We start from the raw sequence: 72,089 nt of genomic DNA, 5'->3' as shown, positions 1-72,089 counted from the left end.
GAATGGACTCGGGTAAGTCATCTACAATTACCCCATATACACCACACCTGCAATGAATGCACCACCCCACCCCACCCACACCCACCTGGACCTACACCCCACCCAGCCATTACCCCCCACATCCACCTCCCTGCTTGACCTCAAACCCACTAACAGGGCCACATCACTCCCGCTGTGCACAGCCACCCACCTCTGCACGTACCCACAATGGAACAATACCCCCCACCACAATGCAACCCCACACTGGCGCAAAATGCAATGGCAACCTCACCCTGGAAGGCCACTGAAAGTAACACCAGCACAAAATAGCCCAGTCCTGTACACCTCAAACCACCATGCATATGTAACAGACATGTCTATGTCCCCCAACAGGCACCAACACCCATGCAACCCTAACTGACGGGACAAGGAGTGCCACTGCCCTCCAGGGAGACAGAGGCACCTCACAAGACACTGGCGATGGATCCCTGGACACTGATGAGCAGGCAGGCCCCTCACACAGTCCTGGATTCGCACCATGCAGCAGCCCCACCCAGGAAACCACTGACACCCCTACCACCCAGTCAAGACCAGCAGGCCAGGGCTGGCGTACCCACACCAGTGTACCCAGGGTACAGACTGGTGGAACACAGCTACAGAGGCCACAGTCTCCCACTCCCAACATGCAGGAAGAAGAGGGCCCCAGTACAAGTGGCACTGCCGGACCTGTGCAGGGGACACAGGCACAGGGGGCCAGGGCAAGTTCAAGGGTTTCAGTTGGACAGGGGGGAGGCCACAGGATGGATGCAGCAGCCCAGGATGTTATTTCAGAGGTATTGGGGGCCTACCAACATACCCAAGACATGTTGGCACAGATTGTGTCCACCCTGGAGAAAATTCAGAGGATATAGCAGGAACAACACCAACAGGCCATGGAGCAGTGGAAAGAGCACAATGCCACAATGACCACCATAGCTGGAATACTGCTGCAGTTGGTCAAAAACCAGTCTGACACCCAGTCCGGACAAGAGGACCCCACAACAGCCCTGGACAACCAGCATCAGATGACCCAAGCAGCAAAAACATCCCAGGAAATACCCTTCCAGGAAACCCAAGGGCCAACCATGTTACCCCAAGAAGCGCCACAGCAGGCGCCCAAATGCACTCTTACGCCAAGATATGGCACTGGAAATCCAGCTAAGAACAAGGCTCCCTCCAACAATTGACTCTGGTACTAATACAAAGCAACCATCCCACCCATTCCCCAACAACACTTGGCTGAGGGCAATTTGAATTACTGTTCAACAAAATGGACCCATCAATACCATCCAACAAGGCTGCCACCAAGTTGGTTAGGAGGACCCCCAACTCTTATGACTTCCATCACTTCATATAGCACAATTCACTCACTTCTACCAATAAAACACATTTCACACCTGTAACATTGTCTCCTGTCTTAAATTGTGAACAAAGTGGAGTATGGATGCAACTGGCAGAGAACAACTTTATTGTCAATTTTGTGCATGATGGTAGTCCTGTGTGCCCACATGGTGGCAAGGAGGGAATGCATATATTTTCAGTCAGTACCATGCAGAAGTGGGCCATGTATCGCCTATCATGACCAACCCCCCTATATGACAGAGCACACTGACAGTATTAGTAACTAACCCCAATGACAGCCTTAAGTCCCACACAGTTATTGGAAGTAGAGTTGTATCAGTTGGTTCCTGGAATTGACATCTTCCCCTTCCTCATTTTCACCATCACTCTCCTCACCTCTCTGAGGTGACCTATAGCACCCTCCACCTCCAAGAGGGGGATAGAATGTCTCAATGCCACGTTGTGCAGCATGCAGCAGGCCACCACTATTCTACACACCTCATCAGGCCCATAGGCCAGGGAACCCCCAGAGATATGTAGACACCGGAATCTAGCCTTCAGGAGACCTATAGTTCGCTCTATTACCCTCCTAGTACGTCCATGGGCCTCATTGTAATTCCTCTCTGCATCCGTCCTGGGATTCCTCACTGGTGTCAGGAGCCAAAGCAAGTTTGGATAGCCAGAATCACCTACAAAATGGTGCAATACAGACTCGTCTTTGTTATGTCCCTTAGTCAGACAGACTGGTTTTCTGCTATGTGTCAGATAGTGACAGGCAAACTTACCTATCATCCACCCTCTGTCCTCTTGTAGTTGTTCCATCTTCTGTGGCATACTACTGTTCCTCAACACAAAGGAATCATGGACTGAACCTGGAAACATGGCATTCACATGGGAAATGTACTGGTCTGCAGTACATACCAATTGGATGTTCATGGAGTGAAAGTTCTTCCTTTTTCTGTACCCCTGTTCACTCTCTCTTGGGGGGATGATAGCTATGTGTGTGCCATTGATGGCACCTATTACATGAGGAATGTTGGCAAAGGCATAGAACTCAGACTTGATGACAGGGAGGTCAGTACTTTGGGGAAACTTCACATAAGATTACAGATGTTGTACAAATGCATCCAGAAATCTTGTCTGTACCTGGCTGAACATTGGCTGTGAGAAACCAGCACCCAAGCCCACTGTCACCAAAAATGACCCTGTGGCCAGGAAATGGAGTGCGGAGAGCACCTGCACCTCATGCTGATTTCAATTTCCCGGAGTTAGTGCAGGATCCAATAATGCATAAAGGTCCTGAATAGTTGCATGTGTGAGTCTGTAAGTGATTAGGATCTGGTGCTCCACCATGGTCCCCATATCCACAAGTGGTCTGTACACCGATGGTGCCCTTCCTCGCCAAAAGGGTCGATACCTATGAGGGGTTACAAAAAGGAGTGATGAAGACACATACATAGGCACACTTGTCATCATATGTGCACGCCATTGTTCATTGAGGTGTCTCTACAATAACTGCTACCTGACAGATATACATGTACATCACAAGGATGGAACAGAGTATTTCATGTGTGCTACACTAGTGAATGGACAGAGGCCTAGGTGCATCATGTGGCTAGTAGGGCCTGCATTGTGAGTATTCATTAATTGTAGATGCATAGGTAAAGGTAAAATGTCTGCCCACTGTAAATCTGCCCTTTCGTTGTGGAAGTGACCTCATACCGCTAGCGGTTGACGACACAGCGTAAGGCGGTGTTTACCGCTGGTCGGACCCTCATTGGTGAACATGGGTGACAATGGGGAATCCTGGCATATCATGATCACCGCCAGCGGTGACGGTGCACATCGCCGCAGAACGTACGCACATTCGTCATTGTTTGTTCACTTGCCTCTCTGATCTCGTGCGGACAGGTACTCCACTCTGTGTACTGCTGTGGACAGCCCCTGGCTATGGATGTGCCACGTGTTGCAGGGAAAAGGGCCCCGGCCTTCACCCAGGAAGAACTGGAGTAGCTAGTGGTTGAGGTCCTGCCCCTGTACACGAAACTGTACGGACGGCCAGAGGTGCAGGTGAGTCTGGGTTTGGAGGGCACTGTGTGTGTAATGGATGGTGTTGATTGCACATATGTGTGCACCTCTGAGCCTGCATGAGCCATGGTGCATGGCATGCTGCGTGCGACTGTCCTGTATGTCCGAGAGTACTGTCCATCCCATAGTGGACGATTAGCCTATCGTGCAAGTGCCTGACCTCTGTGTTCCATTTCTGTGTCACCCTTCTAGGTCACCGCCCACCGGAAGAGGGCACATTGGCATGCCATCGCCAAGGAGGTGCGGACCCTGGCAGTCCACAACCAGTGGAGCACCCACTGTCGAAAGAGTTGGGATGACCTGCGGCGCTGGGTGTGAAAGATCACTGAAGCCCAGCTGGGGAAGCCCTCCCAACGTGGAAGGGGTGCCTGTTGGGCACTGACCCTCTTCATGTGACGGATCCTGGCAGTGGCATACCCAGACCTGGATGGGCGCTTGAAGGCTGCACAGCAGTCACAAGGGGGTGAGTACTCATTGACCATACTTCAGTCTGGAAGGATGTCTGGGTGTGCAATAGGGCTCATGCTGCTTAGAGGCAGGGAATTTGACTGTTGTCCATGTACTGTATGTTCCCCAAAGGGTGTAGGGGTGTCCATGTCAGGTTTCACCTACTTCTGCTCCTAAGGTATTTCAGGGGATGGGTGTACAGCAGTATTCTGGTCATTAGTCAGTGGCATGGTCATGGGCATAGTGAATAGTGCTACCTGTTGGGTGTGTTTTCCGGGTGGTTTGGTTTGGCACAGCATCAACATCAGGAGAGGCAGCTGAGGCACCGGCAAGTGGGGAGGCAGCGGCCCATGGATCATCCGAGGCAGAGACAACGGACGCCCAGGGGACCAGTGGGTGGGAGGGTGAGGGGACTTCCACGGGGGAGGCTACTACCATCGGAGGTAGTGACTCTGAGACCTCCTCCGATGGGGGTCCCCCGGCGGTGGCGGACCCTAGTGCACACACCACTACCGTTACATCTTCCGCCACCCCCATTCCATCATCCCCTTCTGCTCCCCACCAAGTTGCCTATGCCCGCCCGCCCAGAAAGGTGGGCGTCTCCTTTGCCCCAGGCACCTCCTCCCCTGCTCCAGTCAGCCCTGCTGCCCTCACAGAGGAGGCTATTAACCCCCTGAGAACCATCTCTGTAGGGCAGACAACCATTGTCAATGCCATCCAAGGGCTAGCATCAGAGGTGCATCAGACAAATGCCTATCTGGATGGCATTCACAGTGCTGTGTCTGCCCTACAGAGATCTTTTCAGGCTCTGGCCTCCTCTTGGACAGCAGCCAGTTTCCCTGGCCATTCCGTCCCCCCTCCAACCTCCTTTACCACTTCCAGCACCCCACTCCCTTCACCCGTCCACTTCCCTCAGTGTGCCCACCTCTTCCGCCTCCCTGTCTGTCCCCTGTACATCCACACCCTCATGCACTGCACTTTCACTCACTGTTACTGCTCCTCTTCCTGCACTCACCACAATAGCAGACAGCCACACATGCACCTCATACACCACACCTGCATTCACCACCTCTACTGTAGTTGACACATGAAGCACACTCATCAGACTTGCAGACACCCACACAACATACATCCACACTAGCTGTCTGTCTTCGCCCACTGTGTCCATACCCCCACCTCCCAAGACACACAAACACACCAAGACACCCACCCATCAGACATCCACCACACCACAGCATACTGAGCAGCCACCTGCACCCACTACACGCACCCCTAAACCCCACACATCCACTCCTTCTGCCTCCACTCCTACGCCCTCATCCATGCCCACCCCGTCTTGTCCCCAAACATGCCCACCTCTTAGCCCTTTTTGCTCCTTCCACATCACAGCCCACCCCGGTCTGCCCTTCATATTGCCATGCCCCTTCCCCAGATAAGAAGAAGGTCCGGACAGAGCCTAGGCCATCCAGCTCCAACCGAGCCAAACAGCCCCCACCCCCTTCAAAGGAGAAGACCACCCCCTCCACCCTCCACAGGAAAGTCAAAGGCCCACCCCGTTGAAAATCCCCACCCCACCACCCCCTGCCTCCCTTCCGTGAGGTGCCTGGATGCCCATATGGTGCCCCATTATGTGGAGTACCTAGCACTTGTGGGAGTCAGGTGGGGCCCGTTGTGGCCCATGACAATTGTGAATCTACGGACTGGCCATTGGCCCTGTTTGCGTTGTTTGGCTCAGTGAGCTTCATATTAAAGTTTCTGTGTGGCCTGTGTTTGGGCTGTATGCCGTTAACCCTGGTCATTTGTTTCACTTTTTGATGGGTGTGGGCCTTTTGTATGTACTATTGTCACGTTGCATTAGCCTTGTGTCAGGTAAGTACCTCTTGCTGTGGGGTGTATGACTTGTGCTGCTGGGAAGGGTTGGGGGGCGTTGCCGGATGGGTGGAGTGGGTGGGTATGTAACTGTGCCCTTTCCTCCCTTGTGTCGTAGGTTGTGGTACTTACCATCGTCATCTTCGGCGGCGGTCTCGGTCGTGTAGGTATATGGCAAGGAGCAGGGCTGGCATGATCTGCAGCTCTCTATCCATGGCTGCCGCAGCACGTTCTGTGGGACTCTGGTCGTGGTTCCTTATATTTGGTTCATTTGCACCTGGCTTTGTGTGGCGGTGATTCCAAACCCGGAACTGGCGGCGTAATGGTAGTTCATAATTTGATGTGCAGGTTGGGCCTTTCCGACGGCCTGTGGGCAGACTCTGCTGTCGTCGGCTGCACTCCTCTCCTGGCAGTGTGTGGTTCGCGGGATGCCTGTGTTTCATTTGGATCTTTATTTGACGTCCGGACCGCTCATTTGTTGGCGGTTTATACCTCCACCGCCGGCAGAGCGGAACGGACCGCCATGTTCATAATGAGGGCCAATGTTTGCTAATCACAGCTGTTGTTCAAGATTGATCAGGAACATGTGGTGACCCTATTTCTCTTTGTATTTGCAGCATCATTCCAGGCAAGCGAAGGAGACAGGGTGGAACCAAGTGGAGAAGCATATGGCCATGGTACCTCCAGTCATGATGCCACCGACACAAAGGGACCCTGTGGACTGGTGGGTGTTGGGAGTGCCACAGAGGATACAGGATTTAGCTCATCAACTTTGGATTCTACCTCCAGGAGCTGCTGTACCATCCTTGTCTGCCACCCGAAGTTCTATCACCACCCTCCCTGTTGCTCCCCACCCAGTTGGCTGTGCCCGCTCACCCAAGAAGGTGGCGTTCTCCTTCTCTTCAGGCACCTCACCCCCAGATCCTGTTACCTCAGCTGCCTTGAGTGAGAAGGCTATTGAACTCCTGAGGAGCACCTCTGTGTGGCAGACTGCCATTGTGAATGCCATCCAGGGTTTGGCCAGGCAACTTCAGCAGACAACTGCATACCTGGAAGGCATTCATTGTACATGTCGGCCCTACAGAGATCTTTTCAGCCTCTGGCCTCCTTACTGATGGCAGTCATCCACCTCCCACAATCCTCCCCCAGCATGTCTGTCTCCCTCATCCAAATTCTCTATTCCCCTACTTCACTCAAGCACACAAACACACCTGCATGCACCCACCTCAACACACAAGCAGCACACAGAGACAAAAGCACCACAAGCCATCATGCCCACAGACATTACCACAGTACCCAGTGACACACCCACCACATACCCAGACAACACCTCACAGCCCACGGAACAACACACCTCAGATTCTGTACCCCAGTTATGACCACACCACTCACAGATACATCCACTACATCGACCATACCCCCAGACACTGCCACTACACACACAGACACATCCACCACATCCACTATACCCACAGACACCACCTCAGTACAAACAGTCAAATCTATAATATCTACCATACTCACAGACACCTCCTCAACAGACACACATGCATCAACCACTCCCACTCCCACATCAACCAGCACCTCCACCTCACAGGCCCCCAAGACTGCAAATGCCCACACTCACACATGTGGCAGACAACACCCAAACATAAGCATACCTCACACATGCACACACCAGCAGCATCAACACCCACAGACGAGACCACCTCTTCCTCAACCTGCAAATCCCCAGTCCCTTCTGATGACTCTACCTGTTTTCCCAAAGAAATTTTTCTTTTTGACTTCGCCCTTTCCCATGTTACCTCCATTTTCCCTCCCAAACCCAAGAGGACCCCACCCACATCCCAACCTATCCCTTCCACATCCAAGTCCTCCTCTGTTACATCTCCCTCCTCCACAGGCACCCATATCCCTCCTCCAAAGATGAAGCTGACTCCTCTGAAGAAACAGCCCCCAAACCCAAACACAAACCCACCCATCCCAAAACCGACCCCATCCCACCCAAGCATGATCCCTGAGATGACTGCATGCCACTTTATGACCCTTCTTGCGGAGGTTCCCTGGCAGTGATTGGAGTCAAGCTTGTGGACAATACTGTGCATGGACTAATACGGACAGAATCATTTGTTGTTAATAAACCCAAGCTGTTGTTTTGTTGGGTACACATTTGTCCTGCTGTTACTTTTCTACCTTTTTGTTGTTCCTGGGTAACTTGTGTTCTATGCCTACAGTTGTGTGTGTTTCACTCTGGCTTTGTGGGCAGTGCTCATGTCACCCAGGACACGAGTAGATGTTCACTGTATGGATATGTGTTTGTGTTAATCCATTTGGGGTGTCATTGCATTGTGTTATGTTTGATATGGTAAATATTTCATCTTGAGTCGGCCAATGTCAGCATATATTGTGTTAGAATTGTCCTCCTGATGTGGATTGTACATTTGTCTCATGTGTGGAAGCTAGAGTTTTGTTTGTCCACACATGGAGGATGTTCAGTTCTGCCACCTTCTTTTACCTTTGACTAACCATGTGTCCATTTTGATGTGTGTAACTTACAGCTACTTCATCTAAATGTATGGCCAATGCTGTTGCTGGTGTATTTGCTTCCTTGACTTGCAATTACACACTATGCAGATTGGCATGTCACTTGGCTCTATTATTGTTTGTCCCGGAGATACATGTAGTGCCAGTTCCTGTGCAAATAGTGTTTAGAGCATGTGCAAAGTGAAATGTGTCCCAGGTCAGCATCCTTCCAGGAGGGATCCTGATGCCACCATCCCTACTGTGCAGGTATTATTTGCATTATGAACGTTGCATATTTGTCTCACAAGATATTGTGTATCCCATTGACCTTCCATTGTGTTGTAATGTCGGTGATATTTTGGGCCTGTTACAGTGAAGTTTAATAGGAGGGGTGTTATAAATGACACATCCATACATTTGTGTCTTTAATCTGATAAAAGTCCATGGCACGTGAGCAACGTGAGGGTGTCAGTTGAATTATGTGTGATATGGCTGTTGTGTGACACAATGTACTGTACACTTCATTGTACCTATGACTAAGAAGAGCAGACGTTTGTTACTGTGGAGTGTGGTGGTTTAGAGTCAATGACCTGCCCAAAGGGGACATTTTATGGCTGTGAATGATTCCAACCTGGATTACAATGACAAGTGTGGCCCCCATATCATGTACATGACTGCATGAAGATCTGTTGTTGAGCTTAATGACACTGGTAGATGTGTGTTCTTACCATCGGTTGGATCCAAGGCAGCGTGGAATTGTACTCCATCATTGAGCAGTGGCACGACAAGTGTGATCAGCTCCATGGTGGCACAGAGCTGTGTGACTCTGCCTGCAGGTGAGTTCTTTCCTTTATACTAACCATTTCTGCCTGTGGGGATGTGGTGGTTGGACCACAACTGTCACATCAGCAGAAGACAGCATCATAAGGTGTCCAGCAGAAACACTGGCTCTGACGGTCTCATTGGCCTGTCTCGCAATCGTGCCAGTCTGTGCTGCCTGGCGGTGCCGGCAGGACCGCACCAGTTTTTGCTCTATGGGACCACATGCATTGTTATTCAGTGGTCTGACTACCAAGCCGATGGCGGTCGGTCCGCCGCCGCTGCCATGGCAGTCCAAAGACCACCAAACTCGTAATCAGGCCCTAAGACCCTGATTTTCCACAAATGCCTAACAAATGTATGCAGTTTTTAACTAATATTCTCTTGGAGAAAGTTAGTGAGTATATATTTCTCTGACTCACATTTGAAAATAAGAGGCTAGACACACAGCCAATAGAGGAGTCTTAGTGCTATCAACTTTCAAGACACTGAGAAGGTTTGAATGGCGATTTTGGGGTTATATACTTGAACAGATTAGGAATCTACTCTGGGCAAGCCTATTCTCCAAGTGCTTTATGGCTCTGAACTCTTAGCCTGTGATAAGTGTGTGACTTGGTAATATTTAGAGAATCTTAGTTTAAGTTCTCTTTGGACCTCCATAAACGTGTGATGATCCAGCGAATTAGGCAGGAATTGTGCTTTGATTCCTGGTCACTACTTGTTTGTTCACAAGCTATGCAGGTTTTTTTGTTCTGTCCATCCAAGTAGTGGTAAATACTGTCTGCCTTGATTTTGCAGGATTTACTGGAAAGAATGGGTAAATCTTGAATTTCATTCACAAAATAATTGCTAAATAAGAACTAGCAATTGATATTTTAACAACAGGTACAGCATGCTGCTTAAAAAATTAGGAACACAGTGGTTCTCATCAATAATAAATGTATGGTCAATGAAAACCAAGGACAAATTGCATTAATAACACAAATTTCGAGACATACAAGGGGAATCCAACCTCACACACTGGTATGAAAGAAGGATTCACACTTAGTAATCCATCTTTTGATCAATTTATTTGTACAAGGTAGGGGTCTAGCATCAAAGTGTAAATATGGAGTTAGTTTTGCACTGAATTAGAGTAAAAAAAAAAAAACGCTAATTTGGTGCAAACAGAGTATAAATATGCCCCTAAATTTCTCCCATTTAAAACATGATTGTATTTTTCAGTTATAAATATTGCACAGTGTTCTAATGGCCACTGGGAGCAGGAGTTACTATGAAAAGTTATTTTAAAAATGAGGTAACTTTTCATTTGAATTTTCTCTGATTTAAAAGCATTAAGAAACATTATATACTGAGTTGACAAGGTTTTAACATTAGGGGCCAGATGTACGAAGCATTTTTCAAGTCACAAAAGTTGAATCGGGCCATTTGCGACTTGAAAAATGCTATTTGGGATACAAAGCTAAAGTGTGATTCCATAACTTGTTACCGAATCGCAGTTTGGGTTTTGCGATTCGGTATTGGGAAGGGGCGTGACAAGGGCGTCCCTTCCTAATACCAAATCCAGATGGTATGTATGATTGTTTTGTGACCGTGAAATCAGTCACAAAACTATTGCAGTTAGCACCAGTTTGAAACTGGTGCTAACCCATTCGCAAAAGTGAAGGGGTACACATGGGACCCCTTCCCCTTTGTGAATGGCAGCAAAAATATTTTTTCAGAGCAGGCAGTAGCCCAACGGACCACTGCCTGCTCTGAAAAAATGAAAAGAGAAATTTTCATTTTTGATTTTGAAATGCATCTCATTTTCCTTTAAGGAAAATGGGCTGCATTTAAAAAAAACAGCTTTATTTAAAAGCAGTCACAGACATGGTGGTCTGTTGTCTCCAGCAGGCCACCATCCCTGTGAGGGCAGCCACTCCCAATAGGGTCGCAGATTATGACCTACCTCATGAATATTCATGAGGTAGGTCATTTGCGACCCCATTGGGAATCACAAACAGTGTCATTGACACTGTTGTACATCAGGTTTTGCGACTTGCAAATTGCAAGTTGCTGTGACTGCAATTTGAGAGTTGTAAAACCTGAATTTCGTACATGTGGCCCTAAATACCTTAGTGCTTCAATTCTTCACCTCTGTGACCTGAGTCATGAATCTGGATCCAGCACTGCTCCTTATCAGGCCCTGCTATCTGCAGCCTGGTGATATTAATGTAAAATAAACACACCCTTCCCTTAACTTTAAAAGGAAAAATGCGACCTTATGTTTATTTAAAAATGAACTCCAGGCTGTGAGCTACTCTTAATGGGTCTGGGAGCTACTGGTAGCTCATAATTGACTGGTCACCTGCTCTAACCAATGTGGGATATCACCAGGAGTAAACAAATAAAAAGGACACTTAAAAAAAACACAATAGCTTAATAATAAACATCCTGGCCAAAAAGGAAAGAACAGAAAAGATCCAATTCAAGAGATAGTGACAACACTCCCACCTGATACAAACAAAGAAAAACAGTCACCAAATGCCCCACACCAATCGTGCAAATATATAATTCCTTCTTACAAGGGGACACTTGCACTGAATTCAAACACAAAATGAAAAACAAATGTTGCCAATCATTATTCTATGGTAAAATACCGGTGTTAAGTTTCAGAAGGGAGCAGCTTACCCCCATGTAAATGATTCCAAAAGGATGTGGGCAAGTAGTGTGGGTATGGTCCCTGCGACCATATTAAGACTTTGCTCTGCTTTTTATTGCACATCAAAAGGGGATAAGGCTATCAGTACATGAATACAATGTCAAGAAATCAGCTAAATAGCGAGAGGACTGAGGCTCACCCCTGTAAAACCGGCGCAGGAGTCTGTGCTGTGTAAAGGAATATGTTGACAATGGCTGCAAAATGCCCAGTGTGCCAGGGTGTATATGGCAGGCCGTAATATGTAGATCATGGAAGGTGCACAACAGCAGTATATGTGCGGCGGGCTGTGACATCTGTCGTTGCCGCATCAGCAATGGAGGCAGCTCAAATGCATGCAGGATATTACTGGTTGGGATGGGGACGGGTGCTCAAAGCAAGGCTTGGAACGCTAATGACATCCATGGTGCCCAAACGGCAGGCATATTAAGCCTAACAATAGAAAGGACAAGGCTAGTGCTCGCACCTTAGAGGAAAAAAAAAGGGGAGAATGTATTAAAACTGATCCATGTGATCGTGGATGTGACCCGCATAGATATGAAATAACATCCATGATGAGGGACAATACCAATAAGCCCATATTTATGTTTTTTTAGCGGCGCATGTGCGTAATTTTTTTACGCAAAATCGGCGCAAACTTACAAAATACAGTTGTATTTTGTACATTTGCCCTGCTTTTCAGTCAAAAAATTATGCAAATGCAGTGCTAAAAAAGTATAAATATGGGTCATAATGTGCCAGCATATCTCAGGCATGTGTACTGAAAACAGGATAAATTGAATAATGCATTACTAAAGAAAAAGACACTACAATTTTTGATTTAGGCAGTGAGGAGTTCATATCTACATAAGCAGGATAGCTGTTACTGATGTAATAAGTGGTGCTAGTGTGGCAACATGAAAGAATAAATAGGAAAAACAATGGGCCCGATTCACAAAGATAAAGTTACACTTTTGGTCTAAGTTTAGACCAAAAGTGTAGTTTACGATTTTTAGGTATTCACAAAGGTACGTTGCGAGTAGTATCTTTACGTCCGCACTCCAGGCAGATCATCCACACTTGGGGTGGTTCATCCACTCTCGGGATGGATCACCCACACTCAGGCCAGATCATTCGTACTTGGGGTGGATCATATGCACTCAAACGGAACATCCACACTTTGGCCGGAATCAGTGTTATTACATGCACCTGCACAATCCCACCTGTAGCCCAGATCCAAAAACCAGATAAAAGCAACACACAGCAACAGTATATTTTCTCTAAAACCACACTGTGCCTGCCTGCCTGCAGTGCACATCCTGAAGCCATGCTGCCCACTAGGAGGCAAAGAATCTAGACAGAGGAGGAGACCACCATGATCCTGATATTTATTGTGAGCGACTGCATGGTCTCCCACCCTACAGCAACAGTTCCTCACAGAAGGCAGCCTTATGGTAGCAGTTGGCCATGACATTCACTGCATTGGGGGAGGACATCCAGATCATAAATAAAATCAAGGAGAAGTGGCAGTCCCAAACAGTGACACATCACTGCTGCCTTATCCACTTAACACGAGTGCATGGCAAAAGGTAATGTCCCTCATTCATTTACCGCTGCTGTTGGCACGTAGATGCAAATGTATAGGTATGTGACAGATTGCACATAATCAAATATCTTGTTCACATCTGGTGACCTTTCCTTTAGTTTCCACATACAGCCAGAGAACAGTCACACTCTGGAGCACAGGTCTCTGCATCATCAGGGAGGCAATGTCAGGGAGCACAAAAAACCCATACCATCAGCACCATCTGTTACATAAATATGGCCATGGGAGGGTATAATCTCCTACGTTTTTGCCAGTTATTCTTAATCATAGTACCTGTGAAATGATTTAGGTAATGTTGTATATCACATGTGGCAAACTAGTATGTCAACTGAACACACACATATCATTGTAGACTCTGTGAGGTTGTCCAGAAAGGAACATCCTGGAGTGACCTCTGCAACATGTATGGGTGTGACATCTGGTCAGGCACCACACACTGGACGGATGTCAGACACTAGTATGGATACATGAAAATTACTTTACCAAATGCTTATGCTCCTAAACTGTGGTATAAATGTGAGCAGTGTGTGGTGTATGTCTAATGTCACTGTTCTCACTCATCCCCAAATGCTCATAAAAGGCTCATAACAGTATACCACACACCATACTGACATAATGGCCTGTGATAGGTCAACCAAAGATACATGTATACTGTGTCTACCTAAGGTTTATTTTGTCCCTCATGTAGGTGGATTTTGCGTGGGTCGATGCTGCAAGTCTATATGTTACAAGTCAGTATTCCTCACCTCACGAGGTGTAAGGTGTTTGGGCCTTCCCAGGTATACATGGTTCTGCCACTCTGGGGAACTGTCACAAGTGTCCCCATTGTTCATGAAATGTCACACAAGTGCAGATTGAGGCAACACAGTGATTTGTTCAACCTTGACATAGTCCAGGAGGGCATTTCCAATAACGCAAATTGGCCTGCGGTGGCCTCATAGACATGATCTACTACTGTGTGTAGCTGGAGTTGCACAAAGATTGAGCCTCTGGTGCCATGAGGGGCTCATAAATGTGTCCCCAAGCCCATCATATAGAGGTGGAGTCACAACATGTTCCTATTTTCCTGACATGGATACTTGCTGACAGAATGCCAGGAAACAACAGCTAAAGTGATAATGGTGATGGGTGTACTGATACCAGCAGGCTTGCATTTTGAGAGTATGGCAGTGGCTGACACATTGGATGTAGTGGAGGGGCAGCCTGGACATCTAGTGGCTGAACTGCAGCACATGAAAACAGTGAGGATATGGATCAGCCCAGCTTTTCCACTTGACAAAATTGTAGCATCCCAGGACAATGTTTATTTCACTTTAACACCATGATCACAAATGAGTGAACCTCTGAAAAGAGACTACAGATGTGTGATGTATATGACCGTTTTCAGTGTCAGGTAAAATAGATCATGATGTTGTACATGTGCACTGGAAACACAGGCCAAAGGAAAAGTACACAGCAGAAATGGATGACCTTACAGTCCAAAATTAGCAATGTTGACCTGTTGGGGGGTTGAATAAATGTTACCCTTACCTTGGTTGATAATTGTATATCAAACATGTACTTGTCAATATACGGACAAAATCTGATGTGCAAAGATTAACCAGATCTGCATGTTCTGGAAGACTCCTTTACAAATGTGCTCATACCACATCATACTGCAGATGCATAATGTCAATTAAGATGTAGGTGTGTCCAAATGTAGCCTCTGCAGAGCACCCTAGCTATTTCCATCTTATATCTCTCAGTAACCTCCAAATACATGTTTCCCTGCAATTGTAATACCTGGTTGATATGAGGGCTGCCTGTAACTTGTAGATCACAGGTTGATAGTTCTGATATGTACATGTAGAATCCTCACCATCATTCTTTGCACTCAGTAATGGATATATATGTTACATTACAGCTGCTTTCAGGACTACTTCAGTGATACCGATGACACCATCCAGAGGTTTAGGAGACATCCTGGCTACAGCAGTCGAACCCACTGCCATCCGTTCATCAGGTAAGTATGCCAAACAGTGATGTAATCTATTGACCTGTGGTTGTAACTGGTGGGTTTGCTTTTCCATTTCACATCTACATTAAACACCTCAATGCCACAGTGTGAACAATCATGTGTAGGGGTGCACAAACCAGGTAATGTGCAATATCCATTGATGTGAAAATAATTTGACTCAATCCCTGTGTTGCACCCCATCATGTTGTAAGACAAATGCTTTGGCTCAAAGGTGATGAAGACGAAGACGAGTTTGGAGAAAGGACCATCTACCAGTGACGGGTGCTGGGCAATTGGAAGGGAGAAGCCACTCCTCTTCCAGGCTGCCTTATCAGCTACCAGAACAGCACAGGAGGAGGAGGAGGAGGAGGAGTATCAGGGTCTGATTTCAAGTGATATGGAGGCAAATCCTTTGACCACTCTTGTTGGCCAATGCAGCTCACCAACAAAATCCACGCCTGCGTTCACGCAATTTTGTGGCAAAAAGTTTAAATATGGGCCATAATGACAAGTACACCAAGGGGGAGAGGTACAGAGCAAGAGCGGTAAGCCAATGCAGCACTGGCAAGTTTGTGACACCAGCTCCAAAACAGGAACAGTAAACGTAAGTGTGTGGATAATGGAGGATTGCTACTCTGAAACTGGGGGCACATATTGATGTTCCAGTTCTGAACCAAAACACAGTAATGAGATCTGCCCCCTCCCCTTCAGCCACCCTGCCAAAAGTCCAATAACCCTCCTGGCCAGCCTGGCCAGTGTGGACAAGCCCACAACCTACACACTAGTGGCAGAGGCCTCTCAATCATTGCACATATGGTACAATCACTACACTGTGAAATCTAATATAAGGAATTCCCCATTGGTTACAGGTACTCACCCTCAAATGTCCACTTTTAACCCAATGGGTGAGGCCCTTTGTGAAGCACAGCCCTCTTGTGGTACTGTCCAGGGAGGTCTCACACATGCAGACATTTGTGAGGGAAGCCCTAAGAGACGTTGTCCAAGCTAGTCCATGATGTAATGCATGGCCAATCTATAGACACTTCCTTAGCTTTGTATGCAGACATAGGGGGTTATTACAACTTTGGAGGAGGTGTTAATCCATCCCAAAAGTGACGGTAAAGTGACGGATATACCACCAGCCGTATTACGAGTCCATTATATCCTATGGAACTCGTAATACGGCTGGTGGTATATCCGTCACATTTGGGACAGATTAACACCTCCTCCAAAGTTGTAATAACCCTCATAGTGTATGGCTTACAAAGTAGTTTCAGGGTAGTATGTGTGGACAGTGTTAAAAGTCCTCCAATCATCATTGACAGCAGACTGCAAACCACATGAAAGCCATGACACAACATGTTGCTCAGGTGAAGAAAGAGTCAACTAGTGGTGGGCTGAGCACGTGGAGTTCTACTCCATAGAATTCCACAGAGTTGGGTAACATCTCTGTGGAATTCTGCAGAGTTTTGCATGAGGTGGAGTACCACCTGCCCTATCACCCTGGCACTGAATGAGCCCAATTCCGGAAGCACTAAGCAAGGTTGAGCCTTGTTAGTAGTACTAACCAGGCCGGACCCTGCTTAGCGCTTCTAAGATCGGGCGCATTTAGGCCAGGCTTGCTGCTCTCAACCACACCTGCATGACACTTCCCTTCACTAACTGCCCTCCTTCACAAACTTGTTTCGGAGTGCCAAGCACACCAGCTTTATTGCTTCAGCCTTGAAATTGCTTTGTGTGCACTTAGACTGCCCTTTCTTTAGGGCGCAGCCCTAGCAGCAGCAAACTAGCTCACCACCTGCAGCCTCGTATTTTCACAAAGTGCCTAGCCTGGCTTTCCACTGGGCTCTAGGGCACTCTCACAGGCCACACACATCTCTATCTGAGGAGGGGGGGTTGCCGCACTACTACTCAGCAGCTGATGCTCCCTTGGTCTCCAGCAATCCCTACTGGCCTCAGCACAGTATCCTATAACACCACTTCTTTTCCCAGGGACTCTCGGAGACAGGTTCTTTTCAAGTGGAGCTCTGACTACAAGTTTCCTTTTTTCCAAGCACGGACCCCTCCACCCCTCAACTGCAATTACTGTCCATGCGCAGTGCCAGCCCTGTGTGCAAATAGGAGTGAAATCAAATTGAGGGTCTTACCTGGGTCGAGATTGACTGCAGAGTCTCTGTTGCTACTTGCCAGTGGCCTGGCTGTCTGCCTCCCTCTGTCCCCTGCTCCTAGGCTGCTGAGGACAGTAAAAAGGAGGGAGGGTTGGATCCAGTGCTGGCATTGGTGCAGCCCCTCACCAGCACTCCAACAGCTTGCAGTGGTACCCTACCTGGCCACCACAGACGTCTTTGGGCTGAGTCCGCACAGTACAGCCCAGTTATGGGCCACACAGTGCAAGTGCAGACTGTCTCCACTTGTGCTGTGTGGCTACATTTGGCGGGAGTGCGGCCGTATTGCCGCCCGCCAAGGTCATAATGAGGGCTAGTTTAGACCATGCATCCTCCCTCAGTTCCTGTTTCCTGCGTTCTAATGTGTTCTTATAAATAGATCTCATGGACTTATGGGCATATTTATACTCCGTCTGCGCCGAATGTGCGTCAAAAATTTGGACACACATTCAGCGCAAACGTTGCCCCATATTTAAACTTTGACGCCCGTGGATGACAAAATTCCGCCGTGTGCGTCATTTTTTGGATTTGGCAACCCGCCTTGCGTTAATGATATGCAAGGTAGGCGTTCCCGTCCAAAAAATGACTTAAACGGCCATGCGTCGTATTTATGCCTTCGGCAAAAATTACGCACGGCCGTGAGGCAGACCCGGAAAATGATGCACAGCCCGATTTGCGTCAAAATGTAATGCCTGGGTCAGGGCAGACGGTAAAATGGGGCAAACACACATGTATTTAATCAGAACACACAGAACAAACAGCAGAGCAGCAGAGCAGCAACAGGGAGCCATGGAGGTGATTCTAATACAGCGTGCACGCAGACGCAGAGCCCAGCAGCAACAACAGCAGCTACAACAACACCAGCAGGGACCCCAAAGGCAGCGCAGAAGGCAGGAGAGGATATTCCACCCCAGAACAACCCTTCAGGGCCTCAGGGAACACAACATCATCTAGAGGTACTGGTTGAACTGACAGGCCATTCAGCAGCTGCTGCGCAACATTGAACCGCAGTTGGCCCCGACTTTGCTGACACCCCACACCATCCCAACAGAAACCAAGCTGCTTGCCATACTTCATATGCTGGCAAGTGGCTCTTTTCAAACAACTGGTGCCCTGGTTGCCAGAATATCACAACCATCATTCTCCGCCTTTTTGCCCAAAGTAGTGGATGCCATCATTCGAATGACACCAGCCACATCTGCTTCCCTAACACACTGCAGAAGCAGCAACAAGCAAAACAGGGGTTCTACCTCATCAGTGGCTTCACACACGTCCTTGGTGCAATCGACTGCACACATGTACGCCTTGTGCCACCTGCTGCAACTGAACACCTCTACAGCAACAGGAAGCACAAACATTTCATCAACGTGCAGGCCATAGTCGATCACCAGGGATTGATCACCAACATCTTGGCTAAATATCCTGGGATTGTCCATGACTCATTCATCTTCTGTCACTGCACCATCAATGAACACTTCCAGGATGGACGGTATGGCAATGGACTACTTGTTGGTAAGTATAAAAACCTACTTATATACACACTGCACAGAAACCCTCTAGGGCACACAACACATACACCACAACAGCAACATGTGAACAGGAACACACTGAGGTCGTGACATCGCTAGCCATGTTTCTTAGGTCACCATTGAACCTGTCACACATCGGAAATTACTGTACAGCCTAATGTTAAGACGTCAAAGATCACAATGTGGAGTGGGTTGCACAAATGTCACCTTGCAAAATGTAAGTGTCCCAATGACGTTTACATTAATCCATTCCATAAGTCTAAAGGTATGGGATGTCCAGGGTACATTGATATGAACGTGTTAACAACACTGTCAATTTTAACCTGTATATGGAACTATCATCTCACCCACAGTGAAGACACACGGACACCTGTATCACAAATCACAATGCTAGGGAGGGCACACTGTACTGCAAATCCCAAAACATACTGCTGACAACCGGTTAACAGACAAACACTCGTTCAGCCAAGGAAACAACACAATGCAGATGGTACATCCTACAAGCCTAGGATGCTACATTATAACACAAAAGAGTCACAGACAACACAAGACAACTACTGCCATGAAAGGTCATTTCAATAGGGCCAGCTACATCATTGATCCCAATAATTTTCTCTTGCAGCTGATCAGGGGTATGGCATCAGCCATGGATTATGACACCATTTGGCAACCTGAGTACTGCTGCAGAGCGTGCCTACAATGACGCACATAGGAGGACACGCAGCATTGTCCAGAGGACCTTTGGCATCCTCAAGTCAAGGTTCCGGTGCCTCAACATCACTGGTGGTAGCCTCCTATATTCGCCGGAGATGGTCTGTAGGATCATCCTAACATGTTCAATATTGCACAATATTTGCATCAAAAGGAACATTCCCCACCTGGAACCAGAGCCACACATGCCTGAAGAGGAGGAAGAGGAGGGTGCTGGCCTGCAACATGAGGGGGAACTACAGAACACGGCCGCTGGTATACGCAGGCGGCAACAGATTGTCAACAATTTCTTTTGAATATAATCACCTTCACCACTTTAGTTAACTAATTTAAATAAACACCTATAATAATCACCATATCATGGTCTGACTATTAATTTTTGCACACCTTCATCTCTACTTATCAGAATAAGACTGTTGCCTCATGGAGCATTGCTGAGATACTGATTAGGACACTGAACATCCCAGAGCTGATGTAATGCCTAACATACAATGGTCACATACACACACACTGTTAATGACATATATCATGTACATTTGTCCTTTGAAGGCCAATAGCAGAGGACCACAACTATTTCACACATACATGTTGAAATCAAGGTCCAACGCAGCATATGGCACACAACTAAGACACCATCACTCAATAAGGGCAAAACACACCTCATACATGAGGCAGTCAATGTGTTTTTGCAACAGGAACAGGAATGTCTGTCCAGACCCTTGACAGCAGTAAGTACAACTGCATCCAATATTTGCAAGGACTATCTGTGACCAGAGTTCCATAGAGGCAGAACATAGACAGCGCAAGTGCCACACATATGAGCAGCATTGCACACATGACATTCCATGTACATGTCAGCCCATTTCATAACTCCTGACACACCCATGCACCTGGTCACAACCCACCTGTTGGAAGAAGTCCCTGGAATACTAAGATGTGTACCCTGATATTCCCTCCTCTACACACACAGACCAACATTAGCAATCCAGTGTGCTACATCCTTTCCTATGGTATGCCATTGTCATAGAACATCTGACTGCATGGACGTCAGGTTAATTTATACACTGTCTTCTAGTTTCAAAGCCCTGTTAGCACCTGTAGATTGCTTCCAGTGTGAAAATGTCTGTTGGCCCTTAGAATGCAAGTCTCACCAACAGGACTGGTGAGAAACAGATGCAGCCCACACCTGTGATCACCTCCATGCACACCACCCATTTAAAAAAGTACTGCCCCTGCTGATGCCTGGAACAGCATAGGAGTTGCCATTTAGTCAATTACTCCGTTAAGCATTGATACTAATTAAGCTGTGTAACACAGCCCTTGGGTTCATTTGTCACCTTCAAAAACACAGGACATACACAGTTTGACATGTCAACTCTTTAGTTTGTCCTCCAAACAGTCTGAGTCAGACCACTGATTATGTAACTTGTCAAATTGCTGGATCCTGAATCACCCTGCATTCTCAGAGCCTGACTGGCATCTGTCTGTGCGTCACACTAAAGTATCCCTGTGTCTACATATGTACCACACTTGCATTAGCAAACCTCTCATTCATAAGGGGGTATTGGGCATGGGCTTCTTCAATGCATACACAAATACATTGGATAGCATCATCTGCCTTTTAACTGTACCATTTGAGTTAAATCTTCTGGGGAAAGCAAAATTCCTGGCCCATCCCTTGTCTGGGTTGCATTTATGCATGAATGACAAAGTGTGACAGTGTCCCAGGGACGTAGGCAGGGATTGGGTATGGGGCTTTCAGCACAACCAGCAACCTCTGATAATGTCCATGAAAAATACACACATGTCAGGACCATGACAGTTCACACACAGAATCACAGTGCTCACAACATAGTGATGGGCCGTGTGTGGTGAATAGCTGCAAGAATAATCAGCACAGGGGCTATGATGTTCCCAGATGCAGTGGGAATTGTAGAGGCTAACCTGTGTACAAATGTTGTAATGACACCTGCCGGAACATGACACCTGAGACATTATCTCACTCAGCACACCAAGGTTGCCCTGTTGACTGTCTCATCCCATGTCTTCAGTGACAGGGTGGGACCATCCCCATGTAGGTTCACATGTCCACATCCACTTTACTCACATTGATCAACCAAGGATACTCAGTAGATACAGGAATAGCTGCCACTGACTCATGAGTCCTGGACCGAACTGTGACAAATTACACCCCAAAATATATACAGGATCATCATTGGACCACACACATGAACAAGACACCTCTGTGCAATTGATCACTGGAAATATGTGGACAAGTGCTGTCTTGTATGCTGGTCCACCACAGCCACTTGATAGTTGGGGATCACTTCTATGGCCTCAACTGTGGTGTCATCATACATTTGAGATTCACCCTTGTCTGTCTGTGCAAACAACCTGGTACCCACTTCCTCAATGCATGTGTATGACTCACTGTGGGATTCACCAACTAGTGCCTAGGAAGCTGTTACAAATACTCTAGGACATAGGATGTAGAAAATGTGGACCATTGACATGAACAAGTTTCTGCCATCTATCTGGTGCAAGCTATGTCACATGTAGTGTCTACGTGACCCTAAATCTTGGAAGTCGACTTTACGGATGTTGCTACATGTATGACTAACACATGCCCTCTCTCATTTCCACAGTGACTTGCATCTAAGGATTGGACACATGGACGTCACATTTATACAAGCATATGTACAAATATGCTTCATGTGATACACACACACTTGGTCAACAAATACATTAGTTGCCAAAGAACACACTTTGAGCCAAAGGCATTTAGGTATTGTACATATGTGCGTCACATTGCTATCCTCTCCTTATGCCAAACATGAACAATTTGTGCAACACATATATGTAGGCCACACTTATGACCAACTATTGCATCAGCCAACCCTAAAAATACTGTGAACGGAGTAGCGGATCATGGTCTGCTGCAGTATGATGTCACACATGTGAACATACACCATCAACACCATAGTGTCTTCAATCAGCCTTGCTCTGATGTGTCCCAAATGTAACATAACAAAAAAAAGATAAATTGCCCAAAACCAGTTAATGCACTGAAATTTTGATGTTCCAAGCGTTATGCGTCATTTTTTGTCTACCAAAACTGTATTTGCGTCATTTTTTTTACGCACAGGAGTGAAAATTAGCCCGCATCCAGATATTTGTACAGGCCATGTACTATTATGTGGATGCGGGCTAATTTTCACTCCTGTGCATCAAAAAAATTACACAAATACAGTTTTGGTAGACAAAAAATTACGCATAACGCGAAAAAGGCGGGACTTTTCATACAGGAAGTGATGTAATAGGATATCCTGTTTACAGATCATGTACAGCGGGTGTACTTTAACTTTCACTTTGCAGTCTATGATCCTTCTAGGCTGTGTGGCTGTTTAGAGAGTGGTGTCCTGAGATTTTGTGCTTTTTTGTCCTGTGTGCTATCTGTAAAGTCCATTTGTGAAATAAATATTGTTGCTGTATACTGTACTACTGTGTTTTGTCTACATTTGTCCATTTATCTTGTGTTTTTGTTGTTTGTGGGAGTCTGTTGTGGGTAGTGTTAGTTTGGGGATAGTTGGACTCTTTTAGTGGTTAAGTTTACTTTTCATCTGTATTTGTACTCCTCCTTTCCCCCTTTTCCCCTTTCTATTTCTTTTACCCCTATTCCCTTTCACTTCTCAAGTATGTCTGGGAGGCCACGTCTTGGCAGGATGGGTGAAGTGGAGTTGGGGGGCTTCATCTGGCTTGTGTGCCACTTCTTGCCACTCATGACCCAGGAAGGGGGCAGGGTGATACAGGGGTATCCAACAGAGGCGCGCAGAATACGGTGGGGAAAGATGCTGCATCACCTGCAGCGTGTGTATGCCAGCCAGAGGAGTGACCACCAGCTGAAGCACCGGTGGGCTGACCTCATCACCAGGGAGCAGAGTCTCTTGGACCACCTGGGAATCATGATTGGTGACACTGTTGGTGAGGACTGATCATGTAAATGTGCACGATTAAATGCTCTGTAGTGACATAAGAGAATTTGCACAATGTCTGCCAGCTAACTTACTGACTGTGTGTAATGCTGGGGAAACATAAAGGGATAATTGATGCACTATGGCAAAGATCACAATTGCTAGCTGTCAGGTAGCACGTGCTCAGCAACCTTAAAGGATACTTTTCCATGAAGTAAATTGGTGCAGCCTTTTTGTCAGAAAACCAAACAAAATAGGAGCCAGTCATGTCTATATAGGGTACTATTGACAGAGAAGTAAAGATGTACCAACATATTGGCTAACTGTGTTGAGGCAATAGCTAGACTGACTTTAAAATCACTACATGATGCTGAAAATGAGTGCTGCCTTCACGTCAATTGATAATAGCAAAGTGGCTCAGACATATGTCTCATGTGATTCTGGTGAGTGCGGAAGGAAAGCGTTCACGGAAGTACTATGAATGTTTGGGATTATTGTGTTCCTTGATCTTTTTGGATACATGTCAGATCCGGATTTGAAAATATTGTGAAAAGGTGTAAGGTGCCCTCAGCTAACATCTTAGAATGTTTGTTGGAGTTAGTTGTGCCACATTCCAAGTATGGATGGCAGTCCAAGTGTATGCACATGTCTTCACATCTCCATGGTTGGTGCAAATCACCATAGCTGGGCCACATCAATTGAATCAAAAGTAACAACAGGGGGGCTTACAAAAGTCCCTGCCCCTCCCTCTGTACATTGTACCTATGTGTCATTAATGTATTATGGCCACAAGGCATGTTTGACTGGTTATGCAGTCCTCAAGTAACCAGGATTTGGATGTCTCTGTTGGATGCACATGATGAGACGATTACACTCCATATTTTTTTCTGCTCACCAATTACGGGGCATGTTTGCAACCACATGATGTCACAGGAGACCCATGCTATGTACACATTGGCCGTGATATATCAGATGCAGTACCATCATGTCTGAATGGCTGCCATTTCCTTATTCAGCCTACACATTGTATATGTTTATTAAATGGTTGCGCTGTGCACAGATTTTGAGCACATTTCTTCCTTCCATACCTTACAGGTGGACCGGCACCCTGCACTGTGGGAGAGGTGGCGACATTTGAGGACCCCGACTACTCCAATAAGTGTTGATATGTCTCTTATGTGTTGTGCTTGCTGTTTATGGACTCATGTGTGTTGAACGCATAGCAAGGTGTGATGCGTTGGGCAAGCTTTTCTTTTGTTCCATGAGTGGGAATTCAGTTTCTCACATGTTTTGAGTTGGCCAATGCATATCCAATGGTATTATGTAGGGATTGTAGGCCATTCCTGTAGGCCCCACTGTGAGTACAGGGGTTAGTCATGTGGATGACACTTGTATCAACAAGAGTCGCACTGGAAGTCAGCTCCGATTTAGTCAGCCTGTCAGACCCACATTCTCTAAGATTGGGACAGAAAATTGCTTTCCAATAGACATCTGCTTCCCTATTTACCTACGTAATTATGAAACAGTAGGTAGAACCTCCTAGCAGCATGTACTTCCACATGTAGTGCTACAAGTATGTGGAACTTGAGTGCAATGGCCTAGGTCTGCATGCAATTCATAATCATGGGTGTTCTTGCAACTCTGTGTCTGATGTAAGTCAGGCCTTACTGGAAGTATATGTTGTGTACCAAGTTCTGCATTTGCTGACATGTGTGGCCCTATGATTGCTCTAGGGTTTGCTGACTCCTAATTGTTGATAGACCTTACCTGTGGTGTGTGTGTAGAGCCAAACACGTGTTCTTGTTTTCTATACACTCCTCGGTGTACATGTTGTTGGAAATTGATAGTTGTTTATCCACCCCCCTACCCTCAAACACGGGCATGGGTTTGTGAATGGGGTTCCTAGTACTGATGCTACCGGTATGTTACACATACATGCGAATAAATGATGGTTTGGTTGCAACCTAGTATACACACTCAGGTTTGGCACTTGGTACTATACTGGCAAGTCCAGTTACAACTTGCAGACCATGTGGCTTTAGTTTTGCTTTCTGTACACTGACATTTGTAGCCCAGGTCTTGGCGGAGGATATGCAGCATGATTCTTAGCTGATAACTGCCAGAACTCAGATTGCAAGTCAAAGCCAGTTGTTACCCATCTTGTAGGTTATGGATGTGCTATGTGTGATGTGACCTTTGTAGGCTGGCCTGCCATGTGCTTCCTCAGGGACATTCAATGATCTGTATTGTGATATTAGCTGTTACAAGTACAGTAGATGTATTGTCTGATTAACTTCTTGTGCCATTTCACACAATGCAGTTACTAATGTAGAATATCTGCATTTGCCTTCACAGCTGCAAACATGACTCCAGACCAGGTCCGTGAATTCCAGTGCTGGGCCATGAGATACCAGCACATCCTGCTGGTGGAGTCGGGGTTCATGAGGATGGCCCGGCATTATCGCCATGAACGGGCCTCTGGGGCATGGAGAGCCTTCCCACAGGATGGCCCTACTTTGCCCACCACAGCCACCACCAGCACAACCACCAATCCAAGACAGGTGGCCCCACCCACAGCTGGGACTGTTGGTCCTACATCTGCTGGACTTCCAGGCCCCAGCATTGCCACCGGTGCAGGACAGCCCACTAGGCCTTGCACCACACACATACAGACCTCCTCCACCGGTACCCAGACTGCCACAGCTCCATCTGTTGACCCTGCAGCCTTCCACAACGTGGAACATAAGATGGACCATGTGCTGCGCAAGTTGAGCCACCTGAGCCAGGATGTGCGCCACATTAACCGGCGTGTAAAGTCTATTAAGAGGACCCTCCGGAGGGCCAACCTCTAGACATTTTTTGATGGACATGATTCCCTCCCCTCCCTCCTTTTTCCTTGTTCTTATAGTTAGTGGGCTTCGTGTTACGTTAGTATAGGCTGTTAGTTTAGTTAGTGTTAGTGGGAGGTGGTGGGGGGTCCTGATTCTTTCTATTTTTACTCATTAAGTGTGTGGGTATGGGTGGGGGGCTATTTTGGGGTTCTTGTGAGTTTAAATAAAAAAAAAATAAAAAAAAAAAATATATATATATATATATATATTTGTTTAGGATAGTATAGTATGTGTTTAGGTTAGTATGTGTTGTCCTCCATGTGTCCCTTCTCATAACGGGGGTGTGGGGTAGATGTTTAGAACGTTTTGTTGCATGTGATAAGTAAGTGTAGCTTAGGTTAGTTAGGGACAGTTGTGGGTAATGAGTAGACAGGGTAGATTAGGGTAGGTAAGATTTTTCCCTCAGTTTCCTCTATTCTGATTAGCATCTAATAAATACTTGGTTAACTGTTAATAGAATGTGTTGAATGGTACTTGATCGTGGGTTTGGATTCAATGTACATACGTTTTGTACTATTACATTTGTGTCCTATGCTACAAACAAATTCCCAACTGAGCTGTAAGATTGGCAGCTAGCCCAGAGCTACCTTGCAAAGTGTCGACCCTTCGTTGCAACCACCAATCACAGTTAATATGGATGACAATGTGTTTCTGTTGATAAGTGTGTTTTGAAAGTCACAAACAGTGCTTCCAGACATGGTATTGGGGAAACAGTTTTAGGTCTGACTGCAGTGTGATGATCAAGGACACCCTTATAAGATGAGTTCTCATTGGCACTCTGGTATTCTTGTCTTCATGACTCTCATACATCAATTGTGGCACAGTTCAGCATGATTACCTATTTGTATGTAACCTCAGACACCTTAATTTATGCAGTTTATGTAGTGTTTGCTTAGATTAGTGTGCCATGTTATTTGTGTTATATTTGCATGCTGACAACATTTTTCGGCCACTATTTGATGACTTAGTTATCCCCTGAGGAAGCATTCTTCTGTCCAACACAGCATGATTGTGTATGGTTTCTCACTTCATCCGATTTGTCCCTCAGGATGGGCAGAGTATGATGCAATCATGGGCACTGTGCAGATTTCTCTGACTACATATTATCAGGACAGTTGTATTGACAAGCTACGTAATTTGACATTTCAGTTATCTAATGCACAGTTGATATGTCACATTACCCAGAGACAGATTTGTTGTGTAAGTGCTATTTATTGAAAAGTGCTGTAGTGCTATCTGTACATTGTCCATGATTGTGAGTCCATTATAGTGACATCTTACATTGTGATCCAACACAAGGGGGTTACCAAAATGCTTTTGACATGCTGGGGTTGCTGTTTCAGACAGTGCAGAGGGACAGAATTTGCCAATGAGTAGGAGAGAGACAATCACTGGGCTGGGTGACAAGAAATACAGTGGTTTGCAGAACAGTGCTTGAGTACAGTTGTTGCAAGACTGGCAAGTTACAAAGCGCAGGACCTTGGTAAATGTTGCCCATGTGGCAGGGACTAGTGCTTCTGGGTCATTTTCCTTGTGAATGTGATCTGTTCCATGTCTTCCTCTTCTGATGTGTGTGTTGCCTCCTCTGTCCTTGTTGTTGTTGGTTGTGAAGGGGCAACACACACCTCAGTGTTAGAAGACGTGGAGTCAGACATCCCGGTCGCTGCTCCCTGTGAGGGTCTTAATGGGCAGTACTGCAGCAAGGAGGATCTGCTGGTTCTTGAGAATAGCAGCCACATCATGATGGTGGGCAGCAAGGTTGGCCCTGAGGGGTTCAATGTTGCATTTGTGCACGCGTTGACAGGATTGCTGTTGTAGGTGTTGGGTCAACTGTATTACAGCTGTGCTGATTTCCTTCTGGGTTTTCTGCAGTTCCTGCAAGTTAGATGTTAGGGCTTGCATAGCTGCTGCCTGATCTGCAGATGACATCATGCACGAACGCATCCCCTCAAGGCTGGCTGCCAGATTTTGCATCCCCGTCCGCACCTCCTTGGCCAGCACCCGCTGTACTCCAACTACAGTTCTCTCAAAGCTGGTGCCAGTGTCGTCTGAGTCCTCAGCTGTATTGGTGCTGGCAGGTCTTACAGTTGGGGTGGTGGGTGGATCCTCTGCGATGGCTGCTTGTTCTGTGCTCCTCCTTGTGACTGAAGGTGGGGTCTGGAGGGTTTCAAGGACCTTTTGGATAGTCTCCTGGGGAATGTTTATCGGCTCATCATCCATGTCATCAAGGAAATATGGGACAGGCATATCCGCAGGAGATCCATCTTCCTCTGTAATGAAACAGGGTACAATTAGTGTGTCTGTGTTGTGGCAATTTTGATGTGACATGCCTGCCTTTTGATGAATTCACTTTGTGATCTTGTTTTGTGTTAATTGCTCCAGTCCTTCAGATTGGCATTCTTCCAAGCCTATGGCCCACCTGCATGTCACATGTATGTTATTGAGTTATTAGATTTGTCAGCATCATCACCTCTAGGTGTTGGTTTAGGCTCATGGTGAGACCTTTCACTGGTTGTGGGTGTTCTGATGGCCCTGGAAGAACACTTAACAATCTGGACCTGCCCCAATCTCTGATCTTTCACATCCACTTAAATGTATTTGACATGTGGCATATCCTATGCATGGCAATGCTATGATCTGATATGGATGTTGACATTGGTAATGTGTACTGCTGATGTTGGGGAATGTGTGTTACATTGGATTGCCCTGATAATCGTATCAGTGTCCTATTTCCTCCTCTGACTGTGCAGATGTATTATATGTGTCCCCCCCTCATTGCTGTTGTCTGAGCAGTATGACATTTGGGATGTTGCATTGTTACCCAGGCACAGGATGGACCCTGACATATGCAGCATGGGTGTGTCCTTAGTGCTGTGTGCTGTGGAGCTCCTATTGTTGTTTACATTGGCTGATGTTTGCAACAACTATGGGCATTGACATTTGAGAGTACTGGGGCCTTTGTCTTGTTTCTGGGGATTGTTGAAGTTGTCATCCCCAACCCCTAATTTAGGTGTGTATGATCCATGGGGAGGTTACTGCCATTGGCTACTTGAGCTGCACACAGAGCGGAGGTGGTAGTGGCAACTGTTGTCGCAGTTACATTCCCGTTGTCGGTATGACTAGAGGTTGTTAAGATGGCCCTAGTTAATGTAGGGGTATGGTGGCTGACGTGTGCCGGGATGTCAGTTTGATGTTGTGGCCTTCCATCCTGGCGTGGCTTTCCCTTTGCTCCATCGTTGGCATGACAGCATGTCCCCATGGGACTGTTGTTGGTGTTGTGTAATGGTGTGCCCCAGGTCTTCTCAGAACGAGCCATGCCCCCCTGCTGTGCCCCTTTACCCATGCCACTCCATGTATAAGATGACGTCCATGCATTTTGTGGTCGGTATCCCCCCCGGTTGTAGATTATTTTATTGCATTATAATTCCCCATGCGACTTACCCTGCATGTGCGTTGTCTCCTGGTAGTCTGCACTGTCCTGTCCTTGAATCCCTGTGACGATCTCCTCAGGGATGACGGCTGCGACCACCTCCTCCATGTGCTCCAGGGCCTCCTGGTGTGCTCGACTCCCCCCTCCAGTCTGCAGTGCTGCCTTTCCTGTTCCTGGCCATCTTTTGATTGGTCCTGCGCTTGCAGTCATGCCAGCGTTTCTTGCACTCAATGACAGTTCTGCGTACTTCAGCCACACTGTTAATCTTGTCGACAATTTGTTGCCATATAGCCTCTCTCCTACTGATTGGCAACTTTGAGGTGACCAACAGTTGGTGCTGGTGTTCCGTCACCTCTTTAACCAGAATTTCCTGTTCCTCTGCACTAAAGCGACACTTTCTTTTCTTCTTAAAAGTGTCCTGGTTCTTGTGTGGGTCCTCCTGGCTGGTTCCTGGTCTGCTGTCATCTTCCTGGGGTCTGTAGTGGCATCTGGGATCCCTTTTGGCTCTCCTCTGGTGAAATGGCAGTGTTCAAGTTTTTTATTTACGCTATTGTGTCAACAAAACTGCGCATTAACGTTGTTTTGCTTTACGACTTAACGCTGCGGTGTGCGTCAAAAATAATGGTTCCCACCTCTGGTTTGTGCCGCTGTGCGTCAAAGTATAAATATGACGCCCGCACGGCGCACCAAAATTGCGTTAGCCAGCGGTAATATTTTTTACGCAAAACTGCGCCGGCGCAATTTTGCGTCAAAAAGTATAAATATGGCCCTTAATACCTTCCAGGTCTCTATGTGAAGACTGCAGAGCTAATTTAAGATTCCCCCTTGCTTTTGTGCAAGCCTGGTCAAACCAACCCTTTTTATGCAGAGGCTGTTTATGAAAAGGTTTATATGTCAGCAACCCTTGTATATAAGTGGTAATAATCCCAAAACATTTTCTTAACCTGTGGCCTCTGTGTCCTCCTTTAAACAGTAGTCTGCTTCCTGATGGCAGCCACATACAGGGGGTCATTACAACCCTGGCGGTCAAAGACCGTGAGGGCTGTTTTGGCGATTGCATCGCAAACAGGCTGGCGGTGCAATCTTGTGTATTTTGACCGCGGCAGAAAGCGCCGCGGTCACACCGCAGGGACCGGTGGTTTACCGCCACGGTGGTCCCAGCAGGAGTAATCCTCCAGGGCACCGCTGCTTGCAGCTCTGCCCAGGGGGTTACGAGTCCCCCTACCGCCAGCCTTTAGGCCTGCTGTACGGGGAGTCGCGGGCCCCCTGACAGGGACCCGTGCATCTTTTCACTGTCTGCATAGCAGACAGTGAAAAGCGCGACGGGTGCAACTGCACCCGTCGCACAGCCGCAACACCGCTGTCTCCATTTGGAGCCGGCTCCTGTGTTGCGGCTGAGATCCCTGCTGGGCTGGAGGGCGGAAACTAGGTTTGGTCTCCAAATGGCCGCGGCGGGACTGCGGCCGCATTGGCGGCCGCTCGGTGGTCCGATCTTGGCGGGCGGATTCAGCCGCCCGCCAAGGTCGTAATGAGGGCCATAATGTCCTGTTGAATATCATTGTTGTTTGTATGCTTCAATCTGATTTGAGGTAGTAAAGAATATATCCTTTGGCCCCCAGAATAACAGAGGAAGAACAATCACATCATGATCACTAAGGAGAAACATCATTGTATGTGGGGTGTCTATGCTAATAAGTGCAAAGGATGACAGGATGATGTGGTCGATAACTGAGGTTGATTTTGCTCTCCTGTGGGTTGGGATGATTTCATCCGAGTTATCATGATTATGTTCTAGGAGCTTTAGATCCTAGGTAGATAACATCAAGTTAAGGGCTTCTCCATACTAGTTATGAGAGAAATGCTCATAACCTGTCCCATAAGGATTAGTAAATCCGCACGACCCGGAGGAGGTACAGATGCAGGGCTGGATATTAAAATCCCCGGCCCATATAATAATGTGGTTGGCGCCAATAGTTTTTAACAGTTTTTCCAAGCCTGTGTCTAGTGTTGTCAAAGATGTTATTGTAAAAGTTAATGATGACCATATCAGCCTTATTCTTGTGTCTCACCCATAGTAGTTGAAAGTGCGAGGTCTCCATCAGGGTCTTTTTGACCACTACGGGAAGTTTATTAGAGATAAGGACCACGAGTACCCCCTTTGCCCTCCCAGATGGGGATGGTGTGGCTAATAGTTAATGTGCGGTAAAACCAGGGACATGGGTGGGTGTGGTGCACCAGTTTTACTGGATGCAAAGCACATCTAGCTTGTTAAGGAGTGAGTCTCATTCTTCCAACATGATTTTACCTCGTAGGCCCTGCACATTCCATGTAGCAAAATAATGGCGTCCAGTTATATTCCTGTCAGGGTCCTGGGTCCGTAAGTCCCCCCTACCTACATTAGCTTCAAATGGGGGTGCCTCTGTTTGCCCCACCTCCACGGGGTCTGTTGTGATCCCGGCCCCAGGTCCCATCTCTTCCCTGTCCTGAGAGACTAATGGGTGCATGTTAGGGGTCTGATCAGTACCATCATTAGATTGTTCTTTTATCCTATGCTTCTCCCCCTTTTGCTCTGCAAATCCCTCTCCTCCCAGTCAGTCATTGGCTGACAATGAAGATAGTATCTGATATTTATTTCGTAGGGATATCAGAGTAGTGGGGTGTATGTTGTGAGTGTTATAGCCTGGGTATTTCGTCATAGACATTAGTGGTATGCTAGGGAAGATTTGGCATCCTGGTTGACCTGGTTGCAGATGTCTATAAAATAATCCTAATGGGGACAGTTCCGGTGAGTTACTATCTTTTGGTCGAAACGAGTCCCTGCACAGGATGTCCCTAGCTTTACCAAGGTTTCTAAAGTTGATGATGACACAGTCCCCCTCTTGGTCTTTCCTTAGAGGGCCCACTCATCCCACTCTCTCTGTAAATATTATCTGATTGGCGTTTCCCGCTGAGAAAAGGTTGTTCTGAGCTAGCCAGTGCATAACTTTGTTCTTAAAATCAGCTTGGTGCTCTGTCTGGCCAGCTCGTAAAGGGGGGACTTTTGTCATAATAATTACATAAGGACATGACTCTGGCCGTAAGTTAACAGTGGGTAGCGGTTTCCTTGGGTGGAGCTGGGCGGGGCTATGTTTCTGGTGGTACGTAGGATGATGTCCTGTAGCAGCTTGTTTTGGAAATGGGTGGGCATCGCTTTGGGTGTGGTCCGGTGGTCTGTTTATATAGGCAGTATTCCGTGTTCTAGAGGTATCAGTATCTTGGGACCCCCCTTAATATCCTTTAGTGGGTTGTAGCTTGACCTGCTCTTGGTTGTCCTGGTGATATTACCTCACTGATAGTATTTAGAATCGTTCCCTGCAGGTCAAGGGTATCTGTACCCCTTGAGACAGACGGGTGGTCTTGGGTATTAGGGATGGTGTTCTGGACCGCGGAGTTCATTAGATTGAGGGGGTTGGATAGTAGGGGGGATTTCTTACAGAAGTTCCAAATTGTCTCCACCTCTTCCTCCAGTTTGTCTAGTTTTGAGAGGATGGGTTTCAGCAGGTTATCAAGGAGGGGTGTGAGGTCTTTCCAGTCCAAGGCTACTGTATTTCCACCCAAAATGGGCCCAAGTGGCTATCTGCCCCCCTCCTGTAGTGTTCCTTTCTTTTTACGATGGGCGACTGACTAGGGAATATGGGGTTGTTACTTGATGGGGTCATGGGTTCTATTAAAGAGTCTCCATCCATCAGAGCCAAGGTGTTAGGTGCGTGATGGAAAACTGGTGTACGATCGTGGGGAGCCTGGTTTCCCCCTATATCTTCTCCTAAATTTATTGTTCCCAGTGACAAGCGCCTTTCTGCAAGGTCAATTTCCTTTGAAATGACCCCTAATGCTCTAACTAGGAAGGAGTCGATGGTTGTGCGGCCAGGTTCTGTGTCCACCCTTTGCCCCCCCCACCTTTCTCTTGCCCATAATGGATTTAAGCACTTCTTTAAATATATGTATGCAGACTTCATTTTTCCCCAAGATCCCTTGTCTTATGGTAAGTGAGAAGGTAAGCAAGGCCTACTTAGGCATCAAACCCTGACACAGTATACATTGGGTTAAAATGACTTTTTGTGCAAACAATGTGTAATTGTACGCTTAAAATGTAGCTGATAAGAATTAACTTTTGTGGGCCCAGCCCAGCCTCTGTCGGCCGCTGATGGGCGCAGACGGGCCCGCTCTTGGCCTGGTCTTCGCCCAGGCACGCGCCCGGGCGCTTCCCATGCACGTTCCGCACAGCGGAAGCGCAAGTCCCAATTATGGCACCTTTGGTGCTTCGGAGCGTTGTGGGTGGTGTCCTCCCTCCGTATGAGCTGGGAGGTGTGCTTCAGCTCAGCCTTCCACCCCCGAGTCCATTTGCAGAGTGATGTGCGCAGCGGAAGCGCGAGTCCCAATTATGGCGCCTTTGCCACTTCGGAGTGTTATGGGCGGTGTCCTCCCTCCGTTTGAGCTGGGAGGTGTGCTTCAGCCCAGCCTTCCGCCCCCGAGTCCAGGTGCAGAGTGATGTGCGCAGCGGAAGTGCGAGTCCCAATCATGGCGCCATTGGAGCTTTGGAGCGTATTGGGCGGTGTCCACCCTCCATTTGAGCTGGGAGGTGTGCTTCAGCCCAGCCTTCAGTCCCCGAGTCCAGGTGCAGAGTGATATGTGCAGTGGAAGCGCGAGTCCCAATTATGGCGCCTTTGGCGCTTCGGAGTGTTATGGGCGGTGTCCTCCCTCCGTTTAAGCTGGGAGGTGTGCTTCAGCCCAGCCTTCCGCCCCCGAGTCCAGGTGCAGAGTGATGTGCGAGTGTTTTAGACTAAGCCACTAGTCTCGCACACATGTGCAAAGTGAGTGTTTGGGTACTTCGCACGCGCACAACAATTTGACCAGGAAACAAGGTGACAGACAGGCAATGCTGCATGCCCAATGTGATGTATTGATGTCAGTGCAGTGACGGCCAGCAGAGCGGAGCTCACTGCCCATCCCAACAGTCATGCTCACACATACCCTGCCCTTTGGTTTGAACAGTGCCCCAGATGCCTAGATTTGGGACTAGCTGAGGGTCCAGAGGTATGTGTAAGCCATGATTTAATGCTACGCTTGTTCAAAACACAACAGTCTACTATAATCTTGCACACAATCTAAGGGGAGTACAGCATAACACCCCCGTGCAGTTGAGACATCTGGATCTTCACTTCAGGAACCCAAAACAGCGCTTAATGATGACTTGGGAACGTCTGTGTGCCCCACTGTACCTCTGCTGAGGTACAGTGTTTGCACTTTTGTATGGTGTGAGGATATGAGGGAAGAGTGCATATGCAGCATCACCTGAGGAAGGAAATAGGGTGATATTTGTAAAAGCACCATGCTTCTGTAGAGTACATTCTGTATGAAATGTTACCTACTGTATTTGTTGGGGGCATGAATGTGGTATGAGGATTAGTGCTGTCTAATGGTTGTGCACATGTACAAACACAACTATACATATCATACTTGTGTGGTGCTTGACACTTACCCAGTAGCCACATGTTGCTAAATTCTTCCACTGCCATCCGCCGGGCAAGAGGTCAACTGCGGAATCCATAGCTGTCATGGTTATTGCCTGAGACACTGCATGTACACCAATGAAGCTACCACTGCCACCACAGACACCCTGTGTGTTGATGGAGTACCAGCGGTGTCTGTTGCAGAGGGTGTGTGCATTGTGGTGAGGTGGTTAAGTGCCACATGAGTACAATCAATTGCACTCAGGACCTGTGGGAAGCAGAAAATGAGGTAGAAATCCTTAGCTAGTCTTTGCCTTCTGGCCAGTGTATGAGGCATCTGTATGTGGCGATAAGCTCTTCTACTGATGCAGCTCAGTACCTGACTGGGTTGCCTGGGAGATGCCCACAAGTTCACTGGAGGCCCTCAGGAATTACACCGTAGTAAAGAATTGGAGCGCTGCTAGGACCTTGACATAGGCTGGGATGATGTGGGAGAGTCACAGAGTCAAGATCCTGCTCCCACTCACAAACTATCTCCAAGATGAAATCAGTGGGAAAACGATATCTAGCCATGACATCTTGGCTAGACATCCCAAAGAGGTTGATGCTTTCTCTGAAGATCCTCTCTACTCTCCTCCTCCTCCTCTTTCTCCTCAAATAATCTTGTCGCTTAGCAAGGGACAAACCAACAAACATATTCAGCGACATGTTGAAATGTCTGAAATGGTTTTGTTTGTGTCTGCTTTGCTTTCATGTGTGCAGCAAGGCTGGGATCGGGTGTGGGATGAGAAGAATCAGCTGGAGCTCGGTGGGAGATGGTACCAACCTTTACTGGTGTGTCTGTATGCATTAGTCCCTCATCTGGTCCAAGTATGGATGACCCGGCCAAAGGGTGCCGATGATCCACCCTGAGTAAAGATAATACTCATAACTTACCTTTGTGAACCTTATGGGCAGGGAAATATAAAGGAAATCAAAATTGTTAAGACAACATTATGTATTTGTACAATATACACCAATTTCCACAACATTGTCATAAAGAGTCTATGGAAACTACAGATGACCATGCAAGACAGACATCTATTTAATCAGTCAACTCAGCTACATATCCATGCAACTCTTCTGCTGTATTCAGTCCTTGGTTAATTGAATTGCAACGGTCAATCCACTTCACCTCTCTTTTCCTGAATAATGTGTTATTTCTAGAGCACTGCTTGTCACCCGAATGGGTATCCAGGTGCTTGCTGCAGGTGTTTATTCAAAAAGCCAGGTTTTCAGTCCCTTTCTGAAGTGGTTCAGTGAGGGAGCAGTGCAGAGGTGTAGGGCATTTCGGGCTTTGGTGGTGAGGTCGGAGAAGGAGCATCTTCCAGCACAGCACCATCATATGGGTTGTATCTTTGCTAGGACAATATGTGCTGAACACAGGTTCCTGGTCAGTTGGTGGAGATAAAGGTGGTGGTTCAGGTAGGCAGGACTTAGGAGCTTGAAGAAACATCTTTTCTGGATTGGGATCCAATGGAGGTCCTTCAGGTGATGTAGGCTCTTTTGACCAGGCTGAGGATCAGTTTGGCTGCTGCGTTCTGGATTGTCTGGACTCTTTGCATGACTTCATTGGTGGTGCCTGCATAGAGTGCATTGCCGTAGTTCAGTCTGCTCATGATAAGGCCCTGCATCACTCTCTCCCTCATGCCAAGGGGAGTCACTTAAAGATCTTGCAGAGCATGCGGAGCGTGTGAAAGCAGGTTGAGGAAACAAAGTTGACCTTGCATTTCATGGAGAGTTCACTGTTGAGAATGATGCTAAGGTTGCAGGCATGATATTGCGGTGCTGGGGTGAGTCTGAGCTCTGCTGGTCACCAGGAGTCATTCCGGAGGATTGAGTGCCTGCCAAAAATAAGAGCTATTGTCCTTTATTCTCTTGAAAGCGTGACACCATCGAAGAAGTAGTACCTGAAAATACTGGCAAATGCAAGCCCTAATCGGTTGTGATATCTGTTCTGCGTAGCTTAAAGAAACAGGGGAACCATACAGCATAAGCCACTCCTCCTGAAACTTAACACAGGTATTTCATCATGGACTAGTGATTGGCGACCATCTAATTTTCCTTCATCTTGTGTTTAGATTCAGTTGCGAGGGTCCCATCGTAAGTAGATTTTATATATTTGCACCATTGGTGTTGTGCACTTGGTGATTGTTTTTCTTTGTTTATTAGGTGGGTGTGTTGTCACCTTCTCTTGAAGTAGATCTTTTTCTGTTCTTTCTATTTTGTCAGGTTGTTCATTATTAAACAATTCTGTTTTCTTTTAGGTATCACTCTTATTTGTTTAAACCTCATGAGACCCCACATTGGTTAGCGGGTCGAAACATCATCCGCTATGCTTTAACGAACCTTATAATGTGACCGTCGTTTTGGCTGAATTTTGCAAACCTTTTGTCTTGTGTGTCATACTTATATATGTGTATTTTTTCTGTAAGTTGTAGGTTCGACTCCACTTGAGCCATTTTGCAATTATATATGTACCTTGCTAAAGAGTGATTACTGAGTTGGACTCTGTTCTTCATGCCTGTGTGTGAGGTTAACTTCCCTTCTTATCTCTCTACTGTTGTGTTATTAATGCAATTTGTGCTTGGTTTTAATTGACCATACGTTTACTATTGAAAAGAACCACAGTTTTCTTAAGATTAGTGATATGGCTCAGGTTCTTACTAGGTAGGGCTACTTTTGTTGGTTTGTATAAACGTTTTTAAATTAAAACATTTATTTAAAGAAGGAGTTAATATTATTGTTCAAGATAGATTTCACTTAAAGATAAGGCAGCCATTAACACTGACAGTAAATAGTCTTGATGAAGCTGAGACATTTTTCCAAATATATAGGGCCCGATTCACAGAGGTAAACTTAAACTTGAAGTTTAAGTTTAGACCCACAGTCTAAACTTAAATCTAAAGTCTAGGTTTAGACCTAAAGTCTAACTTTAGACCTGAAGTCTAAGTTTAAACTTAAGGTCTAAAGTTAGTCATTAAGGCCCTCATTACAACCTCAGCTGTCTTTCAAAAAGGGTGCAGAGACTGTGAGAGACAGAATACCGCCAGTGCTGGTGGTATTTCTGGCTCCCTATTATGACTTTTCCGCTGGGCCAGCGGACGGTAACAGTGTTAATGTCCACTGGCCCAGCGGAAAAGTCACATCAACATTGCTGCCGGCTCGTAATAGAGCCGGCGGCAATGCTGATGTGCAGTAGCACCTGTCGCGCATTTTACTGCCCGAAATTCAGGCAGGTAAATGCACGACGGGTCTATGCCTGGGGGCCCTGCACTGCCCATGCCAAGTGCATGGGCAGTGCAGGGGCCCCCAGGGGCACCCCAAGTCCCCCTTACTGCCAGCCTTTCCATGGCGGTGTTTACCGCCGTGGCCAGGCTGGCAGTCGGGGACTCATAATCCCCAGGACAGCGGTTCTTGCACTGCTGCCCTGGGGATTATGACCGCCAGGCGAAAGCCTGGTGGTATAGTGGAAGGGCCAGCGGTATGGCCATGGCTATTGCACCACAGTCATAATAGCTGAAGTAACACCACCAGCCTGTTGGCGGTGTTACCGTCAGCTTACTGCCGGCCGCCAGGGTCGTAATGAGGCCCAAAGTCTAAGTTTAGACCTGAAGCATGAGGGGCATATTTACAAGGAATGACTCATTGCTGCGGTAAGGCAGTGATATGTCAAAAATAGTTGTGCTGCAGCAAAACAATTTACGATGCCAAGGATTGTCATATGTACAATACAGCGCACCATGATGTACGGTCCCAAGAATGTTTTAAAAATTCGGACACTTAAGTGGGAACTCTGCCACAATACATCAGTGCCAAAATTGGTGTATTGCTGAAGTTGGGCTTCAACTTCAGCAAAGCATCAAAAAAAAAGAGGGGATGTGTCAGTTCTGAATGACACGAGTAGCCCAATGTGTGGGGACCAATATAATAGTGTGCAAAATGGTGACAACTCACCTTGTATTCTATTCCATTAAAGTATGAAGTATGGCTATGTGCCAAATTACAGTGCACATAGTCTTCTTATGTGTATGTAAATACCTAAGTATGTGTGACATACTGAGTAACACTTGAATGTGAGTAGAAACCAGTATATGTTGTAATGTTAAGTGGCAATTCATGTGTTACATACCTTCTGAGTGCACCTACCTGTTGTGCTTTGGGCTACGCTTGGCTGTACTTGGGGACCCATTCATCGATGTATATGTGACAATCCTGGCCTGTCCTTCACACAGTGTCACATTGCATTGCTGCAGTGGATGATAATATCGAAGGTGCTGTTGTGTAGCCATTTTAGTTATAGCTCCATGCACATTATTTTAGCAAGACCAGGCCTGCAGCTGTGCACTTTATCCTAGATATATTTTATTCAGATTTGTTTATTATTTTAACAATAGCCACACAGTCTTGTTTTATTCTTTCTATCCAGCTTTTCTTTGCCTAGGTCAGCACTGCATTCTTAAACAAGACATGTTGTTCACTCTGTGCTTCTTTCAAGGCTGCAGTAAGATAGGTTGCCAGCAAACGTGGTAACGATTTGTCTCTGGTATTCATAGAAACAGACACATCCTTACGTAGGGACATTTTCTCAGAACATCTACTGCTTTATTATAAAAACACTTCCCTTCCCCATACACGTTAGAGGGAGATTCCAGCCAGATGACCACGACTGTATGCTGATTGCTGAACGCTTCACTACAGCTGCTTATGCAGACTTCAGGCCTGTGCTCAGGTATGGGGGATGATGTCTTCCCAGGGGAAGCTGAAGGGCAGAACTAGAGCTTAACATGTTGTGCTATATTATAGCCTAGGTAGGAATTAGTCCATTGACTCAAGTGACAATATGGTAGTGTTATTTCTACGTTTTACTTTCCATTTCACAATTTTAATCCTGTCAAGCTTTATCGTTCTGGTTATTGCAATACATGCTTTATTATCTAGGATGCAGTTGCTTCATTAAAACCTTACTGAAACCTATACTGCCTCTGCTTGTCCTTGTATATGTGAGACTAATGTAACTGAGAGAAACGGATGAGGTCTGAGTGACCACGATTTCCCTGCGGAGTCAATTGTGTCATGCGCTCGGCTGCCCAGTCATCCCTGATCTTGGGTGGAGATGAGGAACTGATGATTAGGCAGAGCAAAAAATCCAGATTGGGGTGAGAGGTGTCACCTGTAGTGGGTTAAGACTCATTTCCCCACACCACAGGTGATTCTGTTGCTCAAATCCAGTAGTCTCATTAGAATAATGAGAGCCTACGCGACAGTGCCATGATAACAGGTTGGTCAAGGGGTCCTACAACATGATTGTTACATGTGTAGGCCTACTACTAGTTGAGGAGATGTGTTTTTATAACTTATTACAATGTGTTAAGTGACTTCAGCTGGTCAGATTCCTATTACACAGCCACTGCGTCATTTCCTATGCATGGGTTACAGAGCCGTATGAAGAATTACAGGCTGACTGTGATGCATCATAAAGAAGATAACCAATCTTGTAAATATCATTGAGTCACCTGTGTGTGAGTATTTTTGTGGGAACACCTACCTTGCATAAATTATAACCTGTGTGGCACAGCTGGTTGTAACATATATATTGTTTGATGCAGACCGACAAAAAGTGAGGATTTGGGTCTAATGCGTCATTTTGTATATTTGGAGCAATATGGAGCAGAGAATGCGCCACCGGAGCGTAAAAAAAATGATGCAACGGCAGAGCAAGCTCCTTATAAAAATATGCCCCTAGGTTTAGACTTCAGGTTTAAGTTTACCTGTGTGAATTAGACCCATAGTTTATCAGATGGGAGGATAAGTGGTACGATCTTATGTTTTGAATTGGTGGTAACTCCTAGTTAGAGAATTGCAGGTTTTAGAAGAAAAGTTGCTGAAAACCTTGGCTATTCTCTGTGTGAGTTCAAATTGAAATATTTAGTGGCACATCTCTTATTAGATGGGATTAGAGGACGTAATGATGCATAAGTTAATTTATCCTCCATGGAGCACCTTGATATTGCAATTGCAATTGGAAATTTTACTAGCCTTATACAAACAAGTTTGTTTTACTAATGTGTTTTCTTGTACCTCAAAAATGGACATGATTCACATATGAAGCGCCTTGATATTATAATTGAAACTGGACATTATATTAGACTTAAACAAGCAAGAACCTTTTACTAAAGTAATCTATCCAACCTAAATAACAAAATCATTCATATGTCTTGCATATGATTTTAATTACCAGATTCTGCATGTAGTACTGGAATATCTAGTGTGTGGACACATACTACAAATGGTATTATAAATCCTTTAACTTTTGTATATTGTTGATATTATTTTTTCTTATATTTTTGTACAATGTGGAGATGTGTTCTCATTATTGTATTTCCACAAGAAGTATTTATTGGAAATAATTAAACTGAATTGTAACAAATTGAAATGAATCCTGGAAAATATTCATGACTTTTTTGCTATGTGTACGTTTTGTTAATTTCCTCTGTACCATAGTGCAAGTGTGCCTGTGTTGCGGTGTGTGATTGTTTATGTGCAGTAAGGTGTCCCTTCCTGCACATAAACAATCATCCAAGGCATTTTGCTACTTCTATGTGTGCTGCAGAAGCAAAGAACGAGGAAGAATAAAAGTAATTCTCCTCGTTGTGCCAGAGGTGGCGTGACATTGTGGTGCTGCCACAGATTTATGAATTATTGTAAATTTGGGGCAGCAGCAAAAGCAATGGGTGTTTTGGTAGAATGCTGACTGAAACACCCATTACAAGTCTCGCTGACGCAGAAAACTGTATCGGAGGGTCCCATATTTACAAGGAAGAGTAAAGCTACAAATATGGAGAAGTGGTTAGTGTCACCGGAGCATCACAAACCGTGATGCTTTGATGGCGTTAGGGCCTTGTTGCTTCTGAAGCCGGATTGGGATGGATCCAGGATGTGGTTGATCTCAATGAATTCGGTGAGTTGGACATTGATGGCTTTTTCAATGACTTTGTCTGAGAACAAGAACAGAGAGATGGTTCTGTAGTTTTTGAGGTGCGTCAGGTCTGCAAAGGGTTTCTTTTGCATGGAGTTGATCTCTGCGTGTTTCCAGTCTTCTGGGAAGATGGCAGTCTTGATGGAGCAGTTGATGGTGTGGCAGAGCTCAGGGGTGATGGTGTCACTGGCTTGGTTGAAGATGTGGTGGATGCAGAGGCCTGAGGGGGCTCCAGAGTGGACACTCTTCATCATCGGTAGGATGTCGTTGGTGCTGACGGTGGTCCAATTGGTCAGGGTCAGCTGGGATCCAGAACCTTTGAGTGCAGTGGTTGAAGATGTGGTGGGGGCAGGGATCCAAGGTGGTTCTGGAGTGGGCAGTCTTTATGATCTGTAGGGTGTAGTTGGTGGTGAGGGTGGTCCAGTTGGTCCAGACAGTTAGGTTCAGCTGGGATCCTGAACCTTTAAGCTGCCAGTGGGGTGGGTGGGTCAGGTGTTTGGAAAGATGTTATAGATGTTGGGGATCTTGCTGTGGAAGAAGGTGGTGAGGTTGTCACAGATGGCTTGGGATGGGGGATGTCCGATGTGTCCCTGCTTGGTTTGGTGAATTCTTTGATTATGGTGAAGAGCTCTTTGCTATTGTGTGCTTTGGCATTGATTAGTTCTCATAAGGCAGTTTTCTTTGTGGTTCTGATAAGCTGGTGAGGTGATTTGATGGTGGTTTTGAGGGCTGCATGGTCTGCTCGGGTGTTGCTGCACCTTCATCTTCTCTTGAGTTAACTGCAGGTGCATCTGGACTCTTGGAATGCTGGCACCAAGGCCCCTGACCAGGATAGAGTCTCTATAAACCTGATTAAATGTAAAACCAAGCTCTGGGAATTTGCTGACTATTGTTTGTAATAATTTAAAGAATCACAACTATTGATTTCCTGGGCCACAGCCATCATCTTTAAGAAAGGGAATTGGTCTTTAGCTAGCTGCTCATGTCCAATCGATTTCTATCCAATAGGAAAAAAGAGTGGGCTTTTGATTTTGCAATTATGAATCCCTGTCACAATGGTTTTAAAAATCTCATTGGCACTATCAAGCAATATTCAAATTTAAATTTGATCATAGGCAATACACAATAACAAAGCAAACACCTTTATATCTTGCCTATGACATTTGATTGATTCAAACACTTTAATTTGTGGTGACTGTCAATGAGGATAGAGGCGGCAATTTTTTTATTTCCTAGCATCTTTCCATGAGAATGTGAAGGCCTGGGTAAGATTTGAACCAAATGTTGAAGTCTCCAAATAAATTTATATTGATTGTGGGGTGCTCCAAGGTTGTGTACTTCCACCCTTATTTTTCATTTTGTGTATTAACAAGTTTAGCCCCTACTTATCCTCCAAAAGTGTTACACTCCAAGTACTGCTATACACCGACGATGCCATGCCGATGGTCTGTACCTCCAAAGCACTACGTCTGTTGGTACAGTCATTCACACAATTTATGGCTGCTCTTGATTTACAGACTAATTGTCCTAAATCATGTATTATGGTGTGTACCCCTTAATACACTCAACTTTCAAATTTTGCAATTGGCACAAATCATTTACTTGGCATCAGCACTTTCTCCTACCTAGGTGTCATTTTTGATGCAGCAGGCTCTTGGACACCTAACATTTCCCATTGTAGGAGGAAGCTATCTAGGGCAGTTGATTCACTCAACAGTCTACCTTAACCGTTTAGTGGAAAGGCCCTATCACCACTATTGCAGATATACACCCCCAGTATGCCCAGTAGTCACTTATGGGGCTTAGATCTGGGGTTTTGCAGATTGTGCTGCTACACAGGATAAGGAAAATCATTTCTATAGGAAAATCTTGCCTGTTCCTCTACCGTTCTCCCATATTATCTGTCATATAGAGTTGGGCATAAAGTGACTGACAACTTCTTCAAAACACACACACTGTTGCTGTGGTTTTCCCTCTCTATTCTGTGGTTGGTTTATGTAAATAAAAACTTCCAAGAGAGAGAGGATATCTCATGCCTTTGTTAAGCCTGCCCTCAGCAGCGGTCTAAGCAGGAAGTATGTGCAAGGTTTATTATTTGCCCAGGCCTAATCTAACAGGTTAGATCTGGAGGTGCTAAAGCGTGCTGTTGAAGTCTACCTGTACCTGACCCCTGATAGCTCTCCAACCAACTACTTGTTTAATACTTGTGTGCACTTGGAACGCTGTTTACCTTTATGTTTTTGGGAAGATACAATTAAATATTAACTTTGCTTTCTGGTGGGCTTCCAAAGAAATATTGAATTAAGCAAGTACCACTGTGATGACAGGAGTCAGCAATCCATGATGCTCTTTTTGTGGTTTTTATAAAACGATTACAAAAGTTTTTTGATTCCTTTCATGAGGTCACGGAATTTAAGGCAGTGCTCCCCAAAAAAGTATTATTTTGCAACAGTTATCTAATGATGAGTTTGCTTTTATGTTAGCTCTTTCCTGTGAGCCTCTGTGTGGGCAAGCAGAACTATCTACTCTGCATAAGGTTTTATGTTTCCTGTTTGGATTCTTATGTATGTATACCAGCTACTACTGTACTGTGTTTTCATATGAGATGTATGTCTTGTTAACTGAAATTGCACTGAAAAAGTAACTAAGCACTGCTTGTCGTTACTAATATTTTTTGTGTACTTTTATGGCTGCTTCGGATTCCAAATAAAATGTGTTTAAGTTAAGTTGAGTTTGTCTGACAATTTATGTTTTTATGAAATGGGCAGTACTTTACTGGTTTGGGATGCTCTGGGGAGCATTCATTTTTGTTATATGAGTTATTTATGTGGGTAGTCAGTGCGAGTCATGTGGCTAGATAGAGAGACAAGGTAAATTGTTGCTAGATATGCTGTGGTATATATGAACTCAAATTTAGTGATAGTGGTGGTCAACATAGTGCATTTAAAAAACAAGTTGTTCGTCAGCCACTGCCTGATGTAGCTCAAGTACTTGTAGTTGTAAGGACATGTTGATTGACTTGGTTGTGTGGGGGTTGTTAGTAAGGTTTGGCTATTTATGTTTTTTTTCATCCAACATACATGTGGGGCATTACCTGCCATGTTTTCATCAATAATTCTAACAAACAATGTCTCACCCAACAGTTTAATGTGTTCTTTTTGATGCCATTGTGTGTTTTGCGGGTCTTTGCTGTATCTTGAGCAATGAAGAAAAATGTTATACATGAACCATATTGAAATAGGTAGATGAGGTTAAGTGGTTAGATATATCTTCTCCTCAATTTATCATATTTGAGTTGATCATTTATAGATAGAAGTAGCAAGACAAAATCATTATAAGGTTGGCAAAATTAACACTTGCATTGCTGGGTACTCGCTTACTGGTGTATAGTGGCAACGTTTCGTGGACTAACAAACTTTCTCATAGCTGAAAAATTATCAAAATACTTATCAATACCACATTTAGTAAAAAAGCTCAAGAAAACATATATAAGTACAATAAAGCTTAGAATTTCAATCAGTTGAATGTACTGTATATAAATATTAAAAAGGTGTAAATATGACAATCCTTGATTCACAATTGAATAATAATTATAATAATATTTTAGCAGCTTACAACGAATGTAGTACAATTTCATACATATTTTTAACAACTGATATGTGTGCATTAGTACATTGGGTCTCTTATTCTATTCATAGTAATATTTATCCATACCGTTTTCATTGCTGATGCATTTTATGAGCCTTTTGCGTTATCACGTCCTATTGTCACAAAATCCTTGCTGTAAGTATTAAAACAAGCATTAAAAGTTAATTGCATCGGCATGTTTGTACCAATAATTTTCCAATGCATGAGCATTACGATATTTTGTATTACCGTAATGTCCTTATTGACATTGTTTTGTGTGGGTTAGCACTCATGTCAGTAAGGGGCTTCACTATTTGTGCTGACTCTGATGACTCATTTGTTGTTTCCCTTTGGCTGCAGGTGCCAGTTCTAGAACATGCTGAAATGACCTGCTGACATTAATGAGTTATTTGCTTGTGCTGACTTTGGTGACTTTATGGTTGTTTCCCTGTAGCAGCAGGTGTTCATCTGGAACATGCTGAATTGAACTTGTTACCCTAATAATGCAGCTGTTTGTGCTGACTCTGATTACTTTCTGTTTCCCTTTGGCAGAAGGTGCAAGTTCTGGAACATGCATGAGGGCACCATCTTCTGAGACAGCACCTTTATTCAACGAATTTGTGTCATTTCAGCTGCCATTGGTATTTCTTGCTTGTTTGAGAGAAGCTGCTGCATTAAGGAGTCAAATACCCAAGTGTTTCCTGACACTACAGACACTACTGACCCTACAGCCTACAGATCAAGGCTGTATGTGTTTCCTGACACTGCGCTCTCTAACTGCCTGCTTTCAGTCCCCACTCACTTTCTTTAGAAGTTCAGATAAGGCACTACCTTCTGGTGTTCAAGCAACTACTCTTCTAGAAAACTGGGAAAAAATAGCACCCCTGTAAGGTGGCGAAATGGGGGGCACATTTAAGTCTGCACTAGTGGTTGGTGAACGAAAATCAACAAACCATAGCATGAGAAAGACATTGGGAAATAAATCCTAGTTTGCCCTCAGTAGAGATTTGTCTTTGGATATATAGGCTTGTTTAGTGAAACTCACAATATAACTTGAAAATAACTGTTACAGGTTTTAATTCAGGAATATCAAGAACTTTGTGTTATTTAACATAGAGTACTGTAATTCTGTACTTTGGCCTTGTAGTGAAAACAACCATTGTTTTGTTGAGTAAAATGTAAAAACAATTATTTTTTAAAGTAGAACTAAGAAATGTTGACTTTTTCCTTATATGTTTCCTTTCCTGCAGCACCCACTCTAACCTACGTTCCCCTCATTTGGCCACATCCATACTATGTTGAAGTATAATATTCAGAGTCAAAGCCACCAGAAAGAGGGCATCTTGAGAGCATTGCTTCAGAGGAACCAGGCCTGGCACATATACATGTATATCATTATTAGTTCCATAGCCCAATGGTGGAGTATAAACAATGTACAGTATGCAGAATTCACCAGGAAAAATTAATTGAACATGTCACAAATTGTAGTTCACCTTGATCGCTGCTTTGATCTACTATTCATGAGCCAAATTAAAATGGGTAAAATCTCCTTCCTTTTGGATTTAAATCCTAGTAAAGCAAACAATAATCAATTAGATGGACCATATTTCGAATGTCCATTCATGGAATTCAGTAAAATGTGTTTTAATTACTTATGCTTCAGGTTTTATGTATCAATTCAAGTTTAGTTTATAACTTTAAATACATTTTACCTACAATAGAAAAGCGTGCAATTTCCTTCACCTATACCTTAACCTACACTTTTGCTTATACTTTGTTTTAAGATCACTCTCACTCTGGTTATTGTTTTTATTTTACTGGGTGATTTTTAATACCTGTTTTAGGAGGATTGGGCTTTAACAAATGTAAAACTGGCCCTGCTACATTTGCAAAAGCTGAGTCCCCCTATATTTGTACTAATGTCTGCCTGTTTCTTAATAGGGCTCTATGTGTAAGGAATGATGTGGCTTTTTAATTTCGATAGATCGACAAATGTATTGCTCTTACGTGGTGTGGTTCTGTGTATGACTTAGGACCTAATCTAATTTTTGGAGGGTGGAGTAGCATGGTGGACGACTTTATATCCACAAGACAAGGAATACTTCACCCGCCTAATTTAGTGACTGCCTAGCTAATGATCATTTATAAAGTCATTGGCAGTTACAGCCATCACAGAGGTTCCAGTCAATGCATTATACTGCTTGTTATAGGGCTGATTCAGAAGGTTGCAGCCTTGTAACAAACACCAATGTTTTTTGTATTTTTACAAATAAAATCCTAAAACAGGACTTTTGTTTTTTAAAGAAAAAAAACGTAATGCTCCCCTCACCATGAGAGGTATCCCCATGGCTGGAGGAGCATTAAAGTGTTTTTATGGTTTCTTACCACCAAGTTTTACCTGGGGGTACGAAACAGTAAAAACTGACCACATGTACACCCATGCAAATTGGGTGGGCTCACATATAGTCATTGCTCTGATGGTACTTGCTCCCCAAAAACATTGGAGGGGATTAATAATGGTGGAGACAGAGTGGTCTCCACCATGATTAGCCTGAAGGTCCACACGCATCTAAATGCGGCGGGCCAAGAGCATTCTTGGTGGTGAGGATACTCTGTCACCAAAGATCTTCACACATTTCTAAACTCTACTGTTTGGCATAACACTTTCTTACAATCTAATAATACCAATCTACTAGAAAATGTGGAGAACAAAAGGTTTAATTTGGATCAGACAACTTTTAATTCACAACCACCTAACATTCTTTGAAGAAGGTCAAACTCTTTTTGGTTTCCGCCTTCCTTTCAACATAAATTTAATATCTTACAATCCTAAACTCAACCTTCTCCGCACTATGGCCTCTTAAGAGATCTCTTACATAATATTCCAAAGACCTCCACTGTTTATGCCTATTTACAAGGAGTTCCAGGTGAAAGGGACAAAATGGATACAGAATGATCTTCGGAAAATGATTTTTAAGTGACATGCTCTGTCTTATTGTGAAGGAAAATGAGGAAACAAAACTTAGAAAATCCTCCTGAGAAACAAACACTATGCAAATACTTTTCTATAAGTACAACTGACCCTTTAACTTTGCACAAAATTTACCCCAGACCTCCCTGATACTTGTTTGTCATGTTCATCATCACATCGCAACCTAAAATATTTAATTTTCACATGGCCATTAGTTTATAATTTCTGGTTATACATATGAAATCAAATCAATTCCGTCTTTCACTCTATTTCTTATATTTTCTTAGGATGTTTATCTAACAAGTTGGAAAATGTTTCATAGGATGTGCTAATATTGGACTTGTATTAGCAGACATTTTGATAGTGTGAGCTAATCACCCGTGAGGGATTGTAGGCATTGAGTAGGGGCAGAGGGTCAGGAGCATCAGACAAAGAGCCAGGTGTTCAGATTCTTGTGGAATGTCTTGAATGGGGTGACTGTTTTGATGGCCTTGGAGGAGAGCATTCCAGGTCATTGCAGCCAGGAAGGAGAATGATCGGCACCTGCCCTGCTTCTGCGTATGTGGGAAATGTGTGCGAGTGACTGCAATGCCGATCAAAGGTTGCATGTTGACTGGTGGAAGTGCAGATGGCAGTTAAGGTAGGAAAGTCCACTTTAGTGGAGCTCTTTGTAGGCGAGGGTAAGTTCCTTGAAGTCGCTGTGCTTCTGGATTGTGATAGGTGAGGTTTGATATGGGTGTTGCGGGAAAGGTTGAGAACAAATGTTGAGGTGGTGTTTTGGATGGTTTGGAGCTTGTGTGTGAGGTGGGCGGGTATTCCTTATTGGAGGGCATTGCATAGTCTAGCCTGCTTTTAGTCAGGTTCTGAGTGACTGTGTTTATGGTGTTCAGGGTGAGCCAGTTAAAGATTTTCCTGATCATGCAGAGAATGTTGAAGTTGTAGGATGTGGTGACATTGATTTTGGGTCTCATGGAGAGTTTAGTGTCCAGATGATTATCAGGTTATGACCCCAGTTGGTGGGGGTTTGGGAGGATCCCAGGTATGTGGGCCACCAGGTACTGTCCCGGGGGAAGTGTTGGATTCAAAAATCAGGTTATCAATTTTCTTGGTGTTGAGTTTCAGGCAGTCGGTGTGCATCCTGGTGGCAACATTCATCATACAGTGCTTGAAGTTGTTTTTGGTGTCAATGGGACCATCTGAGAGGGGCAGAACAAGTTAAGTGTCATCAGCGTATAAGATGAAGTTAAGTCCATGGGAGAGGGTGATTTTCACAAAAGACGCAAGGAGGACATTGAAGAGGGTGAGGCTGAGGAATGACTCTAGTCGGACTCTGCAGAAGACATCTTTGGGTTTAGAGGAGAAAGGGGGCAGCCTGATGTATTGCATTCGTCTAGACAGGAAGGAGGGCATACATTCAGAGGCTGGTCCTTAGATTCCTGCATTGTGGAGTCTTTTGATGAGAGTGCAGTGAGAGACTGTGTTGAAAGCTGCAGAGTGGTCAAGCAGAATTAGGGTGGCGGAGAGTCCTCAGTCCATGATGGTGCAAATGTTGTCTGTTCCAGCCATGAAGGCCATGAGGGCCGTCTTGCTGATATCTTAACTGCGAAATCCTGATTGTGAGTCATCAAGGAGTTTGTGGTTTCAGTGAAGTGGGAAAGTTGGCTGTTAATGGCTTTCTCCAGAATTTGTCCTGGGAAGGGAAGCAGAGACATAAGTCGTTAGCTGCTGAGAACTTACTTGTCTACTGATGATTTCTTGAGGACAGGGGTAATCTCAGTGTGTTTCCCAGCATTCAGAAATGTATCTGCATTGATGGATGTGTTGATGATGGAATGCAGTACAGGGTTTAGTTTGATGCTGCCAAGGTTGAAGAGGTAGTGTGGGCATGGATCCGTGGGGGCACCTGAGTGAGTGGATAACATGAATGTTGTGGTTTCTTCTGTGGTCAGTGGGGTCTGGATGGAGAGGTTTGGTGCTCCTTAGAGGAGTGCCTGAGGTTCAGGTGGGAGGGTTGTGGGCGGAGGTGGAGGGTTGAAGTTTGTGTATATGCTAGCAATTTTGCAATGGAAAATCCTTGAGAGTTGATTGCAGAGGCCCTGCGATGGGGTGATGGGGTTGTATGTGGCTTTGGAGTGATTGAAATCTTTGACCATCTTGAAAAGCTCTTTAGTGTTTTTGTTGCTGGCTTAGATTCTGTGGGACAAGGCCCACTTCTTGGCCTCTATTAACTCGTAGTGACAGGATCCGAGCATGACCTTGTTGATCACCCTGTCAGCTAGTTCTTGCTAGTAACACCACTTCCTTTCCAGCAGTCTGCAGTGTCTCTTAGAGTTCCTGAGGGTGTATGTGTACCAGTTTGTCTGATTTTGGGTGTTCCTGCATTTGTTATCTTTGAGTGGAGAAAGGCTGTTGTTGGTTGAAGGCGTTGGACCATGCTTGTTGAGTGATATTTTTCCACTTGCAGTTCTGGGAGGGAGTTGTTCCTGTCATCGTGCTTGTAGCAGTGAAGATATTGAAATGGATGATGAAGTGGTCTGTCCAGGTGAGCGGCAAGGTATGGTTGATTTTGGCTGTGTTACAGGTGGAAATGATGGGGTCCAATGTGTGACATTGAGGAGGCTATCCAGAAGGTCAGTGGAGTTGGGGTTGGTGAGGTCGTCCATATAGAAGATGAGCTCTCCAAGAAGGAGAAAGTTCTTGGAGCTGAGGGCAGAGGGGGTGATGAGGTCAGTGATGAGGTTCCTGAAATTCCATCATGGCCCTTATGGTCAGTAGGAAAGGATTCCCTTGTGTTAGACCTGGCACCCTTGGAGTCAACTCCCTTGTATTTTTTGCCTCTGCTTCCCAAGTTTTGACCATGTGCTAGACTTTGTTTTTGCTTTTTTTGGTACTGTGGGCATTTTACCACTGCTGACCAGTGCTAAAGTGCAAGTGATCCCTGTTTAAATTGTATGTGTAATTGGCTTTTCCATGATTGACATATTTGATTTACTAGTAAGTCTGTAGTAAAGTGCTACTAGTGGGCCTGCAGCACTGGTTGTGCTACCCACATGAGTAGCCCTGTAAACATGACACAGACCTGCCACTGCAGTGTCTGTATTTTTAGCCTGCCAATTCGACCTGGCAAGTGTACCCACTTGCCTGGCCCAAACCTTCCCTTTTTATACATGTAAGGCACCCCTGGGCAGGGTGCAGTGTATGTTAAAGGCAGGACTGTGTTTTACCTGTCCTAACAGTGAAATACTGCCAAATTTGTTTTCACTGTTGCAAGGTATACCTCTCTCATAGGTTAACATGGGGTCTGTCTTTAAATACATTGTAAGTGCAGTTTCCCTTTGGGAGCAGATAGAAATTTGGAGTTTGGGGTCACTGAACTCACGATTTAAAAATGCATATTTTGGTAAAGTTGTTTATTAAGTTGTCAGTTTGAAAATGCCACTTTTAGAAAGTGGGCATTTTCTTGCTTAAACCATTCTGTGACTCTGCCTGCTTGTCTATTCCTTCTCTGAGTCAGAATGACAATTGGGCTGTTTGTGAATCTACGCTACACAGTGGCACAAAGGGAGCTGAGGTGTAGCATGACTATCCTGATAGGCCATCTGGGCTAGAGTGGAGGGAGTAGTGGTCACTTATACCTGAATTGACTGTGCCTGCCCTCACACAATGCAGTCTCCAACCCCCTTGTGTGCATCTGGAGCCAGCCCTGGGCAAGGCAGGATCTTGTGAACAACAGAGAACTTTCTTTTAAGTTTGCCTATTTCACAGGCAGAAAGGGGTATAAGTAGTTGACTCAAAACCCCAGATTTTCAGATTGCTTCTGGACGGAAGAGGAACCTATGCCAAGGAGAGGAGATGAAGAGCTAGAGGAGGAGTACTGCCCCTTTGCCTGTGCTTTGCTGTGTTGGCCTGCAGTTGCTGCTTCTGCCTGAAAGAGGACAAAGACTGGATTTTGTGGTATTCTTCTGTTTGTGAAGTGTCTCCAAGTGCTTGGACGGAGCTTGTCTCCTGTTTTGAAGTCTTGGGGCCATCAAAGGCTTCCTCTGCCAGCACCAGGACTCTTTGATAAGACTCCTGTCCTGTCAAGTGGTGCCCTATCCAGTTCCTAGGCCCTTGAAAGGTGAAGCTGATAGGACAAAGACTGAAATCTACGCACAGGAATCCGTGTGGGAAACATTTGGATGCACTACCTGCAATGCGGCTTTAAAATCGACCTGCCTCATGGCTGAAATCGACCCACCACCTGCATCGCTGCTGGAAAATCAATGAATCACCTGCATCATGGCTGAAGAAATGACGCAACATCCGCTCACCGTGTGGCCAGATTTCACATGCATCTTAGCTGGGTGTCAAAATCAGTGTGAACCTGCACAGACCCTAGGTGCCCCGTCTAGAAAATGACATACTGCCACACTTGTGAGTGAGAAAATTATGCATCACAGACTTTTTCGACGCAGGCTCACCCGTGCAGCTTTATTTTTGACGTAAACCAGGTACTTTGTGGAAGAACAAAGTTTCCATTGTTTTCTATGGAGTAAGAATTTATTATTTTAAAAATTCATAACTTTACTGTGGTATGTTGGATTTGTGTTGTTTTAATCTAGTTTGATTTAGAAAAATATTGGCTATTTTTCTAAACTAGTGTGCTGTCCATTTTGTAGTATTTTCACTGTGTCACTGTATGTGTTGGTACAAATACTTTACACATTGCCTTTGAGATAAGCCTGACTGCTTGTGTCAAGTTACCACAGAGTGAGCAGGGGTTATTCTAGGTGTGTATCTCTCTTACCCTGACTAGAGTGAGGGACCCTGCTTGAGAAGTGCATACTGACTGCCAACCAGAGACTCAATTTCTAACACCTTGGTAGTTGAATTGTTGTCTGTTTGGATCTTAAAGTGAATGTGTTCAATTCATGTGGTATCTGGGTTGTTGGTGGTGATGCACTTTATATTGTCTTTGTGGATTATTGTGATGCCTCCTCTGAGTTTGCCATACCCAAAATTGCCACCAATCCCACAAGACCTCCAAATCTCATTAGAAGACTGCAGTATTGAGTTCATATTTTCTTGGCATTTTAAGTGAGCACACTAGGCTCCAGGCCCCTCCTCTGTGAAGCTCCCCCAAGCACAGGAACACTGGGCATAGATGTGACTAGAAGGTAGAGAATTGGCAGTTTTTATGGGTGTCTGTAGTCTAGTGACTGTGGTATGACAGATTCCCAACAGCAAGAGCAATGGGATACTTGCCGCTTCATTCAATCGTAAACAGTCTTGCATTATAAATCCTGTCAGTCTAGCCTCTGATTTAACCCAGACTCAATGCCATAAAAATAGAGGCTATAATTTAATCATATTCTCCAAATATGGTAGACACAGTTGGCTATGGCAAACATATGGGGACCAGCTCTGTGGTACAGCTAGGAGTGTATGTACAAATGCAGTTTCTATCTTCTGCAAACTGCTGTTGTTTGAATATGCCACATTTGCTGCCATAGAGAGACGCTTGGGGCACAATGTAAAAATGTCAGGTTTTGCGATTCACAAATTGAGAGTCTTAGTCGCAAAACCTGATGTACAGCAGTGTCTCAGACACTGTTAGCAATTCCCAGAGGGGTCCCAAGGGACCTCCCTCATTAATATTTATGAGACAGGGTGCAATTTGTGACCCATTGGGAATGGCCAGCACTAACAGGGATGATGGCCTGCTGGGGTCGGCAGACCACCAGGTCTGTGAATGCTTTTTGAATAAAGCAGTTTTTTAAAAATGCAGCCCATTTACCTTTCAATTACAATCAAAGAATTGATTAATTTCAATTGTTTGTTCTACTTTATTGAAGCTTGTATGTAATTGGAGATAGTGAATTTTGATTAGATTTTAAGTTGTTTTTTTGATATATTGTGAGTATGTACTGGGTAATTAGTGTAAAGCGATTGTTGCTTGCATGAGCATGATTGAATGAGTGGTAAAGAATGGTATGGTGTCCTTCATGTTGTTTGATGTATATAAAAACATATTTTTGATCAGAGATTGTTTATTAATTAAGGATATACAGTTGGATAATGCATGATAACATTTTGGAATGCTGTGTAATATTATGGAAAATAAAATAAAGGCAGGCAAAATGTAATTTTTGGTCTGAGCCTTCACTGGATGTTTAATATTGAGTAGCTATAGTTGAGTTTGGTTGCCTGTCTTTGTATACTTTGTTGTTTTTCCACTGCCCTAGGAACCTATATTTATGACAGGGTGCCCCTATATTGGAATATACTATTATGTTCCATATATAGGAAAATCTGACATATCAAATTCAAATTCAAATACATCTTTATTCGGATTTCGGATATTACTCCATAAAAGATATACAATCCATTTAGAAACATAATATACAATAAAAAAACTTTGAATCATTATTTATAAATAATTAAAATCCTTCATTACTATTAATTAGACCATTATTCATTCTCATAACAGGGAGCTTCTAAGTGCATCAGTTTTTTCCTCTGTTCTATTGCATGTAAAATACATTTTATCACTGCATCACATTTCTCTCTCGTGTCCAATTTACATAAATAATTAAAAGCTTCTCTACAAAAAATAATAATTTGTGAGTAACAAATATAGGTTTTAAAAAGATTTTCCTGATGTCACGATAACATCTACGGGATATAATAAAGTGCATCGTGGATTGTGCAAAATGTCCCACACTAGGACACTTCGGTAAACTTTTACTCCTTATCCTCATCTTTGGGAAAGCTACAAAAAAGTGCAATGTCCTATAACACATCCGGGTTAAATAGAATCTATCTTGAATATTTGCAACTGTCAATAAATAATTTTGAATTGTATCATTAGCTTCCATCGCATAAAGTGCTACTGTCGATTTCATACATTCTCTATTTACTCTGTCACTATCCCTCTGTTCCATTAATTGATTTTTCAATTCTTTTTTGCTAAATTAAAGAAAGATACCCAGATTGTCTAGTGTGGATCTAAGTTTATGCTTTTCAACAGATCTTTTAAGTGCATGAACCATGGGATTTTATCCCAATATTGTAATATAAGGCAATCTTTTATGATCTTTTTGGTAAATTTAGTCCCTTCTTTTGACCAGATGCCATGCCAGACCAATAGGGCTCTGGTACATATTAGATCTTCCACATAAGGACAGTTTAATTCCCTATGTACCATTTAGGTAGACGTAGTGTTTGGTACTGCAAATAGTCTGCAGAGGAATTTATTCTCTAGCACTTGTTATGACTGTACTGTATCTCAGGTGTTAGGCCCAAAAGGGCAGAACAATATGTAATGCTGTTGATTGTCTTATTTTTATAAATTCGTAGCATTTCCCTAAACGGTTTATTGCCTTTTTGTTTAGAAAAATATAAAAATAGCCTCTGTTGCCCTGATAAACTTCATCTTAGTTATTTCTAGATGTTGTTTCCAGTGGCCCGTGTTAGAATATTGTACAGCCAAATATGTAAATCTGTTTACCTCTTCACATTTATGGCCCTTAATATAATAAGTTTTCTTGCTGGCATTCCCCTGGCCACAGGCCATGACAACTGTTTTGTTCAAATTCATACACATGTCTCTACTGTCTATGGATTCTACAAAACCCTCAATACACCGCTGCAGACCATTTGCGGTTCGTGACAACAATACCTCATTGTCTGCATATAAAAGGACCGGGACTGGACATTCCCCTATTTTGGGCGTATCAATTGCCATTTTTTTTAAATAGGCGTCTACCCCATTGATATAAAGGGAAAATAAAAGGGGAGCTAAAAGATAGCCTTGACGTACGCCTCTTCCGATCCTGAAGCATGGGGTGCGTTCACATATCTTCCATATCATACTTGTGCTGTTAAATGGTTGTACAGATGTGCGATATAACTGATTATTTCTAGAAGCGCACCCAGTTCTATTAGGACTTTCTACATCTTTACATGATTCACTAAATCAAAGGCACTGCTAAGATCTGCAAAGCAGAGAAACACATGACCCTTATTTGCTATTGCGTATTTACTTATTATTCAGTTAAGATGTATACACTGTTCCAAAGTGCCAACCTCAGGTCTAAATCCTAATTGGGCCTTCGTAAGTATATGATTATCTATTGCCAAGACTCTAATCTTTCTAGTAACAATCTTCCTAGTAGTTTAACTGAAGAGTCTAAAAGGGATATAGGTCGGTAGCATTTAGAATCATCTCTATTTCCCTTTATAAAGATGGGAACAATATTACTTTCAGTCCATGATGTTGGAATATATCCCCTTGCTGCACTCAGAAACAACTTGGGTCAAAATTGGGCACCATAGATCCAGAAGTGTTGAGTAAGCATCTACTGGCACCCTGTCAGGGCCCGGTGCCTTCCCTTTCAAACACCTCTCCATGACAGATCTCATTTCCTCTAAACTAATTGCATTCAAAAAAGGTGGCTTGATCTCAATTATCCCTATTGTCAAAGAAGACATGATCAAGAAATCTGGATTAAATATTGTACCAAAATGGGAGAGCCAATCTGCTGATGAAACATGTACAGTAATCTCAAGTGCATCTCTGTTTTTTTAAGAATGGTTGATTAATAGTTTTCCAGAATAAGGTGCTATCTCTCAATGCCGCTGCTTGCTCAAGATTATCTCATGCCCTGGCTCTCAATTGTGCCTTCCTGATCTCCAGTGCGTGTTTATAGTTGGAACGTTTATTAGTTACTTCTTCCTTATTTCTCGGTCGAGCCTGCAAGGCTCTCTTAAGTTCCTTGTTGGCTAATGAGCAATTATAACCAAACCATCCCGACGTTACTCTCTTTTCATTCCTAGGCGTTACTTTTAGGCTCACTGGTATGGCATAAAATACGCTAAAATCTCAAGTGGGCTTTGATTAAATTCAGTACATATTAAGATATCTTGTCTATATAAGGTCAAAAATGTTGTCATCAAGTCTGTTTCGTTTATCCCAGTTCATTTTATGGTAATACCATTTTCCCTTTTTATACCTATGTTTCTTGCTAATCGTTCTCCTAGGTTATAGGGTTTATCTAATCTCATAGTCAGAAGCAAAGGATGATAGGGGATTGCATTAGGAGGTAGATGTAAAACCTCTTTCGCGGGGCTATCTCTCCTTGCTTTCTGCCATTTATGGTTTACATTTGATTGCCTTGCTTGGCTGATAATAGGTTCCTTAAATGATTCCCTCTGTGAGGTAGGCAAAAAAGTTGAGTAGAAGAGCACCCCAAGGCTTTTAGGACCAAAAGAAAGTCAAATATTTTGCTGAAAATCTGTGACAGTCATAATTTTTATAATTGTTCAAATGGATAGTCATTTACCAATAAGGAAATGATGGGAGCTGGCATTGTTTACATGAGTAAATGTAATTGATATGCTTATTTGCATTGTTAAAAGTTTTTGTTTCTTCACAGGGAAAATAGTTTTGCCAGCATAGAAACTTCTTCTTTACCCATCAATTTTTAATGGAGTTTTCCTACTTTTCAATCAGGAAAATTGATCTATTGCTACATCAGGTAGGATGACATATTTAACCATTTTCAGCGTGAAAAGCTACCTGCAAATGTTTTGTAAATACCCAGAAACTCCTCAATTCATGTTTTTTTTAACCAGTTATTGCATGTATTTCTGGCCTGAATTACCAACAGATTTACAATGAAAATTAAATTATGCTGGTGAGCATTGAAGGTAATAGATACATTATTGGGACAAAGCCCCTGCATTTATCAGGAAATAGCGTATGCCATTGTGCAAGCACATGTTAGCTACACTTGGACATGCACATAGCTTGGTGATGAGTTAAGGTGTATCAAATAAGCTACTCAAAATGCAAGGAGAGTAGAACATTGATTCTTTACGTTTACCTTACCTGTGACTGTAACTTATACATTTAAACATACTTCATACTTAAGGGCAGATTTGTCAAGACTTTATGCTATAGGTGTACTCTGGAGTTCCAGCAAATGTACCCACATTTTTTGATGCAAAACTGCATCTTCTAAAATTGTTATACTGATGTCTCTGTCAGAAAATAATACATCCTTGACAGAGGCAAAAAGTTGGAGAAATGTGTTTATTTTTCCTGACAATTTACACATTTCATGTGTGAAACACAAACCTAGGGGCATATTTATACTCTGTTTGCACCAAATTAGCGTCATTTCTTTTTACTCTAATTCGGTGCAAAACTAACTCCATATTTATACTTTGGTGCTAGACATGTCTAGCACCAAATTATGGAGTTAAAGTCATTTTTTGGAAGTGGAAACCTACCTTGCCTTAAGAAGATACAAGGTAGGCGTTCCCATGCAAAATGTGACTCTATGGCCTTAATGCCATATTTATACTCCTGTACAAAAATGGTGCACGGGGGAGGAGGGGTCAATAAATGGTGCAAAGCTTGCTTTGCCCCATTTTTTAATGCCTGAGTCAGGGCAGGCGTTAGGGGACCTGTGGGCCTATTTCCATGGTGGCACACCATGGAATAAGCCCACAGGTGCCCTCCCCAGGTCCCAGGGACACCTCCTCCCACACCAGAGAGACAGCGGAGGATGGGGGACCCCATCACAGGTAAGTACAGGTAAGCATTTCATTTTATTTTTTAAAGTGCCATTGGGGCCCTGAAATGGGACTGGGTGCATTGGCCATGCCCCGGGGACCCTGGTCCCCTGTGCTTGCCATTGGGTGGTAGGCATGACTCCTGTCTTTTCTAAGACTGGAGTCATGTGGTATGGATGGTTTTGCATCAGAAAATGACTCTAAGCAGGTCAGAGTCATTTATTTTACTCTAACCTGCCTAACATCATTATTTGGTGCAAAACCCCCTTCTTCCATACCGCCAGCCCAACCCGACTAAAGTCTTTTGTTTTTGCCACTTGCCTACCCTTTGTACCAGCTTGCACCATTCCATAAATATGGTGCCTGGCTGGTGCACAGAAATGGTGCAAGCCGGTGCTAAACTTTTTGGTGCAAAACTGAATTGGTGCAGTTTTGCCCCAAAAAGTACAAATCAGGACCCTCATTTCTAAACATTTTGTCAACAGTCTAAGCATAGAATTTTGTATTGGAAGAGTATACTTCCAATGCAATAACTATGCTACACACTACAAACACACTTTTTCAGCATGGGGCACAAGTATTTGTTTGGCACTAGGCAGCCAGTTTGTGTGCCAGGCAGGAGAAGAGTAAAATTGAGTGTCAAATTTAGTAAATGTGTCTCTGCACTGCTCTCTCGTTGGTTGCTGCACTAGGCCACCCTATACTGAGTATATGGGGGCCGGCGTTTCCTCTAAATAGCAATGGGTAATAAAGTTACTTTTGTGTGAACAAATAGAAACAACATTAAAATGACAGAACTCAACAGTCATTCATCGACTTCAAAATGTGCTCTTATTTTTTTCAGTCAGCCTAAAGCAGAGGAACATGCATCTTGTAAATGGCCATTTACATCAGGTTTGGTTGATGAACCCTTCACTGTACGGACATAAAATCAACAAGCAAACTACAAATTAACAGTGGTAAAAGCGTTTAACCAACCTCATCAATCGACTTTAATCAGTAAAATTCGAGCTGATGCTATTTCTCGCTTGATCTTTTTGACAAACATACTCAAAATGGGTTATGACATTTCTAATACACATCACAGCGCCACGTATATGCTAAAGGCAAGTCATGTTATTAATAATCCATTGATCCAAATATTGCAAGTTAACGAACCCTCAAAGAACCATTGGCTGGTACTTGGCCTAATGGGACATAATTGGTAATATTAGTGAAGGATATTGTTAATTCAGAATATCATAAGAAGGCAGTAAACATTCCTATATGAGTCATTAGGCAATGGCTATGTGTTACTTGTTAATTGAAACTTTGGTGAGGATTCTTTCTCCTCACTATTTTAAAGCAAGTCATTTAGGGCATGGGATAATAGAGATTAGCAAAAAAGCTGAACCCCACAGTGGTAAGAAAGGATAGTAGTGCCACAGGATATGAAGGCGTGTGACCCAGTGTCAGGAGGAGACAACCTCACACCCTATTTATACATTTTAGGTGATATCCCTGCTGTTTACTAGTGCTTTCTACACCCAGGTAACAGAAAACAAGTAGTTTCAAGGGTGGTGAGGAGAGTCATTCCCTTTGCTGCCTCACCGTGTGTAAATATACCCTTGTGAGGGAATTGCTCTTAAGACAGAGGATAAGGCAGGCCCCAGGTAACAATCTCCCCAGGGGAATTTCTTTCCCTCTAGTACTTGAACTTTCTGCTCATACTGATGCTTCAAATGAATTGTTTTTTGCTCTTTCGTGTGCCTAAGTCATGCAACTGCGAATTATCCTGCTGTCAGGGGAGTAGCTTGGTCCCTAAGATAGTAGGGGTGTGGGCAGTGGCGGCCCGTCCTTTAGGGCGGAGGGGCCACGCCCCTCCACCTTTTGCCCCCCATGAAGAGTGTCTGCCAGGCTGAACAAAGGTCCTCATGTTCAGGTCAGGGAGCCAGGAGCAGACATGTGCGATTTGCGCAGACTCTTGGCTGCCTGAGCTGAACTTTGCTGGGCTGAGGAGATCACAGCTCCTATGGGTGTGACCTCCTCGGCCCAGGAAAGGTGCCTCAGGCCCTCCCCTGGGTGACGAGGAAAGCGTCACCAATTGACACTCTCTCTGGGCGCTTCAATTTAAGCCCTGAAGTGCCCAGGGCGAGTGTCAATCAGTGACACTTCGTCACAGAGTGGGGTGGGGTCAGCAGTCTTACTGACCCCATCCCACTCTGTGACGAGGCTGGGACTGCTGCCTTCCCTCATTGGCTGACCTAAGGTCAGCCAATGAGAGAAGGCAGCAGTCCCTACCCTCCTGGGACCTGGAGGCCGATGTGTGTATGTGTGTGATGTTTCAAATTGAATGTTTGGTGCCTGCGTGCATGTTTGAATGGTATGAATGTTGTTAATGAATGTGCGTGCGTGCATGAAAAAATGAGTGTGTGTGATGTTTTAAAATGAATATTTGGTGCGTGCGTGCATGTTTGAATGGTATGAGTGTTGTTAATGGATGTGTGTGCGTGTCTGTGTGTGAAAGAATGTGTGTGTGTGTGTGTGTGTGTGTGTGCCCCACCCGCCCCCCTCCCTCCTAAAGCTGGCGGCCGCCACTGGGTGTGGGCGTCAGACCTTCCAGCAATCAGGTTGGCATAAAATATTAAAATATATTATGACAAGCAGAGTTTGTGACAGGGCCTTAAGGGGCAGTGGAAAGGGAGAGGAACGAGGATTGGTAGGAGCTCTAAGTCAAAGAAAACACAATGGGTTAGATGTGCGAACCATTTTACCACTCGCAAACAGCCCACCGGGTCATTTGCGACTGGTAAAATGTATTTTGCCATGTACAAAAGGCAAAATGCAATTCGGTATTAGGAAGTGGCGTGTTTAGGGTGTTCCTTACTAAAACCGAATAGCACTGGTATGTATGAATGTTTTGCGACCGTGAATGTGCTGTAAAACATTCACAGCTACCACCAACTTCAAGCTGGTGGTAACTATTGGCAAATGGAAAATGGTCCCAAAGGGACCCTTTTCCTTTGTGAATGGGGGCGTAAAACTCTTTTTCAGAGCAGGTAGTGGTCCCAAGTACCAGTGCCTACTCGGAACAAAACGAAAATAAAAAGTTTCATTTTTTTTTTATGCATTTTGTTTTCCTTAAAAAAAAAAACAGTCACAGACATGGTAGTCTGCTGTCCCCAGCAGGCCACCATCCCTATGAGAATGTCCATCCCCAATGGGATCGCAAATTGCGACGTACATCATTAATATTGATGAGGTAGGTCATTTGCAACTCCATTGGCAGTCGCAAACAGTGTGCTTTAAACTGTTGTACTTTTCGTTTTGCGACTCTCAAGTAATCCAGGCCATGTCGATTGGAACCAAGTTGTGCATTAGAATGTTTCGCCTGAAGCAGGAGAGTGACAAAGGTGTCTGATCCTGTAAGGGAATGATTATACCACTGCCACCTGGAGAGTTTCATTAGCCAATCGATGTGAAACTTCATCCCAGTGTTTAATGAGTGAAGGAATCCTAGAGTGGGTTTAGAGAAATGACAGAACAGGTTGAAACAGGACATTTTGCTATGAACCTAACTGAGAGCTGCAAAGGGCTTTTTAACATTTCGAACGAATGGTCTGCTGCCTGAAAACAGTTTCCTGAAAGTGGCAGATTTAAGGAAAGTGGCCCTGAACCGAGTGCAGAGCCACTTTCCTTGTGCCCCTTAGTGTCCCCCTACCTTCACCATATGTACGCTGTACCTAAGATACAGCGCACCATGGTGCAATGTAGGGGGGAATTAGCATCAACATTTTTGATGCTATTGCTGTACTGTTCAGGGTTCACACCAAAATGTTGGATGAATCTTTTATATTTCTTTTCACTCCCTTTGCATACAATATCCATGGCGCATGCATAATGTAGCGCAAAGGGTTACAAAGTGGTGCAATGCATGCATTGTTGTGCGTTTGCAGGCTTGTCATGTTCCAAGCTTTTGATTGTAAGGTTAGAGACTACTGCAGTTCAGCAACACCTTCAGAAAAATTTGAAGTCCTGTTCTTACATAGCTTTTGGCTATGTTGAACAAATAGGTTGTTTATGGACATCTTACTTCACCAGACTATAGTGGTGTCTGTATTCTAGGTAAACTCACCTTCTGACTTGTGTTTGATTTTGAGTTGCTATTGTCACCTATAACGCATTTTTGTTCATTTGATTACTACAACCAATTTCTTTTTTAAGGTGTACTTTAGTCATTAAAATGTATTCTTTCTAGCTGATTTGGTGTGATTCATGAATTATTCATTTCTTAACTGTAATCCTATTCTGTACATCACATTTAAATTTCTCCAAGGAAAGCCTTACTGCACGAGCCAAGGTATCACATGAGCAAAGCACAGGCAGACCCGCTGGGTATTATGGGGACATCAGTTTAACACCTGCCCTGAGTTGGCATTAAAAATGATGGAAAAATGGCACAGTGAAATATTGTAGATCTCTGCGTCACTTTTTTTGGGCCTCCCTGCGTTGGAACTCCCCCTTGCATACATTATATGGAGAAAGCCTGGCGCAAGGACCACACCGCAGACAACATGACTGCCCTCAAGAACGCTACCCGCGAACACCACCAACTGATCCGCGCCGCCAAAAGAAATTTCTTCACAGAAAGACTGGACAAAAACAGCCACAACAGCAGAGAACTCTTCAACATTGTCAAAGAGCTCTCCAACCCTAACGCCAACGCCATCACGCCCTCTCAAGACCTCTGCAACTCCCTCGCCACCTTCTTCCATCGTAAGATAACCGACCTGCATGACAGCTTCGGACACCAGACCCAGCCAACCACCACAGAACTTACAACCCCAGCCATCACCCTCAACGCCTGGACTCACATCAACAAGGAAGAGACCAAAGCCACCATGAACTCCATCTACTCCGGTGCCCCCTCGCACCCCTGCCCACACTTCATCTTCAACAAAGCCGACGACATCATCGCCCCGCACCTCCAGACCATCATCAACAGCTCGTTTTCGTCTGCTACCTTCCCCGAGAGCTGGAAACACGCTGAAGTCAACGCCCTACTGAAAAAACCCACGGCGGACCCAAGCGACCTGAAGAACTTCTGCCCCATCTCGCTCCTCCCATTCCCCGCCAAAGTCATAGAGAAGACCGTCAACAAGCAACTTACCAACTTCCTTGAAGACAACAGCCTTCTCGACCCCTCTCAGTCCGTATTCCGAGCCAATCACAGCACAGAAACCGCCCTCATCTCAGTCACAGACAACATCAGAACCCTGATGGACAACGGAGAAACAGTCGCCCTCATCCTCCTCGACCTCTCGGCTGCCTTCGACACCATCTGCCACCGAACCCTAATATCCCGCCTCCGATCCACCGGGATCCAAGGACAGGCCCTGGACTGGATCAACTCCTTCCTCTCCAACCGCTCCCAAGGAGTCTACCTCCCACCTTTTCGCTCAGACCCCACCGAGATCATCTGCGGCGTCCCACAAGGCTCCTTGCTCAGCCCGACACTCTTCAATGTCTACATGAGCCCCCTCGCCGACATCGTACGCAAACACAGCATCATCATCACCTCCTACGCCGACGACACTCAACTGATACTTTCCCTCACCAAGGACCCCACCAGCGCCAAGACCAACCTGCAAGATGGAATGAAAGACGTTGCAGATTGGATGAAACTCAGCCGTCTGAAACTGAACACAGACAAAACAGAAGTCCTCATCCTCGGAAACACCCCGACTGCCTGGGACGACTCCTGGTGGCCCACGGCCCTTGGCACCGCACCGACCCCCTCAGACCACGCACGCAACCTCGGTTTCATCTTGGACCCACTTCTCACCATGACCAAACAAGTCAACGCCGTATCATCCTCCTGCTTCCTCACCCTCCGCATGCTCCGAAAGATCTTCCGTTGGATCCCCGCTGACACCAGAAAGACCGTGACCCACGCCCTCGTCACGAGCCGCCTGGACTACGGCAACACACTATACGCAGGAACCACCGCTAAACTCCAGAAACGTCTGCAACAAATTCAAAACGCCTCCGCCCGCCTCATCCTCAACATACCCCACAACAGCCACATCTCCGCCCACCTGAGACACCTGCACTGGCTTCCCATCAACAAAAGGATCACCTTCTGACTCCTCACCCACGCACACAAAGCCCTCCACAACAAGGGACCCGAACTCCTCAACCGCCGCCTCAGCTTCTACACTCTCACCCGTCCTCTTCGCTCCGCCAACCTCGCTCTCGCCACCGTCCCTCGCATCCGCCGCACCACGGCGGGTGGGAGGTCCTTCTCCTACCTTGCGGCCAAGACATGGAACTCCCTCCCCACCATCCTCAGGACCACCCAGGACCACTCCGCTTTCCGGAGACTACTCAAGACCTGGCTCTTCGAGCAGCAGTAACCCCTTCCCCCTAGCGCCTTGAGACCCGCACGGGTGAGTAGCCCGCTTTATAAATACTTATGATTTGATTTGATATACCTCAGGTATAAAGTGGAGCAAGAGATTACAAAGTGGCACAATGTGTGCATTACGCCACATTGTAAATATAGAGCATGGCGGGGGCCTCCTTAACACCTCCTTAGCGTAAATAAAAATGAGGCTAGGGTGGAGCAAGGGCCTTGTAACTCTGTCCCCTAGTATAAAGGCATTTTTGCCTGTATATATCCTTTTATGAGTACAAAACCAACTCTTAAGAATAACAAAAGTCGTTTGCACTTGCAAAGAACTCTATTTGCATTGAGGTTAACCTTCCACCTCCAAATACCTTTGTGAACCAGGCCCAATGTATTAAATATAATCAATGTATACATTTCATTTTATTTTGTTTTAGATACATTTACAATATTTAATTTATATTTGGTTACTTTTCAGCAATTAGTTTCCTGTCAATGCAAGGACACGAGTGGGAACTTTTGTAATTGCAGTAGGTGTTCAAACAAACTCACTTCTTCCACAGCCAACCACAAATGTAAGCCTATAAATGTATAAGAATGAAACACAGAATGATTGGCTATTCTCACTGCTTCTAGTAGGTGTTAAATAACTTAAATTTTTCATTGTAAGTGGTGTGTACTAAAACATTTCTCATAGATATATTATGATAGAACCCATTGATATATCAGGCAATAACTCCTCTCTATTTTGTTCAGTGATTTAGGGGGTCATTCCAACCCTGGCGGTCGGTGTTAAAGCGGCGGCCAACCCGCCAACAGGCAGGCGGTCAAGAAAATGGAATTCTGACCCTGGCGGAAACTGCCAACACAGACCGCCACTTTAACACTCTGACCGCCACGGCGGGACAAACAAACAGCGCGGCGGTGACCGCCAACAGACAGGCGAGAGACAATGTACCGCCCACCCTATCACAACTCACCAATCCGCCACCTTTTCCGGGGCAGGAGGCCCGCCGATAAAAACACGGCGGAAACAGACTACGAACGGGAAAACGCTCACCTCTACACACTCCACGCAGAATCTGGACAGCATGGAACCAGAACTACACATCCTACCAGCTATTGTCTACCTGCTCCTCTACCAGGAGCACGAACGCCGGTAGAAGACAACGGTGAGTACTGCACCTACGACACAGGGGAAGGGGGAGGAGAAAAGATTACGGGCACACACATACGCGACACACCCACCCTCACCCACAACTACCTACACATCAATGCAGGGCAACAACTCAGAGTGACACCCCCCCAAACCCCCCGGAAGAATGCCAAGACAAAATAAAATGATCATGAAATTCAAATATATTGTAAGGCTAAGTAAAAAATTATTTCCAACATCTATAACTATATACACATATGTAAATTGTTCTGTCCAAATTGGGTTTCAGTCATAGTACGTGGGCCAATGGGCCTCAACACATGGGCAAAGCCCACACAGGAGACCCAAATCCATTGGAGAGAACACTGCAGGGGCATCAGATAGAAAAACTACAGGCACCTCAGGGGGAAGGGAAGGGGAGGCACCTCAGCCACATGAGTCCACGACGCCAGATCCACGAGGGGCCTCCATGGCCACTGTCCCATCCTGGGGAGTGCAAAGCCACAGTCTCACAAGTCTCTACAGTGGGTGGCTTGCCCACTGTGCCATCCTGGGGAGTGCAAAGCCACAGTCTCACAAGTCTCTACAGTGGGTGGCTTGCCCACTGTGCAATCCTGGGGAGTGCAAAGCCACAGTCTCACAAGTCTTTACAGTGGGTGGCTTGCCCACTGTGCAATCCTGGGGAGTGCAAAGCCACAGTCTCACAAGTCTCTACAGTGGGTGGCTTGCCCACTGTGCAATCCTGGGGAGTGCAAAGCCACAGTCTCTCAAGTGGATTACAGACTCCACTGGTACTGGAGGAGGCATGGTGCCCAGAGTGCATTGTGCAGCCCTGCCCGACACAGATCCGGGCCTGCCCCTTCTGCCAATGGGCCAGCGGTGCTTGACTTGAAGGGCCCAGTGGAGCGGTGCTTGAGATGAAGGGCCCAGCGGAGCGGTGCTTGAGACGGCGGTGCCCAGCGGAGCGGTGCTTGAGATGAAGGGCCCAGCGGAGCGGTGCAGACATGAAGGGCCCAGCGGAGTGGTGCTTGAGACGGCAGTGCCCAGCGGAGCGGTGCTTGAGATGAAGGGCCCAGCGGAGCGGTGCTTGAGACGGCGGTGCCCAGCGGAGCGGTGCTTGAGATGAAGGGCCCAGCGGAGCGGTGCAGAGATGAAGGGCCCAGCGGAGAGGTGCTTGAGATGAAGGGCCCAGCAGAGCGGTGCAGAGATGAAGGGCCCAGCGGAGCGGTGCTTGAGATGAAGGGCCTAGCGGAGCGGTGCTTGAGACGGCGGTGCCCAGCGGAGCGGTGCTTGAGATGAAGGGCCCAGCGGAGCAGTGCAGAGATGAAGGGCCCAGCGGAGCAGTGCTTGAGACGGCGGTGCCCAGCGGAGCGGTGCTTGAGATGAAGGGCCCAGCGGAGCGGTGCTTGAGACGGCGGTGCCCAGCGGAGCGGTGCTTGAGATGAAGGGCCCAGCGGAGCCGTGCAGAGATGAAGGGCCCAGCAGAGCGGTGCTTGAGACGGCGGTGCCCAGCAGAGCGGTGCTTGAGATGAAGTGCCCAGCGGAGCAGTGCTTGAGACGCCGGTGCTTGAGATGAAGGGCCCAGCGGAGCGGTGCTTGAGACGGCGGTGGCCAGCGGAGCGGTGCTTGAGATGAAGGGCCCAGCGGAGTGGTGCAGAGATGAAGGGCCCAGCAGAGCGATGCTTGAGACGGCGGTGGCCAGCGGAGCGGTGCTTGAGATGAAGGGCCCAGCGGAGCGGTGCAGGGATGAAGGGCCCAGCGGAGCGGTGCTTGTCTTGAAGGGCCCTGTTCAGCGGTTCTTAAGACGGCGGTGCCCTGTTCATTGGTGCTTGCCTTGAAGGGCCCTGTTCAGCTGTTCTTGAGACTGCGGTGCCCTGTTCAGCGGATCTTGAGACGGCGGTGCCCTGTTCAGCGGTTCTTGAGACGGCGGTGCCCTGTTCAGCGGTTCTTGAGACGGCGGTGCCCTGTTCAGCGGTGCTTGTCTTGAAGGGCCCTGTTCAGCGGTGCTTGTCTTGAAGGGCCCTGTTCAGCGGTTCTTGAGACGGCGGTGCCCTGTTCAGCGGTGCTTGTCTTGAAGGGCCCTGTTCAGCGGTTCTTGAGACGGCGGTGCCCTGTTCAGCGGTTCTTGAGACGGCGGTGCCATGTTCAGCGGTTCTTGAGACGGTGGTGCCCTGTTCAGCGGTGCTTGTCTTGAAGGGCCCTGTTCAGCGGTGCTTGTCTTGAAGGGCCCTGTTCAGGGGTGCTTGTCTTGAAGGGCCCTGTTCAGCGGTTCTTGACATGTGTCTCCAGGGCACCATATCCGGCCAATATATGGAGTTCACTCGCCATCCGACTTCTCGCTTGCGGGGCCCTCCTGTGCTGGAGTCCCGGGCCCGTGGGTGTCCTCCTTCACACCCGGAATGGGGCTGGTGGGGCCCTCCTGGGCAGCTCGCCTGCTGCCAGACTTGTCGCCGTGCTGCCCTTGCCATCCTTCCGTGATTCTCTGTGGCCCTTGCCTCCCTTTGTAGATGTGCCAGGTGGCACCCCACTTTCCTGACGGTGCCAGGGTAGTGCCTTTGGAGGCTGCCGTCTCTGGCCTCTCGCGCCGGGCCTTGCTTTTCTTGGATTTTTTCCCAGGGGGTGGGCTGGCTGTCCCTTTACTGCTGGCCGATGTAGCTGCCCATGAAGGTGGCGGACTCCAATATCCCTGTACTATGGTCCAGGGGTTGTGGTGGCTGAGGGGGTGGGTCAGGTGATGGAAAGAGGTTAATTTTGGACAGGAAAAACTTTTTAGGAGCAGTGGGAAGGGTAGGTGCAGTGGGTATGGGAGTGGAGGAAGAGGATGTGGTTGTAGGAGAGTCAAGTGTGGTGTCTTTGTGTGCAGGTGCTTGTGACGGAGGCTGTCGTGAGGTGGATGGCTGTTGGGTGGGTGGCTTCCTGCGTGTGTGGTTTGGAAGAGGGGTGACAGACACACTGGGAGAGGACACAGGGGACGTGTAAATGGCAGTGGGGGTGGTGACTGCACGTGTGCGGAGTGTTCTGGTGGGTGTGCTGGTGATGGACGTAGTGGCTGATGATGTTGTGCATGCAAGTGTGAGTGGAGACGTCACAGGGAGGGAGGAGGGAGGAGGGAGGGGAGGAGGGGGACACAGAGGAGGCAGTGGCTGTTGGTATGTCTGCATATGGCTGTTGCTTGTGTGGATGCTTGTGTGATGTGTGGTGCTTATGTCTGGATGAGCTGCCCTTGGCAGGGGAACAGGGGAGTGGGACTGGGTGGAGGAAGTTGGAGGAGGGAGGCAGGAGACAGGGACAATGGCTGCCTTCAGTGCTGAGGCCAGAGCGTTGAACGATCGCTGATGGGCAGCTTGACCCGAATGAATGCCCTCCAGGTATGCATTGCTCCGGTGCACCTCCCTTTCTACCCCCTGGATGGCATTCAAAAGGGTAGACTGCCCAACAATGAGCGTCCTGAGGAGGTGCATGACCTCCTCACTGAGGGCAGCAGCGGTAACTGGGGCAGGGCCTGAGGTGCCTGGGGCGAAGGAGATGCCCGCCTTCGTGTGCGAGCGGGCACGGGGCGAACGCTGAGGGGCTGCTTGGAGGGCGGAGCTGGTGCGCTGGGAGGCGGCTGTACCTGTTGTTGCGGTGGGCACAGATGTTGCCACCACCACAAGGGAGCTCCCTTCCGAGGACATGTCTGTGTCGCTGATGTCTCCACGTGTCCCCGTTGTGGAGCTCCCCTCGCCCTCCGTCTCTCTGGTGAACTCCGAGTCGGTTGCATGGCCCTCCAGGGCCATGTGAGATGCAGCTCCCTCGTGCTCCGATGCCACTTCTCCTCCGCCTGATGATGCTAATGCACACATGAACAGGAAGAGCAGCAAAAAGGGGGGGGGAAATAAAGACATGTTGAGTGCATGCATTGGCAACACAGTTGGCGGAGAGGACAGACACAGAAGCCCCCTGCACTACGCCGCGCACTTGGGGTACACTACTCAATCATTCGGACTTGGCCTACAAGCCTATGGACGACAACTGCACACATAGATGACACAGGGCCATGGATAGCTGTACTTGGCACCCTACAGAGGTGGGGGGCGGGGGCACAGGGCCATGCCTTACGGAGGGGCCTAACCTACAGAAATCGCCCTGGCCTAGGGATATCCACAGCCCTCCTCCCCCACCCAGACACCTCCACTGCGCGCTAAGATAGCAGAATGTGCTGGTACTCACCCCCTTGTGTCTGCTGTGATGTCCTCACGCGCCCATCCAAATCTGGGTAGGCCACCGCCAGGATCCGAGACATCAGGGGGGTCAATTGACGAGTGGCACCCCTCCTACGTTGGGAGGCCATCCCCAGCAGAGCCTCTGTGGTCTTCCTGCTCCTGCGGCGGATGTCCTCCCACCTCTTGCGGCAGTGGGTGCCCCGTCTGTTGTGGACCCCCAGGGTCCGGACGTCCTTGGCGATGGCACGCCAAATGTCGATTTTGTGATGGGCGCTGACCTATGTCACATGTACAGGGGGAGAAATAACATTGTCATAACTTTCTGCATGCTCGATGTGAGTGCCCCCCCATCCCCACCCTTGCCATGTGGCACATGCTCTCATCCGTCGTTTGATGCATGCCTCAATCGCTCCCCTCCCCAACATCTTTCATCCACCCGACTCAACACAGGCATTGCCCCCAAAGCATGCTCCCAATGTACTTACCTGTTGGTCTGGAGGAACGTAGAGTAGCGCATACTGGGGGAGGACCCCATCCACGAGTGTCTACAATTCTTCAGAAGTGAAGGCAGGGGCCCTTTCCCCAGTCGCAGCAGCC

This window comes from Pleurodeles waltl, chromosome 3_1 (genome assembly GCF_031143425.1).
Source record: "Pleurodeles waltl isolate 20211129_DDA chromosome 3_1, aPleWal1.hap1.20221129, whole genome shotgun sequence".
Lineage (NCBI taxonomy): Eukaryota > Metazoa > Chordata > Amphibia > Caudata > Salamandridae > Pleurodeles > Pleurodeles waltl.
This window is presented reverse-complemented; position numbering follows the sequence as displayed.